Genomic DNA, 71,389 nt, shown 5'->3' on the forward strand with positions numbered 1-71,389 from the left:
GCAAAATGACAACGTGATTTGGGCAACAGCTATTCCATATAAACAGTCCACATATTTAAAATTCTCTGGTTTTTCTTTCCCTCCTGTAATAGCAATAGTGAAATACTTACAATCAATAAAGACTAAAGAAAGGGAAGGAAGGAACACTTCCACTTCCTTGCAGTAGTTATTGCTCAGCACAGTTAGCTCCACTGAAATAGAGCAACTATTAGCAATAGCAAAATTATTTACCTACATGAGCGTTAGAAAGGATAGACCTTTAAGAATCACACTGTGGTACAGCAAAACCCATGCACAGATAACTCCTGGGCACACAGCAGCTTGTGGAGCACTTCCTAGCTGCATGGCTGCACACATTGATATTATTTCAGCTCTCTATTGAGGCAGAATACAGATCTCTTTTGTTTTTCACGAAGAGAAAACTCAACAAACAGGTCAGAAAATGAGCTGCATCACCTTCACACCACAGGTCCAGAAGGAGTATCCCAGAAGCATCTGCCCACAGAGAGGCAGTCTGTTGGTGGCCCTTATGTATGCACTCAGTCTTCTTCCACACCCAAAAGCATCAGGCTTTGCTGGATGAGGGCCACATGGACAGAACAGTCATGCAGTATACAGCTGGACAGAAATGCAACTCTTCATTCGGAAAGAAGTTATGAAGTTTCACAACTTGCCAAATAAGTGACACTCTTGACAGAGGTTACACTGTTTCCTGCCATACAGCTGCATGGCAAGAATCAGAACAATGGCAAGCATCAAATCAGAGTTAACTGAAACCTAGAAGTAGAAATGAAAAGAATTATTCAGCCTCTGGGGATTTAGATCCTATCAAAAGAAAAACTGAATCATGCATAGTGACATACACAGCTAACTAAAAGCTGTATGATTTTGCAAAGCAAAGATCATCATTTGACAATAATATTAAATCAATAGCTAAAAAGTTATTCTCAAATTAATGCAAAAAATTGATTTGTCCTTGCTCATCCACAAACACCCAGATGATTTAAAATATGATAACAGATTTACATTAAGGTGGATCTTAGGAACAGGTGGTAAACAATGTTCAAGCTCTCAAAATTCCACTTGCAAATCTAGAAAACAAAGTGTAGGTAACCTACTCCAAAGCCATCAGTATATTTGCACATAAGAAATAATGCATTTTTATCTTTGTATTCACCAGTAAGGAAGATTTAATTTTGCTCACTTTTTTATTAGGATCAACTAGTATCATCCTAGAAGGTGACTCTAATCATTTTTCTTCTGTTCAACTGTGAAGGTAGAAAAAGTAATACTTGAACAAGACCAAAAGCTGGTCTACATTTTGCTGCAACTACAAAAGCTACCCAAGCACAAGCTTAAAATTTCAGCATACTAATGAAATCCTGGTATTCACATGCCCAATCAATTCAGCAAAGTACAAACTCAAACTTACATTTGGACCACAAGGATCTTTGGTCCATTAATAAAGTATCAAAATAGCTGAACAAGCAAAGTGAGATGGCAAACTCTTGCAAAATACTCATTTTAGATATTGCTTCTAGCATTTGACCTGCATTTGCATCATGTTTTAGCCAGCAAAGGAAAAAACCTTTTATCTGTAGAAGTCTAAGGTGATTGCACACACATATGGATAGTATACACAGCTAAACACTTGGCACCAAAAAATGCGCATATAATCTCACATTCTTTTATGAGGATGTATTTTTTAAAACATTGTGAGACAGTTTAGATTTACCTTTCACTGGAGCTCTTTTTTAACCTCCAAAGTCTTTATATTACGTTTTCCAGATAAAAGCCTGAAATGTTCAAGCCAGAATTATTGAAGAGCTGGCAAATCTCTTTCATCTCCAAAGTATTCTGTACGAGGCGGGAGAAAAAGTTACGAAGCAAATGATCAGCCTTTGGCGCACTGTGCTCACTTGCACTTCAATCCTTCAGATTCCTCTAGGATCCAGTTCTTAATTCCTTAGCCCTGTGCACCTGCTTCATGAAAGGCCATGCCACAAGTAAATTAGTGACTTGATTGTGTGTGATATTTCAGATGTTTCGAGGAATATACCTAGTAACACCTCTGTACAGTACATTAAAAACTGAATGTCAAATCCTGCCTCATCAGAGCTCTTCTCCTGAACTTTACCTTCAAAACACAGCTCTCCACTAGATTTTACTTAACTAGCTATAGAAGCGAACGTACAAAATGCTCACAGGTAGGTTCCTAGGTGACCTAAATAAATGTTCCACTTCCCTGAGTTCTTCCTGACATCATGTAATGATCCTGCATTCCTACCCAGGCCATCAGACCTCATGGGCCACTCAATTCAAGGCCATGCAACTGTTCTGGGTTTCTGTGGCATTAAGGAGTTGCTCTGAAGCTAATGTCTGACCAAACAGATCCTCTAAAAATGTATTTCAAGAGAAGCTTCAAAGCTTTGATGACTAAAGCAATTGTGATCCAGTGAATCATTTCTCTCTGTCAACAAAACACATATAGACTGTAATCCCACTCAATCGATGACCACAATTACTTCTACAGCAGGGCTCAAATAAGGATCCACAAATATAAAGTTAGAAGAACATCTGCAGCTCCAAGTGCTTGCCTGTCTACTTGCTGCAGACTTGAATCCAACACAACAGTTTCTATGATCCTTGGTAATCATTACAGCATAGCAAACATATAACAAAAGAAAAATAACTAATTTATGCTACAGCGGTCAGTTTTTATAGTATTTCATTGCACTTGTCACTGATTACTGCCTCTAGACTGCTATGACTAGAAACAATAGAAGCAAAATTATTTGAGCTATGCACAGGAGAAGAAAAGTGCCTCTGTACAGTATGAACATAAATTGATATCCTGTTCATTTTTTCATAGATAGGAAACATTCACATAAAAAAAAAAAAAAAAAAAAAAAAAAACCACCTGTAGAACCACTCTAAATCCCAAACAGATAAAAGAAATAAATGAACAGTGATGAGGAGGTTCTTTTAGTGTAGGTGTACCTGATGTGGAGATTAAGAAACAGCTGTTCAGATGTTGATCTGATCATTTTAGTACAAATCCCAATCAATCAGGGGAATGGGGAAGGGGAGGTTGGTGACTATTATGGATTAGAGTCATGGGAAATGGAAAGCAGGCGACAGGAAAGGAGCAAAAAATTACGTAAAGTGGAGATAGTCACCACCAAGATCCAGCAGCATCCCATCGCCTGCAGTTCCAATGGTCCAAGGCCGATGCAGGAGCCAAAGCACAGGGCAGAGTGGTCAACCTTAAGCAGCAAGGAGATACAGCAACAGAGCAGGCCCAGGGTAGTCCATCATCATGCAGGTATCTGATGATCTGATACATTGTTAGGTATCTGATGTCAGATGCCTACCCTCTTGGTTGTAGGTCCCTTTTTTTATCCTCTTTCTTCTGTCAACGTGAAATTGCTGGGTGTTTGGTTAAGAGTCACGTGCAGCACCCCTGCGATTGCTCTCTCCTGAAGAGAGCCCTCCCACACAGAAGACTGCCTCCCTGCCATTAAGCTGCTGTTTATCTCTCACTCTCCTGGCCTGCAAATCTTCAGACAAAAGATTTCTCCAACTTTGACCAGGACTTGCCTGGACTAGTCCATCTGCGCTCCTCAGCAAGCTTTGAAACAAAGGTTAAAAAAAAAAAAAAAAAAAAAAAAAAAAAAAAGTCGTACAATGACTGATTCTAATTAACGTGGACCTCAAGGCATGGATCTGCAAAACAGATGTTACACTGATCCAATAGAATATATAACACATTAACTGCAAATGAAATGAAGTACCCTCTTTCGGAGACAAATCGGAGTTCTGTTGCTCTAACTTTCCTCCCAGGAAGCAGAGGAACCTTTATTGCATCCTTTGGATCACTGTCTGGTGTAACCCAACACATCCAGACTATTTCACCAGCATGTGCAAGCCATCAGCAAGTTTTAATTAGCATCTGTAATGCTAGGTAGAAGCTGTCCCTGTAGTCTCCGTTCTTCTGAAAAGATGAGGGGAGAAAAAAAAAATAAAATTTACACCTGAGAAGAGCCAAAGATACTGTGGAGAGGCTGGAAGTGGCTAGAGCAATCTATGACCTGAGGCTTATTTTGAATGGTCTGTGGTGTTTATACAACCTGTTCTGAAACACCATAAACTTTTACATGAGACCTTTAGGCACCAGCAAAGAAAAAACAAACGTAAAAATAGTCTGCACTGATACTTTGTTTTAGTTAAAACTGTCACAACTCTAATGTGAATATACAATAGTTTAAATAGTCTACAACACACTAAGTTTGTGAAACGAATGATCAAGGCACTGCTTCTAGACCAGCAATACGCACCACTCACTAAATATAAATAAATAATAAAACATTTCATTCTGAAAGACAGGACTTCTGCAAATGCAGAGTCAGCTATTATTTAAGCCACTTCTTATATTCTTCATTTACAGCTGAAAACTCGAAATGATTTACCAACCAGATTATAATTTGAAAGAGCCCTTGTAATGAACCACCCTTCTAGCAACTGGAAATCCACAATCCTTCCAATAAAGGAAACTGGGATCCTTCTAAGGTATTAACTGAAGCCAGGACATGTGCTGGATTTGTGAATGGAAATAACATGGCCTCCAAAAACAAGTGTTACATTCCCTGACAACTCAGTAAATGAATAAGTAACAGGAGACACAAAGTATGAGACATTATCTTTCAAAGCTGAGGAGATGACACTAAACATTTGACATGCACATGAATGCAACACAGTATCAAACTAGATACATTTTAGTTACACCTAGTTCTCTTTGGTTTGTCAAGGCAGAAATGTGAGAAATTGTGACTACTCCAATTTTTGCTGAGAAAAATGTACTAAAATGAGGGCAGCCTGTCCCACAGGCAGGCTGTCCTCATGGGGAAAAAGAATTGCTCACTGGATGCTATAGGAACATCTTATTTGATCTTTGCAAATTGCCTTTCTCCTCCTGTCATGTGTGATAGGCTGTAAGAGCCTATTTTTTCTTGATAACCTCCCTGCAGGCACTAAGGATGCTGCTGGATGTCTTCAAAGCCATCCCTACTCCAGCTTGAACCAGCCCTGGTCCCTTATCCTCTCCCCACAGCGCAAGTGCTCCAGCCCCAGTATCCCACGATCCTCTGCTCAATTTAGTCCAGATTGTCAGTGTCTTTCTTGTATTGAGGTGGCACATGGGGAATCATAGAATTATTAAGATTGGAAAAGATGCTTAAGATCATCTAGTCCAACTGCTAAGTTCATACAACAGTTTAGGTGTGGTCTAATGAGCAGTGACTGAAGGAGGATAGCTACCCCCTGTGATCTGCCCTTAATGAAGGTTTGTTACCACAGAGTTCTTGTTCCACCTGCTCATTTCCCAGGCTAAACGCATTTTCATACATACAGTTGATATAGGAATCCTTTCCCGTTTTGTCATTCATGAGGCCTCTATCACTTCACATCCTCATCTAACATATACTTACCTCTCATGTTTCTCCTTACTTAAGCTCTCTTCACCAGGTTTTCCAGCTTATTGTCAAAAATACTCTCACTTCATTCTGTCAGAAAAAAAACTTATGCAACCCTCGACCTTCAAAGACAGTCTTGACAGCTAGCAATCCAGCTTTCCAACTACAACACCTGCATCAAGAGCCAGCTGTTGACCTACAGGATCTGTTTCTTTCTCTTCTAGCCATAGGGTCCCACAGCCTTAAGTCTCATCCATCTCAAAGCTGTGTAGTTGCTCTGAATGTGCTCCAGGTCCCTCCTGCCAGTATCACTGATGCAATACCGATGAGCAACAGGCGGCTGGACTGGACAAACCACTTAGACTGTCTATAACACCAGATGCGAGTCCCCGGCAACCATAAACCTCCCTTGTGAGACAGCAACTCACACTGATAAGCAGGGACCCTGTTCCTGCAGTAGAGAGCCACTTGTCCCTTTTTCTTGGTGCTACTGCATGGTTCATGCTCAGCCACCTCCAATGCTTCTCCAGACATGACTTCTACCTGCTTGTGTTCCACCAAGGCACCTGCATATCAGTGGACGGAGAACAAGCTGTCCTTATGCTGTCAGAAATCGTGAGCTTCTGCTCTTCTCTATTCTAGGATCTGCTTGTTAACCAAGTGCAGACTCTGCCTTTCTTTCACCTTTTTGAATGGCAGGGTGAAGCTCTCACCTCTGCAGAGTCTCTACAAAGATGCATCAATCTATTTGTCATTTTCCCTGATTCTACTCATGGCAATCCCTGTTCACAGGAAGACTGGTAAAGCAAGAAGGTCCTCATCCTTCATATAGATAACTCTTAAAGAAACAGTCCCTACCCAGTTTGTGTTCTACACCTGTCATAGCAAGACACTACTCTTTTCCTCGCTTTTCATTCTAATAGTATGAATGATAAAACAGGGAAGCCCAAGCAACTTGCAGGAAGATAAGAATAGCACCACATGCAGAGAAACAAATAGGGCACAGGCATAACAGTAGCTCTTGTCACAGTCACTGAGAGTAATTGGTACATAAGATTGTTCAAGAGTATCCATTAAAAAAATTTTAGAGTTGAAATTTTTCACTCCCACTGGTGACAGAGTGCCACCACAAGAGTTCTAAAAGGCCCCTAAGTCCGTAAATTATATATTAACACAATCTTGATCATTGCAAAATGCTGACATCTCACTCCATCCCAAGTCCTATTTCCTGTATAGGATAGGCCCTGCCTCTGGCAGGGGGGTTGGAAATTTGTAATCCTTGAGGTCCCTTCCAACCCAGGCCATTCTGTAATTTGACATTCACCATCTTAGATACATATTTTAGGCACACGTTGTTACATATCAATGATAACATAAGCGTTTTCTACCTAAAGCTTTTTTAGAACAAGCTTCCTGGAAAAATATTTCATATTGAACTTGAATAAGCTCTTCTCCACAGAAGTGCTCTACTTAGACTCTAAACAACTCTGAATTCAATTTCTACCATAACAAATGTGATGTCCTCCGATCCCTGACTTTGCTCAGCTCATTTGCAGGCATTTTGATTATCCTCACTCCTTCAGCTTTCACAAACAGTACCAGAGACCATTCAAACAACAGGCACCATTAACTGCACAGAACTCATGGAGCAGAGAGGAAAAATTGTTGGCATTTTGGAGTTCTGAATGCAAACGAGCCTAAGCTCCTGTGGAGTAAAGCTGCAGATTATTTTCCCGATAAATTACTTGGTCAATAAATCTTGTCACAACATCTCTCCACAAATAAAAGTAGCAGCTCTCAGACGGCTCTGAGGTGCTCTCTGTGTTCCCTGGGAAGCTGAAGAGCACATCTGGGGCCCAGTAAGGGCAATCATAGCAGATCAACATGCTTGAACAACATCTTGAATTTTCTTGACTCCAAACACCAAGGCAAAACTGAGTTTGTACAGGTTTCATATGAAAACAGAACTCAGAAGTCAAAGTGAAAACTCAATTCTTCAGAATTGTTTGTGATTCATATGTAACTTTAGCAACACAGTTGTAAGTTTACAAATATATTCTGGAATGCTAACATTTTGACCAAAAAAAATTATACTTCCTTAAGCAAAACCACCCCACAAACAGCACATATCAAAACAGCTCCGTAGTCTTGTGCAGCCACAGATAAAAAACCACCAATAACACTACTGTGACGGCTTAAAAACAAAGAAAAACAAAATAGAACGTATTTCCAGCCTTTAAAATGATACATACTCTCACAAGAAACCTGGTATTGTTCATGATAATAGAGGACCTGTGCCAAAGAGGATCAACAAGATCATGCTACTTAGGAAATTAATCCTCCATAAGGCTTCAGGAAAGGGTTCTGGTTTCTCATAGATTTTACAAGGAAAAACACTCCTATTTTAAATGAGTTCACAATCACACACTAATTATATCGTAAGGTATGAAACAAGCTTTACTGCAATAAATCAGGTATTTCTAATGCCAGATCAGGTTACTACTGCCCTAAAAACAAGACCAACAAAAAAAAAATTCAATACTAAAAGCATTTACCCTCCTTCAGTCTCTCAGAGAACCAGAATCTACCAGGAGAGCTCAGAGAATAAATGTTCACAGTGCTGCTCCAATACACCCAGTTGCAGCATACCGGAGCTATCAGTTTAGGCTTGCCGTATTTTGTATGGCTCTACTTCACAGAATCTTAGAATTGCAGGGGTTGGAAGGGACCTCAAGAGATCATGGAGTCCAACTGCCTTTCAAAGCAGATTTCCTGAAATAGGTCACAGGTAGGCACGCAGACAGGTCTTGAAAGTCCCCATAGAAGGATACCATAAGCCCTCTAGGCAGCCTGTTCCAGTGCTCCATCACCCTTACCATAAAGAAATTCTTCCATGTGTATGTCCCTTAATGAAGCATACACTTCTGAGTAATGAAGTCACTTCATTAAGCATACACAATTAGACTTAAGATTAATTCCACAGATTTTTGTGCTAATTCTCATGGTGAAGCAAAGATGACTTGGATGTATACAATCCTTAATCCAATCTGCAGGAATAGTCAACAGTTTATCCACTACATTGAACTCTGTACAAACAGACAATGTACTAAAAGCTGCTTCAAGTTTCCTCAAATTTTCTGCACAGTTGATGCATAATCATCTTCGCATTCTCTGAAGCTTACTATCTCATCTCTTTGCATTGACTGCAAATTGCCAGTTCAGCTTCTTAACCTGTGTTTCAGCCAGCAGTGTGTTCATTGGAAAGATGTTCTGGAACATCTAGCTATTCCAGAAATAGTAATGCAGTCACACACAATGTTTGATCTGTGTTTGATTCCTTTGAGAGGATTCCTTGTTGTCTTCTTTCTACCCCTGGAGGAATATATAAACAGAGTTTAACTGAGATCATGTTGTAGAGTTACCAAATATCCATATGATGTCGTAGGGTATTAAACAACATCTATAAATCAAAATTGTCAAACTCATTACAATTAGGACCCTGAGAACAACTGCCACATGAAAGAAAAAGAAATTAAACTTGCAAAAAACAACAAATCAGCTGGAAAAATTTGCTTAAGTCAGGAATGGAAGGTTAGACATAACCATCTTCTCCCCCAGACAGTGTGGAGTATCTGGACTGGCTAAAGACAGATGCAAGTCCTTGAAGAAACACATGACAGTAATGTGCCCAGGTGGCCAAGAATGCCATGGCATCCTGGCTTGTATCAGGAATGGTGCGGTGAGCAGAACTAAGGAAGTCATCCTGCCCCTGCTCTCAACAATGGTGAAGCCTTGTGTTGTATTCAGTTTTGGCACTTTAGCACAGAAAGGACACTGAGATGCTGGAGCAGGTTCATAGAAGGGCAACCAGGCTGGTGAAGGTCTTGGAGAATATGCCCTAGGAGGAGAGATGACCGAGGGAACTGAGGCTGTTCAGTCTGGAGAAAAGGGGGCTGAAGGAAGACCTTACTGCTTTCCTCCAATGCTTGAAAGGTGATTGTAGAAAAAGCAGGGTTGGTCTCTTCTCACTGGTGACAGGATGAGGGGAAATGACCTCAAGTTGCACCAGGGAGGTTTAGGTTGGATATCAGGAAGAACAACTTTACTAAAAGCGTTGCTAAGCACTGGAATAGGCTCTTCAGGGAGGTGGTTGAGTCAACATCTCTGGATGTGTTTAAAAACCATTTGGATGTGGTGCTCAGTGACATCATTTAGCAGAGTTGTTAGAGTTATGGTAGTGTGGTTAGGTCATGGTTGGACTCCACAACCTCTAAGGTCTTTTCCAACCTGAGCAATTCCATGACTGTCACCCTTCCCAATACCTGATCTCTGTTAATAGTTTTCAGTTTCTAGGACTATTAATTTTTTTCTTTACAAGGCAAGAAAAACAGAAGGCAAAATTTAGAAGTTTAATCTTCACTGAAGCGCATTTCAGGGAACAAAATAAGTACACAACTCATCTTAATTCATATTTAAACTTAATGAGCAAAAAAGCAGGTACCTCTGGCCCTGTTAGTGATAACCAGGGGAAAAAAAAAGATAAATATCAGCCCTGTCCAAACTAAAACATTTCTTTGAAGTATTTGAACCATGTTCTGAAGATCAAAACCTTTAGAAAATATTTTCATAAATAACAACTGTCTCAAGAAATACTTTACTATCTCTTCTGTTGCTATTGCTTCTGCAGATCAGTAAGCATACAGACAGCTGTATAGCCTGTGTAGGGTTTTATTTGCTAAAAAAAAAAAAAATAAAAATAATAATAATAATAATAACAATAACTCCTGTTGAAGTACTTTCAGAACATAAATGAACCTAAACAAAGATTGACCAGAATTCACTTTGATGAGTGGTTCAGAACTATTTGAATCCAAACAAATTCAAGGAAAATATGCATGTATAAATCATAACTAATAAAATTAACGAAACCTGACAAACTAAATTACTCAGAGCTCTTTTTTTGGTCCCTTAGAAAGCACACCAGTGCCTTGTATCTTCTTCAATATTTGGTCAACTGCCAGTTGGGTTAAGAACCTGAGCAAATGAGAATTCGTTCAATCCTTGAGTAGCAAACGCACGGTTGGCTTGAGCTCACAGAAGACAGCTTAAGGGAAATTCTATTCAGCTGTAACTTATACTAGTTGTTCTGATATGGTTTCTAGCAGAACAGTAACATGAGATTCAGAGTTTAATTAAGTTGAACCATATCTGACTTCAAAACAACATGCCTATATCTATTCAGGCTTCTTTCTTCCCTTTCTCACAGCTAGTTTTTATGACTCAGAAAATCATATACTCAGAAGACAGGAGAGAAAATTGGAATTTACTGCTAACTTGTGAGGTGACCTACAGCTGCTTTCAGACAATGCTAACCACTTTAAGTTCTTTCTCCTTCCACTTGTACCTTCTGCAAGAAAAGCTTCCATTTCACTCTTTAACCCTAACAACACAGGATCTGAATCCGTTGTCCCACAAGGAACCCTTTCCCTGGTTACACTCAGAAGAAAGACTTTCACCAGCACCAAGTGCACACATACCTTCAGAAAATGAGCAGCATCATTAATATCAACAAACAATCTGAGTGCTTAAATACGGGCATGCAAGTGCTCTAAGATCAGATTGTTAGTTTATCACCATTATTTTCAGTTTATAATCTCCATAAGGCAAAGAGCAAAAAACTGTAGTACTCAACATATTAATATCACTTATTACTTAGTAAATAATAGACCTGAGTACCAATAATAGAAGTTCATGTGCCTGTTCATCTTCCTATATTTTTGTAACTCTTTTCTTCTAAAAACAGAGTTAAGTCCAGTAAATAAAAAGAAGTTATTCTCTCTGAAAAATGCATGTTTAAGGTACATTTAACATTTTAGCTTTGCCCCCTTTGCAAATGCACAGCATCACCATTCCAATCAAGAATTACAGACTATAAGCAGGATACTATACCATGCTACACATACCACACATTTTTGCTTCACGGAAAGATGCTTTCCAACACATTTATCTCCTTTCATTTTACATGCAGTGACACCAGAGAGCTAACAAGAGAGGCTTTAATATCAGATGGAATCTATTCAGTCCTAGCAGCAGAGGTGGTTGGAAGCGCTGCTGAAGGAACTACTCTCAGACTGCACTGCGTCAGGAGAAGTCACAATGACAGTAGATCATCTGCAGACTCTTTTCTGGTAAGATGTTCCATTAAATGAATAGAAAGCAAATTCAGCTTCAGAAGTCCCAAAGCCACAAAGGCTAGCAGATGGGAGAATATTCTGTAAAATAATCATCACAGGCTTGCTCTCGCCTTGTGCTCCCCCCAAAACTCCTTTTTTTAACTGCTGCTGAGTGGAGGGGAAAAAAAAATAAAAGAAATATTTCTCAAAGCCCTTCTGCATTTAAATCCACATCACTTATTACCAGAAAGTGTTATTTTCTCTGGAATAAATACTGTGCCATTTGCTGCCATTTCTTAAGACATAGAGTTGCGCTTTAACACCACTGTGCTATGTTTATTACAACAGAGAGGACAAAGTTGCTCAGAGAGTTTGCTATGGCAATGCATTGATACCATTCACGCCACCATAAAATATGTACATAAGAGCTCTATGATCAGGTATACGGGGCACAGTTCAGCCCAAAACAAGGCTCTCAAGCCAAGTTCTGCCTTTTTAAAGGTGAGCTTTATTAATGAGAGTTGTTAACAGAACCTCAACTACAGCACTGTAAGTGGCGTTTCTGTGACCTCCTACCTCTGAAGTCAAAGCCAACCTCAGAGCTGTATTGTCACTCTGCATACATACCCTCACTCACACAGTTCTTTTGCACTTGAACAGTGATCAAGAACTCTAAGCCTATCAGAAATGAGTTCAAAATAATCACTGCCATAACAGTGAGTATTTTACGAGGGCTGTGGGAGGTAATGACTGAGCGTACACAAGTCCATTAATTGATTGTTTTGCATTTAACTCCAGTAGACAATCCGAGTTGCCTGCTGAGCCACAGCAGTTACTTCCTAAGCGAACACTTTTGAAAATACAGGAGCATTCACTTTCAAAACAGCCAAGCCTCTTTTTTTTTATTTTAATAATCTTCTTTTAAAATAAAGAATATAGCCATTGAAAGAAGTAGCAATTTTCTGCAGGCTATTTCCAGCTGGGATGATTTGACAGGAAGTGTAATTTCACCAGTACTGCCACAGCACACAAGCTATCCTATGTACTCTCTTCCATTCATGTTTTAAATTACCAGCAGTTTTTACCAGCTTCTCTGTAGGTGCCTTCCAGCTCATCACCTTCTCTCCCGTTTCTTAAGATTAAAATGGATTTGCCATACAAATATTTTGTGCCGCAAAAAGAGAAAATGCTGTTCCATTTACAGTTCTAAAATCCAACTTTCTATTTGCAGTTTAGTAAGGGCACAGTTTAGCAGGTCAGATTTATGTAAGTTCTCCTTAACTTGTAAAGGAGCGTAATAGTACTTGCCTCCTGTAATGCTATAATGCAATAGAAAGTACAGTGATAACAGCAAGGTGGCAAAGACTTCAGCAGCAGCAAATGAGGACAAACCCAAAGACAGCAGCTGTGGACACAAATGAAGAAAATCTACTTTCCTTTGGAAGGCCTAAGTTAAGCATGGATCTCCAGATACTCTCACCTCCACTGCCAACCCTTAAATGAGAGCTGGGAAGGGATGGATCTTGGATTGCTACATTGCATGCACCTGAGCTCCCCTAGGTTGACCCTGCCTTCCCACCAGGTGCTCAGTCACCTGTTTTTCAAACAGATCTGGAAAATTTTGCCATTTCTTAATAAACATGGATCTTCCCAAAAAAGCAAGGAAAAGTCATTTTGCCATACACTGCAAGATTGCAAGCAAATTAATACTTAAAAAACAATTACAGTATGTCATTTGAACAATCATTTATTGAAACTAGGAATTCTGTGTGAAGGCCTCAGTCTAATACTTTCCCCCTTTTAAAAAAGAAAATTTCTTCCCAGTTTCCTAAAAAAACCTTAGTGTTTTCTCAGGAGCGCACAGTGTTTGATTTTTTTCCTAGAACACAAAAATCAGGACAGGGAAGGGGACATCAGGAAAGGGGGACAGCTTGAGTAACCTGACCTAATTCAGTTTGTAGCTGAGAAACATCAGAAGTGAGCACACACTCAAAAGGATTATGTAAACTTCAGGAGGTATTTTTTCCACTGAGCAATCATGAATTAATCTAATGAAATGTTAAAAAGCAATTTTGTATTTGTTCACGGGAAGAGAAAGTTTCCTTTCCCCAGGCAAGCAGGAGTACACAAGCACTAATTCCCTGTTCCACTCACATTGTACCACCATCCCTTTGCTACCCAAGGACATAAGAAGCAACAATTGCAGCATCAAGTCCTCAAACTCTCAATCCATGTCAAAATGACACTCTACCAGAAGTAAAGAAGATTGAAAACATGCCACTACATTTTAAAAATCTTCCAGGTGAGATTCAGAAACTACAGATAACAGAACCCAACATACGCGTTTCTTCAGAACAGCATCATAAGCACATTAGTCAGCGTGACTCAAAGAGGAATCAGCTTTGGTCAAGGGAAATCACACCTCATCAGTTTGCAAATTCAGTGACAGGTGGGCAAAGAAGATCCAGTCGATCCAGTCTTCCAAGAGGTTTGCAGTGAAGCCTCCTCAGAAGAATTTGTGAACATAAACAGCTGTAAGTCAAGTAGTGCCAAACAAGCAGCCCCCAGAGGTCAAATAAAGCTGACAGTAAATAATTACAGAATCATTAAACATTAAGAGACAAAATCAGACATTTGTTCTTTCATTCAGTGGAACAGAAATATCTTGCAGTCCCCATATATTTGTAAGCAATTTTAAACAAAGTATAAATAGCTACATAAAAAAAAAAAAAAAAAAAAAAAAAAAAAAAGTTAACCATATTATCTTGAATTGAGAGAGTAAACAGAAGCATCAATAGGAAGGAGTTGCAAAGAGAACTCAAAATGAGGAGTGGATTGCCAGTACAATCCATTACGTGGTTCAGCCTGCTCTGTCACAAAGACACATTGCTGACTTGGTGTACTTAATGTAAAGCGAGAAATATTTTCAATATATTGTTATGAGTCCTGAATCAGTTGATCAACTGAAAACACTGCATTTAGAGCTTTGTTACAATTTTGAACCTATTACTGATGCACAATAAACAAAGTCAAATGCTGTCTTTTGAGGGCTGTCTTATAGATGTCTTAAAAATTGGAAGTAGAATGGATGCAGTCTCTCCAGCACAACAAAGACAATTAAATGAAACTAGCACATGGTAAGTGCGAAAATAAAAACAGAAGAGTCCACACATTGTGCAGTTCAGCTGTGAAGCTTCTTGCTCCTAAATACTTAGAGTTTGTAGTCAAAAAGAGAGCAGACTCATAAAGGAAGGAAAAAAAATTGACATATTTTGTACTACTAAATATGTAGACATCCAGCTGCATCTCACGATGTACCTAAGATAAATTACTAGAGCTCAGATTTCTATGAAAAAACATGAACGTACATCTACCTACACAGAAACTTCATGGAAGCATCTATTAAAAGTAGACAGAAATAAACATAAAACTTCGGTGTTGCCTGCAACATCAGTCTACTCACAAACAGAAATATCTTACATAAAATCTTAAATATCCACCTTAATCTGGGTAACAGTATAATGCAACAGAAAGTGAAGCAATAATAACAGGGTAATAAAGTCCCAGCCTACAGCAAGTGAGAATAAGTCCACAGAAGCAGTGGACACAGAAACAAAGGGAAAGAAAAAAAAAAAAAAAAAAAAAAAAAATCAACTTACCCTTAGAAGGACTCAAGTACACAGGGATCTCAAGCAACATACCCTTACCTCCACTGCCAACCCTTAAATGAGTATTCCTTGTGCCAGAGACAGATCCTGTCTCCACCCTTTCCAGTCACTCAGCTGCATTGCATGCACCTGAGCTCCCCTGGGTTGGCCCCGCCTTCCCACCAGGTGATCAATCACTGATTCTGGCCGTGACTTAGCATTTCTGCTACAATCTGGAAATTTAGAAATAGACAGGCCTCTAAATAAACGAAAAACAACAGAAGAAATAGCAGCAAAATCATTGATTTCTTAATCCTACAGAAACCACACAACTGGAATAATATTCCAGTTCTGTCAAAACCTGTCCAGTTATTTATACACTTTTAAATTCAGAGTAATTTTTTTTTTTTTTTTTTTTTTTTTTTTTTTAAATAAGAGGAAATCGCGGAGGGAAAAAAAATTCAAATTTCAGTGAAAAGTGACTGTGAAAGAAAGATCTGAAACAAAAAAGTCATCTGTAAGGCAACAAAAGAAAACTGGGGAAGAATCATCAAATCTTTAAAGTTGGAAAGGACCTTTAAAAGTCATCTAGTCCAACTGCCCTGCAATGAACAGGGACATGCACTGCTAGGTCACCTCAGAGCTTTCTCTTCTCCAGGCTGAGCTGCCCCAGCTTTCACAGCCTGTCTTTGTAGGAAAGATGTTCCATCCCTTGGATTGTTTGTGGCTCCCTTCTGGATGTACTCCAACAGGTCTACATCACCTCCCTCCATCTCCTGGCCACGCTTATTTGATGCAGCCCAGGATATGGTTGGCTAGGCTGTGAGAGCATAGTGCTGGCTCCTGTCCAGCTTTCCATTCACCATCACCTCTGGGTCTTTTTCAGCAAGGCTGAGCTCAATTCTTTCATCTCCCAGCTTATATCAGTAGTGGGGCTTGCTGCAACCCATGTGCAAGACCTTAGAGTTGGCTTTGTTGGACATCATGAGGTTCACCTGGGCCCACTACTCAAGCCTGTCTAGGTCTCCCTGGATGGCATCCCATACCTCAGATGTGTTAACTGTACCGACAGCTTAGTGTCATCAGCAAACTTGCTGATGGTGCACTTGAGCCCACTCTCAATGTCACTGATGAAGATATTAAAGAGTATCAGTCCCAGAACTGACCTCTGTGGGACACCACTCATTGCTGATTTCCATCCGGAAGTTGAGTCACTGACCACCACTCTCTAAATTCAATCCTGCATCCAGTTCCTCATCCATTGAACAGTCCACCCATCAAATCCATACTTTTCCAATTTGGAGAGAAGGATGTTGTGGAGTACTGTGTCAAAGGCCTTATTGAGATAGCATAAAAGAAGCATAGGAGAACCACCAAACCAGAGACAGAAAACTTGATAGCAAACCACAAGGAATGAAGCAGTATTCCATATTTTGAAAAATATTACATATTTTAACTGAAATTGCTATCCAATAAAACAGGAAAACAACCAAGAAAAAAACTGAGAGATGCTCTCTACCTGAGAGAGGTGGGAGTATGGGAGTCTCAGTGCTACTAGAAGAGAAATGCATAGAAGGCTGAGGAAAGAGGGCAAGGAGCAGAAGAGCACACTACAGGCATTGTCACAGCAATTTTCTTTCTTCTGTAGGCTCATAATAAACACATGGACCATTTTTCACATACTTGGAGTCCAGAGAATTTTCAGTCCAGCTACATGCCTCCAAATTCTTTCACAAGCATTTGGAAAGAGAACAAATAGAACATATACAGGCAGTTGTATGAAGTTCTTATTCTATGAATGGAATAAATCATAGCTGTAGCTAAAATCTGAGGGATAATTTAGCATACATAACATTAGTACATTTATGCAATTCTTCATTCTCCCCAGTGAACTGAAACAGAAATCATTTTTGCACCAATCAGTATAATCTACATTATCCCAACTAATGATGATCAGTGCCACCTTACTCATTTTATGTGCAACTTTTTCTATTTTGTTAATTATCATAATTAAGAATTATAGACAGAAAAAATCTTGTCACAAATAATAAATCTGCTCAGAAATCATAACTCCTAGAATTAGAACAGCAGTTTGAGACTAGAATTCTGCTTTGCACTGAATTGACAATGTTTTTTGCCTTGCTAAACAGGGAAAAGTCATCTTCAAGCAAACCTTCACTGCTGATACAAAGCAAGATATTTAAAAAAAAAAAAAAAACAAAACACATCAAAGCTTTTGTAGGATTCTGAGCGATATGGGAGTGGGGCAATACTATCAGAACCATAAAGGATTTTTGAAAAATCATTCCCTCTTAAAAATGCTGAATAATCAATCCTCCTACATCAGGATGTCATAAGCCACCAACGAGGCAACAAAATGACAGATTATAACTACTTTTGAGAATACTCAGATGCCAGCAATATATGCATTCTGGGCATGGTTTCCACCCATATATCCCAGAACACAGATAGACTGCAAAGAAAGAGTAAAACGAGATATTATCAACATTCAGTGCAAGATACAACAATATATCCACTATTCTCTTGGAGGTAACTTGCTAAATGCAGCTTCTTCAGAGCTAAAACCTTCCAAGAAGCAAAAACACAATATTTACGTAGGGTGGGGAAAAGATTATGAAGGATGCAGAGGAAGATACACTGCATTCACATACTGAAGAAAACAAAAATTGCACTAGTAACAGTCATTGTGATTAACAGCTGTTTATAAATATATATATATATATATATATATACTCAAAACAGTTCTGTGCACTAAAGATATTCAACTGGGTCTACAAGGATGTTGTTCTACTTCCCCATGAAGAAATATCTACTACTGTGATCAATTCAAAGCCTTCAAATGCCACCAGCAGAAAAGAAAATGGAAAATTACAACTCAGCGTATATACCACAGACTCCAGTGCTTTTTCCAGCTTTGCATGTATAAAAAACAGCATTTGAAGCAAATCACATCACAAACACACGATTAAAAGCAACTCCATTAAGCATAGCAGACAGCGTACTATTTAGTGGTCAATCTACTTACAGCACACATTAACCCCATGTTGTTACAGCCATACTGCTCTTTGAAACTGCCCAAGGATCTCAGAACGTCTTGTTTAATGCAGTTTCACTACCTATTTGAGACATCTTTTGTGTCCTGAAGCAACAGTGCACCACACAGTACTTAAAGGACTTAAGTCAGACATCATTTTCCACTACACAATTAAAACACAGAAATGGTGAATAAAAGATAAAATACGCCTGTTGTGGAAAAGGTAGAATGGAGTTATTCATGAGAAACCTCTAAATATAACTTTGCCAAGATTGTTAGATAGTCAAACACTGTCTTAGTTTCAGTTGGGATGGAATTGTTTCCTTCAGAGTGTCCGATATGATGCTATGTTTTAGTTCCAGGAGAAAAATAATGTTGATAATACCGATGTTGCTGCTCAGCAGTGCTGTACAGAGCCAAGGACATTTGCAGAAAAGGGCCTGAGGAGCTGGGAGGGAGCAGAATTAGGACAGCTGACTTGAACTGTCAAAGGGACAATCCATACTATATGGCATCATGTGGAAAGAGTTCTAAAGGGGGTGGGAGTTCATCTTTCCCTCTTTCGTTGCATGAGGGGCTAACTAGTTGGGCATCAGCAGGTAGTGAGCAATTGCTCGTGCAACACTTCGTATATACATTCATATATAAATATATGTATTTGTGATAATTAGTATCCTTTCCTTTTCTCTATCTTAGAAAACGACTTTTTCTTATCCCACAAGTTCAACTTTGTTGTTGTTTTTTTTTTCATTCTCTCTCCCATCTCACTGGGAAGAGGGAAAGTGAGAGAACAACTGTGTGGTGCTGAGCCACCTGCCAAGTTAAATCACAACACACAGGCAGGAAACAGATCATTTGCATAAATAGAAACACTTACCCTGCAATATGGCATTCCTTAGGATGATGTTCTATCTCGCAAAGACCATTCTGGAGTATTTTTATTTTCTTTTACTAGTCCCAGCTTAAATAAAGGCAGATGAGGTAATAATATACTGATTTTTGTTTTCCGTCTTCGAAAGCTTGGTACTTGAGTAGCTCCAGACCATTACTTCATCATAAACAAAAGAAATGTGGTAGCTTTTTTCTAAAATGCTATTTGTAACGGTAGCCTTCTGCCTCTCTATAGGTGTGCCTGTTATATTTCCAATAGGGACTCCAAGTCAACATTTAGGTACAAGGGAAAGAAGGCCATCACCTCCAAAACGAAGCACACAAAAAGCTGCTTTTACCTGGGATCTCTTTTAACAGCACCAATGTTAGTAAGATTTATGGCTTAGTTTTGCTGTTACAATTTTTGTTTATAGATACAATAAAGCAAAATCCATATTGAATACCACCCTTCATAAGGCAAAGCACAGCACACACTAACCTGCTTACATACATTTTGCCTTTGTACTTAAGCTTGTTTACCTCCACCTAATATTCCTGCTATGACTGTGATAAACCCATTCTCTTGAGATTGAAAAGGCAGCTGCCAGTTTTGAAGCAGCAATTCTTCACACTTAGCAACTAGGAAACAGTCCAAAGTCTCCTCTAATACACACAGTCACTTCTTTCCACATGAGATCTTAGCATATGCTGTATGTAGATGGAGGTTTTGCTCATTGAGAGGATGCTAGCTAGGAACCCATTTCATGTGACTTTAAGGCCACATTTCAGCAGAGAACATGACAGCTAGTTTTAAACACATATTTCCCACCCAGAAATGGGCAACTCAGCACAAAACTCTAGCTCAAAATAACAGGTCGGAACAGCCTGTTATTTAAAATAACGGGCCAAACCAGCCTGTAAACTGTTGACACTTAAATAATGTATTTCAGACACTTTTTAAATCTCTTTGATTTGAAAGTCTTCAAGATTCATTCATGTCCTGCTCTTTAGCCTGCTTCCATCCCTACACAGGCACCTGGGGAAGTGGGATAAGGGAGGAAGAGCAGAAGCGAACAGCAACTTCAGATGCTACAAGGCACCATATGACAACACAGCCAGGTATTATTCCACCAAAGACTAATACAAACTATCTGATCTTCCAAGCCCTAGAATAAATAGATAGGTAGGATTACTTCCTAAGAACTTTGGGTCTTGAGGGTTTTGATTTGGTGAATTTTTTGGTAAAAAGAACACTTTCTGAATCTATCCAACTGTGTGCTGTACTAACAATTATGAGCAGTTCTATGGGAGCAACAGACAAAAACAGAATGATTGTAAACTGTTATGATGTCAAAGTCCAATCTGTATAAGCTGTTGAGTTTCAGCTTTTTGATCAAAGACCTGCTGGAATAAGAAACAATTAGAAGTAATCTGTTGCTTCAATTTATATGCATTACTATGTTTCAAGCACATAGATTAACTAAGAGAAGGTGAACCATAATCCAATTTTAATGCATACCTTAGCAGCAAAATCCAACTCTGACCCCACTTGACATTTCACAGCAGAACCTCAGTGGCATTTCTATCCAAAGAAAGTAACTGTCTATACATTATAGAAATTTATGCTGCAAAATACAGAAAGGGGAGGGGGGGGGGGGGACTGAGGCATAATGAAACATGGAGCCTGGAGCAGAATTCACCAGAGACTGGAACTGGTAGATGGCATCTAGAATGCTACTGAAAAAGTATTATTTAAAACACAATCTGCAGAAGCCCCAGGGTCACCAATGAGCGTGAGTTGGAACTGCACACACAGTAGCAAGATCTTCAATGCATGACTCTAGGGCAGTAATAAAAAATTACATATAATCAAATAAATCTCAGCCTACAAACTGAAGAGCGTTAATCTGCATAACCACACGTCGGGAGCAGTTAGTAGGAAGGGATATTTGCGTGACCATCCTTAGACTTACTGTCACAATTTCAAGATACGTTGGCTGGAAAGGGGAAAAAGGGATAGGACATGAACTTTATTCTGCACAGAAAGCCCAGTGGTACAGCTACTTTTAAAATTATTGTCAACACTCTTAGTGGTTTGTCAGCCTTCATTTCTCAGTGCTTTTTGTTTGTTTGCTTTGATAGACATCACAAAATCTCATTTTCTCAGCAACATCATTGTGGACACGCATTTTACCACATTACATGACTGCAGGAATAGTGATGCAGGAAAGACAAAGACTCTCCAGTGAGTACACTAGACAGGAATAAATCTTCTCATAAAGGCAGTGAGAAAAATGTGAATATAAAATGAGAAGCCTTAAGTTTTGTCACTTCAGAACTTACAACTATGGACTCCCATATTTAATCACTGTCACCCACACAAGATTTGTTGGGATCAATCCTTTTCCCACAGGTATGTTTTTATCAGTATTCTCACCACAAATAAACTGGGGCTATGACAGAAACAGGCAGTGACTTGATTCCCAAAAAACCAAACCAGATGTACACATAGACACATCAAATAGGATTCTGTAGCAAAAGGTACCATTCAAGCCACCAGTTAAAATCGAGTCAAAGAAATTAAACACAGCCTTCTTTCATTAAAAAGTAGTAAATGTTACCACATATATATCTCAAGGTGCCAGGGTACCCATTATCAGTCAAATAACTGAGAAGCAGGTAATACAAACTGTTTGCATGTCAAAGCCCATTTCTCCCCACATTTAACTGAAGATTGTAACCAAGCTGCAGGTTTATGCTACTGCAGGAGTTTCTGAACAACGATGATGCCAAATTGCTGCATCATCTTTAGTGTCTCTAAAGGCAGCAAAGCTGAAAGGACATGACTGCTGAACTACTTGTGTATGTCTTGAGGCTTTTTTCCCAGGAGGAAGATGCTGACAAACTCTTCATGCCATCCATGCTGCACCATTCTTGATCTGCTCAGAACATTTCTCCCTAAAGGAAGCACTTAATTAACTTAAATTAACTCAAAATGCAAACTAGGAAACGCATTGCCTATAATATCAACAGGAGGTTTCTAAAATCTAAATGAGTAAGATTTAACATTTTCAGTGCAAATTACAAAATTATTTTCAGTTTTAACTAACTCATTAAAATCCCTTACATGCTAACACTCTCCATGCGAAATGATTAATATGCAATTTCTTCACTTAAATCTGTAAGCTGCAAAAAAGTTAAGCAGAATATTTCCACAAAGGCACTTTCTTTTTTCCCCCTAATCTGTTTTACACCCAGAAAATTGTACTGACTAGGACAAATCTCAAATTTCTGCATGGCTTCTTCTTATTGCATATCACAAAGCTGCAAGAGCATGATGTGAAAATAAGCATTAGTGGAAGGGACAGGGAAAAATGCTGGCTTGTGATTTACATCCATTATAGAAAAGACAGCTGGAAAGTTCACCAAGTCCATGTTAGCAGCTCACATACATGTTAAACACAAGCTTCAGTCCACATTTTCCTTGCAAATAGCTAAAACTTATTCTATATGCTGTCCTATTATGCCAGTAGAAAGCAAATGCTTCCTGAGAAACATATTCTGCATAAACATCACTCTTTGACAAGTTTGCATTACAGCTGGATTCTTCTCTCCCTGTTGTTTTAGACACTGGAGTCAGTACAAGACAGCTACTGTTGTTTCCATCAAGGACATCAGGAACTACCTCACACTGCTACAACTTATTCAGTTCTATGTTTGTGGAAAGAGATCAGACAAGATTTATTGCAAGCACTATGCAGCCAGATCATTCACCTGACACTAAGGAAGCTCTGAAAGGTTTGTGCAGCTCCCAGCAGCAAACCTGCCAAATATTCAGCTGATAAATGAGCAGAATGCATCCCCCAATCCCCTCACTTGATGCCATTTGGGATGGAAGAAGTCAGAGGCAGCCTCTGATGTAAGAACTGTGGGAAGAAACAGGTAAAGAAGAAAAAGCAGTGGGAAGGGGAAAAAAAAGGCAGAGGTTGAAGCCTGAGGTACAGTACATTTTCTCACCCCTTCAGTTGCTCCCCTTGCTCATGTCATTATGTATAGAGGCCATTTTCTTGAAAACTTCTGCTGCACTTCCAAGGATTAGCTGCAGACATAATCAGTCACTGGCTACACTTGTGTTACCAACCTTCAGTTTTTCCCACAGCTCATACAAACACCCTTATGAGAAATACATAGAGCAGGAAAAGGAGAGAACAGATAAACAGAAGCAAGACAGATCGATTCCATGAAAACTGATTACAAGACAACCAGACTACCAGTTATATTGGTGCCTTGAGAAAAAGCAGCCTAAGAGCAGACAAAGTGAATGCTTCACTGCAGGTGACCCTGCAGAGACTCCAGTTCCTGCCCAGGTGAAGAACAGAGGGACCTATCATGGGCCATTCACTATAAACAAGATTTTGTGTAAAAGGTTCTGTGCAATATTTTGTATATATGTATGTCAGTATATATAACACTGAAATGGGATAGCTCTACATACGAGTGTCTGGAATGCCAAATGCACAAGGGTAGTAAAAGGTGGCATGTGCTTCCATGGGACTAGGAAAAAAAGAAGGAAAAAAAAAAAAAAAAAACCCACAAAAAATCCCACACTCACTGCCTTTAAATCTTATTCCGAAACCTGGGTTCTTGGAATAAGATATAAGCTGCAGATTTAATGGAGGCAGCAGGTTATTCACAGCTAGGAAATGGATTGTGATTGGACAGAGCTATAAATAAGTTCACGCACCAAGATGGACACAGATTCTCTACCTGGATAAGTATGCTCACATTACATTCTCACAAACGTAATTAAAACCCTGCAAAAATCATTAATGAAGGACAAAAGGAGTAAATTGATAGCCTTATTCCTGTCTATGAAAGAGGAGAAATTACTGAATTTCAGAGGAACAAGTTGCTGCCAAATGGTATGCGCTATTTTCAGCAGATTAAGCAGGCAAATTTGGTACAGCCTGCTAATGCCTGAGAATATACATGGAAAACTAAAAAGAGCAAGAATCTAGGCTGCTTCTATGCCAATACCCAAGTTATCAGTTGTAAATGGGGTTATTTCCTTAAACCAGATTTTTAATAGTCAAGGAAAAAAAGCTATCAACACAAATCAGGAAACAAATTTTTCTTTCTCTTACTGAATATAATCCTGGGCAGTTTCACTGCAAGATAATTCATTTCAGCAGAGATACAAGATTATAAAAGACATCTACACCAGAAACTCTTACTACTGAATTAATAGGAAAGCATAAAGAGCTGAGCTATCACACCAACTCCAATTTCAATAAATACTTGCATTAATGTGCTATATAACGTAGTCTTTGGTGTGAAGCCTGACTTGGAAACAGGTCTCTTTTGACTTTATATTTGTAGATGACTTTCTCTTTTCACCAAAATATTACTTTTACTCCAAAATTACCGCAGGTACAAGGCACAGTAGAAGTCTTAGAGTGCTCTGTGGCAGTAAATCAAAATTCCATATACAATTTTGTCCATCTTAATAATTTGAATGTAACACATTGAACATAGTAAATGAGAGATCACATTATATAAGTACGTAACACTTACCTAATCGCTGTGGGGAGATGCCAGAAAACAAACCTTTGTGTCTCAAGAACTTTGTGGCACTGTTGAGTTTCCTTTTCTGCACGTTTTGTTTGCTGGCTAATAGGAGTTTTGGCAATACAATAGGAGTTGTTTAGGCAAGGTACAACTGCACTCAGCAGGAATCAATACATTTTTGCATTTGTGTTTTTGAGAAAGAATCCAATGTTTGCCGACTTTTAATGGAGTGGGCTACATAAAACAATGCAAACTTTTTCACATGGCACTAATGAAGAAAAGTTAACCAACTCTCCAATTCCTACGCAGAAGTCTCCAACTGCATAAAAACGGAGTCCAGGTTCTTAAGCTTTGGTCCTTTAGGAATACCAAATAAACTGGACCAAAGTCCCTGCAGTAACAAATTCCTAGAGATATGAAAAAGTTAGTGAAAAATGAAGTCCAAAACAGCTGCCTTCAGCTCATGCTTTATACATATCAAAGTCTGCTTACATTAATTTATCTGTGGAAAACTAACTACTGCTACGTCATTCCCCATCTTTTCCCTTATCTTGTTACATTTTCTTATACTATCTTAATCTCAAGCTTCACCCTCAGCAGTCTCAGACTAGTAACATGCATTATTTCCAATTGACTGAACCAACTATTTCGCATCAGATGAATCTTTACACTGCAAAGCATTTCAAATCGTTTATTGGGCTTAGGACTGTGTGTATAATGTGTATAATTGGTTTGTTCCAGATAATATGGAGAAAAATGAAAGAGAAAATGGATTGTTAACACTGGAATGTCACCTGTTTAAGATCCACAGGGGGTAAAATTCAGATGTAAACGTGTTGATCCAAAAACAAAACACTGATCATATCCAGCATCTTAACAATATATCTGTGTAAGCGCATCGGTTCCACCTTTTTTTTTTTTTTTTTTTTTAATGTATACATGACTTCAAACTGATATGCTGAGATTAAAAAAGATATGTCATTCGCTTCTACAGCTTACTAAAGATAATGTATTTTCAATTCAATATTCACCACATGTGAATATTTCATTATTCACATATTCACATATTTCAACAGCATGTGAAAGCAGATTAAAAGTTTGAAATAAAAAATTTTTAAGTAATGGTATTATTGCATTTCTTATTCGTGAAATTTCTTTTTAGGATTGCACAAAATCAGTGTTACAGAGTATGAAGTTCCACTTTGCCTCACATGTGAACACACCACTCTTACAAAACTACTGTACAATGGTACTAAACCTGAAATTTTAGGATCCTTATATACTTGAAGAAAACTAGAATGAAACATGTTGGATATGTGGCGTAACTGCCATTGATATTCTTCATTATAGCATCCTTTTACTTACTGCATCATACCAATACCAAACTTCGAAAAGAATAACTTAGTTTCAGAGTATGTTGCCATCTTTCCTTTAAGGTTTAACTAAATATTTTCACTAGGTATATACAAACATGTCTTATTTTAAAAGAAACTAAAATCACGGAAGCAGTAATTCAAGATGCTAGAAAGAGATAATGAACAAAAAACCCCACCATGAATAATCATGAGACAGCACACCAAATTCACTCATTGCTCCTAGATTTTTCTGAAGAGCTTTATTTATTCGTTTATTTTATCTTGGTTAGGAAGAAATATTGATGATACTGACACCTCTGATAAGATAAGCATTTGCTTCAGAGCTTCAAAGGTTTGGTGGTAATGGAGTTTCTGTTCAATAGTTAAATACTTCCTAATTTCTGAGGACTTAACTAACTTACCGTATTGCAGCGACTAAAAAGAACACTACACACCTACAGAACATTCTTCCCCATCTTGTTTATTTGTTTTGTTTTGTAAGATCTGACCAAGACAGCTGAATCTATCTTTGTGCATGACTAACACAGGATAGGAAAAATTAATAACTTGTATTGTAAGTGCTTGTATGTAGAAAAAAGCAATCTCTCCCACTAATACGTGTGATCAGTATCTGACTCATAAGACCTTCAAAAGGTTCAGAGGACTGATACAGAGAACATGCTCCTAAGCATTAAAAAACAACTTGAGCCTAGAAAGAGTAACTTTCCCATTTCTGTTTTCTTCAGAGTATTTTAAAGCCTTTCAATTTTCTAGGTTATAAAATTTCTACAACTTAAGTAGCATTAATACAGAGTGACGCTGCTCCTTTTTCACAGACATTCAAAAGAGACACAGCATGCAAATCCTATATATTTAAGCAAAATTTGACAGTTAAAACTGACCAACTGATGCACTGACAGTATCATAAACCTATCCTCTCCACATACAACTCACTAGTTATTCTTGTTGCCATCACACCCCATTTTGATTCATGGTGGATGAAAAAGGCAGGAGACAATGGAATTTAACTTTTCATAGTAATGTCTTTCCAATCCACCACATAGAGGAAGAGATTAAAACATGCTGTTCTCATTATAATTTGTAGAAACATTTATCTGTGCAGTTTCTAATACAGGCATATTTGAGCTCAGATTCAGTTTCCACATCTCTGAGTGTCATTACATATTAGCTGAGCAGTACTAACATGTCAGACAGGCAGAAGATCAAATATTTTTCACCTAAATCTCACTCCACCTGTTTGTATGTGCTGAACTACCCGCTACGCTCATACAAGGTGAATTACTGCATAACTTGCTTGATTGTAACTCACTAAGATATGGTAATTTGATTACTTCTATAAATCCCTAATCTGAGCCAATATTCACCCAATTTAGCTCATGCTGAGCTCCACTCTACTTTTTCTCCTCTCTTAATATTATTTTTGTGTATGTGTTAATTATTCAATCACTAGCATCTGACAGGCATGTAATAGAATACAAAGAAATAGCCATTGTCTCAATGAAGTTGAGTGTTTGAGTTTCAATGAGAATGAGTTTCAATGAAATCAAGACCATACCATAAACAGCTAATGGATGAATTCTCATGAGACTCCATCTGGAGCATGGTGTTCAGCTCTGTGGCCTCCAGCACAAAGGAGGATGTGGACCTGTTGGAATGGGTCCAGAGGAAGGCCAGAGTGGTGATCAGGGGGCTGGAGCACATCTCTATGAAGACAAGCTGAGAGTTGGGGTTTTTCAGTCTGGAGAAGTGAAGGCTCTGGAGGAGACCTCATTGCAGCCTTTCAGTACTAAAAAGGAGTCTACAGGAAAGCTGGAGAGGAACATTCCATCAAGGAATATAGTGACAGGATAAAGTACAATGATTTTAAACTAAAAAAGAGTAGATTTAGATTAGATACAAGGATGAAATTCTTCATTATGAGGGCAGCGAGGCGCTGGCACAGCTGCCCACAGAAGCTGTGGTACCCCATCCCTGGAGGTGCTCAAGGCCAGATTGGATGGGGCCCTGGGCAGCTGAGCTGGTGGGAGGCAGCCCTGCACACAGCACGGGGTGGGGCTGGGTGGGCTTTGGGGTCTCTTCCTGCCCAAACCGTTCTATGATTATATGAATGCAAATCAAAACCTTTCTGCTAAATAGAGAGAGACCAGGCAGGAAAAAATACGTATCTAGAGACTATCCACCATACAGTTGTTTTATGTGCTAAAAAAACAAATGAGGAATAGGCATGTACTATGAAAGCAGAGCTGTTTTTTTCTAATAACGATTGCAAAAAGATGGGAAGAAAAAGCAAAACAACTGTAAGGCCAGTTTGAAGAAAAATACTGTAATAACTCCCCTTCTCCATAAATACCTGGGAAACGTACAGTTGCTATTAGTTCCCCGCTAGAGGAAAATGACCGCAGTAAAGGGCAACAACTCCAGAATGGCAGTGTTATAATTAAGGACAATTCTTCAGGTGATATAAAACAGTATAGTTGCAGTTTATATTAATGGAAAATCATATAAAGTGCCCAGGAGTATTAATGAATTGCTCACTAAAAACACTTTCTATTACAAGTAATTCTTTCAAAAATAAAAAAAAATCAAGACCATAGAAGCATTTCTGAATGCAGCAGATATCTGACAAAAGCAATGACAAACAGTAGGAATGACATTGTGATGTAGTTCTGTTAGGGAGAAAACTCCTCCACTCTTGAAGTAATCTCATAAAAACCCTTTCATTAAATCACTCTTTCATACTGATTCCTTTCCAATGCAATTTAAGCTCATTAACTTAAACGAGCACTATTACATGTGCAATAAAATAAACACAAGCACTGTTTTTATGCTTCCCTACCAGGTAAATCACCCTCTTAAAGATATTATAGTTTTGTCTGTTGCGGAGTAGTTAAACACAGTTAAACACACACATTAAGAAGTTGATAGTGGTTGCCTTTTTTTTTTTTTTTTATGTGAAGGGGTTGTTCTCTGTAGCACATACAAACAAAATCTTCCAACTTTTTTTTCCCACACTTATGAGTACTTATACTTTCACAAAAATGGTCTTCAAATTTGGATAAATGACGCTAAAACAGCAAAATCCTGTCCTCACTATAAATCAACAAAATCATTAAAAGCAGCTGCAACAAATCCTGAAGCATTAGACAAAAATGTCACGTTTCATACAGTGTGACCAGCAGCTGCATATTTGGATGATCCAATTTCAACTGATGCCCACCACTTCTCCTGTTTGAATAATTCTTTTATGGGATAAAAATGTTGCATTTGAGTGGGACATGCAATCTTTCTGCCATCTTTTGTTACATTTACATACACTATTTTCTGAAAACCATTTTTGCATTTAACAAAATCTACCAAAACTTGTTACTTACCAGTAATGTTCCAATGAACAGGAAGAAAACAGCACACATGTTATTTTACTAGTAGTAGGCTATATTACGCATAGGTGTCAAGGTTTTGGTAGCAGAGCTGGCTCTGTGATCAGAACCCAGCTGTGGCCCGATGACAGATCAAAGCCAGCCCCAGCCTGCTCCAAGAGGGCCCCATCACTGCCAGAACTGAGCTGGGTAATGCTGGGTGCGCTCTGGGAGAGCAGATGAAAGGAAGGGAAAACTGCTGAGCAAGACCAGCCAAGAGGAGAGAGGGAGTGAGAGAAAATGCAAGAGAGACATCCCTGCAACCACCAAGGTCAGTGCAGAAGGAGTGGAGGAGGTGCTGTGCAACAAAGCTCTTTTTTGCTTTTGCAATTTTATGTGTTCTTGCATAAGTTTTACTTACCATCTTTCTTTTCAACTTTGTTGAGATAGAAAAAAACATAGGAAAGCAATTCTAGTTCATATCAGAATAGAGCAAGTGAAAAATAGAGCATTAATGATTTACCAGAATTCATTCTTTACATACTATCAGAGGTAAAACTGCTAGTATTCCTTTTTCATAGTAAAACAGGCGGTTAATCCCTTTTGACTTAGTCCACCTCTGGGACATCCAGTTCAAAATTTAGTATTTTGTACTAATCTCAGTTCAGAGAGCAGAAGGTCACAAAAGCAAACCCAAAATTAATTAAACAAAAAAAAAGAACAGGATTCTTCATGCCGGGTTGTAATATAAATGTTGGTTGAAACCCTTCACTAGTACCAAAAATCATGGAGTCACAGAGAGCATCCAGAGAAGGGTTATGAAGATGGTGAAGGGTCTGGAGGACAAGATGTATGAGGAAAAGCTGATATTCCTGTGTTGGTTCAGTGCAGAGCAGAAGAGCTGAGGTGAGGCCTGATGGCAGCTGCAGCTCCTCACAGGGAGCAGAAGGGCAGCACTGAGCTCTGCTCTGTGTGATAGCGACAGGGCTGAGGGAACGGCATGGAGCTGCGTCAGGGGAGGGCAGCTGGGGGTCAGGGAAAGGCTCTGCAGCACAGGGCGGCGGGCATGGAATGGGCTGCCCAAAGCAGTGGACACAGCACCAAGCATGCTGGGGCTCAGTCTGGACATTGCCCTCAGGCATAGGGTTTGAATTTTGGCTGGTGCTGTGCGGAGCCAGGAATTGGACTCAATGATCCTTTTGTGGGTCCCTTCCAACTTAGGATATTCCATGGTCCTGTGGTTCCAGGAGCACAGCCGAAGCTCCCTGCCATTCAGGAGAGGCCCACAGTGGAGCAGGCTGTCCTCCTGCAGCCCACGGGTACTACTACACAAAGTAGATCTCCACAGGTAAGCCCATGGAGGAGCCCACAGTGTAGCAGTGAACAAGGCCTAAAGAAAGTAAAGCCCATGGAGAGCCTCCATTGGAACAGCACCAGGCCAGAGCTGCAGCCCATGGAGAAGAGCCCACAATGGGACAGGAGGACTGGGAAACTGCTGCCAACAGAGACCCATCTGAAACAGTGCTTGGAGAGCTGCAGCGTGGGGGAGGCCCATGCAGCATCAGTTCAGGAAGCATAGCATCCCGTGGGATGGACCACACTTGGAGCAGGCATAGAGAGTAACCACAGAAGACTGGCAGAGAAAGCACTACAGACTGACCACAGCCCCTCTTCTCTATTGTCCTGTGTAGCATGAGGGGTAGAGGTAGAAGGAGCTGGTGTGGAGGGGGAAGGTGTTTTTAGTTTGCTTTTAGCTCTCACTGCTTTAGACTGCTAGGACAATAAATTACCCTCATCTCCCTATTCAGAGTCCTTTCTGCCCACAATAGTAACTGGTGAGTGATTTCTCTGTCCTTAACCCATGAGTTTCTTCAACAGAACGGTGGAGAAAAGAGGGAGTGAGAGAGTGGCATGGTGGAGCTTAACTGCCTATCAGTGTGAAACCACCACGGAAGTTAACAGTGAATGCTCTCAAATCCCGTGCATCTTAAATAAGGCAGAGCTTCTTCACAGTATGGCTCTCACAAGAAGTAATTTATTAACTATACTCAAAGGTGTCTATAAAAAAAAATTATTCCTAAAAATATTTTCAATGCGTACAGTACCAGCAACAGGCTAACAATGTGATGTTTAACAGGAAAAAAAAAAAAAACAATTTTTTTTTTATCAATGTCCCTCTTCAAGTTTATCCAATGTCAATTAACAGATGTACGCAATTTTACTTGTAAATGAAAAGTCAAAAGTGCAAAACTTGCAAATAGTATTACCCATTCACATTAAATTTTAAACATGAAATACACAGGGTTCACTTTATTATTATTATTTTAAAGCAAGGGAAGCAACAATATAATTATATCAGTACTTTGTTCCATACCAATTATTAACCTTTTCAGTGCTTAGGTAAAGAACAAGACTGACTATGAAATACTCTTTGGTTTCTTCCAGCCACACCAACTCAGCACAGACTTTACCTTCTGAATCTGCATAGACTACGGTATAGATATGACCCATATAATCATAAAGGTTGGACACTTTGGAGGAGAGTTCCATGCAAACTGGGGCACTGAAACACCAGAAGGGTTTTTGAGTTTCATCCAAGACAGTAACATCCATCATGTAACAGTCCTACAAACAAAAGCAGAAGAGATTACTTTCCTACACCAAGGCACAGTAAACAGTTCTATCCCTGATTTTAGGGAGAAATACAAAGGTTTCAGTAGACAGCAAGTTTTGGAATGAAGGAAAAAAATTCAAAAATATAACTGATAATCTTTCATTGATTACCACAAACCAAGGTACTTACTTAGAGATTTCTTACAGAAATCAAATTTGCATCATACAAGCATCAAAAAAACTCGAAGCATCAAAAAATTGCAAAACAGAAGGTAGCACTGCCACCCTAAAGCAGATGTTGTTTCTTGAAGACTTTCTAAGCCTTTAAAGTCTGAGGTTCAAAAAAAGAGATAATCCTTTCAATGTGAGAAATAAACTTGAGTTCAAACTAAAGTCTCAACTTCCATGAATGCAGCAATCCTTGCAAAAACACACGACGAAATCACCCTTCAGGCAGCCAACACAGACAATTACTCTATTTGCCAGCTATAATGGAAAGGCGACTTTCTCCATGGCTGCAAGCATCAATTCCCAAAAAGGTATTATATTAATACATTGTTCTGCCCTCCAAATAATTCTTCCTGTTAAAAATTTCTTGAAAAATATTTCCTTAGAACATTACACAGTTGCATCACTTTCTAAGGCTAAAATCAGGATGCCAATTCTGGGGCACTTGAAAAGTGAAGGTTTTATTTATGTGCCTGAAAAGCACACAGCTTGCTTATTATTGTTACCATCAGTTGTTACCTATTCTCAGCAATTCTGAATCATTAAGTGAATCAGCCTGTCTTAATTACGTTGTAAATATGCATTATTTCCAGAAGCATCATTTGTTCCAAAAGCATAACCAACACAACGTCGCACATTCCATGTCAAGAAATTATTTGGAATGCTTTATTTCTCAGTACTATATAGCTGTGTTTCTGTTGCTTTAACAATTTCTTCAGTGTTATTGTACTTCAAACGAACAACACAGAGCAGATGGCAAAACCTTAAATGAGATACAGAGCTTCCTTAAGCTTGTTAATACAGACTACACTGAGAATATACAATTCAAACTAAATTTGATGATCATTTAATAACTTATATTAGGTATAATAACCACTTGACACACAGTAGTCTCAAGTGAATCCTAGGGAAAAATATGTACTGTAAGAGACCCACTCCCTACTGAGATGGTATCAGCAGCGTTCAAGTCACTGTTAGTGGACCGAGCTTCTGCTCTTACCTTTATAAAATCTGGTGGATATTTTACACAGTGGCTCTGTGTTTACAATTGCTACTGAGATAAAGGAGAAGGCTCAGAAGATGCAGTATATTCTGAGGACATGGCTTAGAGAAGGGAATGGTAGGTCAGGTTGATCCTTGCACTTGATAATCTCAAAGGTTTTTTGCAACTGAATGGTTCTGCAATTCTAAGAATTACTATTTTCTAACCTGACACTTTACATTTCAAAGGCCAAATGTGAAAAGTAAAGCAGGGTGACCCTGACCATTGGTAGCTCTTCTTTCTCCATGTGTTCACGTAATTCAATAACTTGTTTTCAGAACAAATATCCAGCAATGCCAAAGAAAGCTTTCTTTCTTTCTTAGAATATCAGATGAACTTCAAATAAATTCAAAATAGCGTCATACTCTGCTCTTGTCACTGATTTTATTTGGCCTTCACTTGTTTTAAGAATTTTAGAGATTTATGTTAAAAGCTAAATTGAATTCTACCCACAGCTATGTGTCAACATGAGCAAGCTCTCAGCATAAAATGAGGCATTTAAAAAAAGACTGATATTTATTTTTTTCCTAAAAGCAAATATTCAGAATAACATATGTTGCAAATACAAAGGACAAAATTGTCTTAAGAAATATTTCCTTAGCTAGAATTCCTTCTACTATAACATACAGTATTCTTACCAACAGCAAGAGGAGAAGGATTTGTAGTTCTTTTGAAAACACCTAATTCAAAATAGTTTGGTACAAACTGAGGGAAAAATATGCGACTGAACATCACAGTCACCATGTAAACAAGGGAAAAAACTGCTACAAATAAATAGAAAGAAAAGACTGGATGGAAACTCTAATTCAAGCTCAATTCTAGTTAATCTTCTCAACAGATACACATTGGTTACTACATTTTAAGATAAAGTTTGTACTCTTCATTGCACAGGAAAGCTGCTTGACATAAACAGTGGTTTATGTTAATGCCTATGCACAAACCGCTATGCTATCAAACAGTGCCTCATTCCACCTTTATGCAGGATTAGGAGAAGAGCAGTTTTATTAATTGCTTTACTCTTTCCAAAGTAAATGTCGAAACTGAAATAAAATGTTGAACAAAATTATTTTATAGTAGGACTCGCAGGAATTTTGGTACTTCCGAAATTTCAAAGCAGCTGAAGTACATTTAGAAACATGCGCCTCCACTACTGCAAAGTCTACACAACTGCATTTGATCTTTCTTCAAAACCATTCTTTTAGGAATTTTATACAGGAAAACAAAAGAGAAGTCCTTTATAATACAGTTTTTTAATCCAGCTGATCCCCTCTGCATGACTCAAGAGCTAAATTCTGACTGAACGCAGGCTGTATTTTCTGACGGTGTGCACTGGTCTTTCAGTATTCTTCAAAAGTTTCTAACATTCATTGCACATACATGCTGCAACATAACAGTATTTCCCCAAGGTTCAAGATTTATTGCTTGCAAGGAGAAAGAAAGGCACATCTGCAGTGCCTTGTTGGTCCAATGCTTCCAAGCACTGCTAGTCAGACACAGCATGTTTGTTGTGTCAAAAGCATTGCAATCATCAGCAAACATGCATAATGGGTCTATCATGCATTCTATTCTCTAAACCAAAAATTTTTTAATATCTTATTTAGAACATATATACATAATCCTATTTAGACATGAACGTTTCCAGAAATGAGAAGTATTTTTGACTGACCTTTACAATGCCTTTAAAGGCAGTTGTTTCCCAGGATAAGCCAACTGTCCCAATAAGAGGTATGTGCTTTGCGTTATCCTTTAAGCTTACAACTGTGAGCTTCAAATATCCATTTTCAATGTCACCTGAAAATATTAACATACATAACATTATACTTCCACAAATAAAACCAAATCAAACACACTGCAAAGATTTTTTCTTCTCTCCCTACTTCCCTCTGTGTCTTTAGTTGCCACCTCCTCACCTATAAAGCAACTCAGACATACACCACCAGCTAACTACCCAGCACATCACAGAGAATTTAAGTCACAATTCAGAGCTTTGATGCCATGATCCAAAGCAGAAACAGCAGCTAAAAAAATTTTTGAGTATACAGATCCGATGGCTACCTAAAGGAGTTATGCAAGATGCAAGGAATACACTTCATGTTTAATGTCAGTCATGTGCAGCAAGTGCCTCCATCACTGCCTGCCCCAGAAGTCAAGGTTAACGTGTAATACATGAAATAAGTGATTAAATATCTTCCCTTCATTTTTGTTTACTATTATTATTTCTCTGCTTCCTGAAAAGCAGGAAACACGGCTACCAAACACAGCAGTCCATGTGTGGCCTCATTAGAGCAGAGAAGAGGGAAAGGGTCACTTCCCTCCACCTGCTGGCAGTGCTTTGATCAATGCAACCTAGGACACCATTAGCCTTCTTAGCAAGAAAGGCATATTGCTGCCTTATGTTCAGCTTGGTGCCCACAAGGACCCTCAGATTATTTTCTGCAAAACTGCTTGGTGGCATCCAGTAAGTACTGATGCCTGGAATCACGTGCAGAGCTTCACATGTCTTGAGTCTAAATGTCACGTGTTGAGGTTCTTCTGGATGGCAGCAAAACGATCAGAGAAAGATCTGTCACTCCACCCTAGTTTTCTGCCATTAGCAAGCTTCTAAAGAAACACTAGATCATTTTTAAAGATATTAAATAAGACTGGAACCCATACTGATCACTGTGTTGCTCCACTACTGACTCCCAACTAGACTTTGTGCTGAGGACTATCATCCTGCGGGCCTGACTATTTAGCCAGCACATGTCTCCAGGCAAAATGCATCACTCCTGGCAAGACATCCGTTATCCTTGTAGTGAAGTCCCATTAGAAAACCCAAAGAGGAAAAACAAGCAGAATTCCCATCCAGGTTCCAGTTCAAAATGGAAAAAAAAAACCTGCTAAGTATACCTGGTACCTACCCAAGTGATTCAGTTCCCAACTTCAGTAAATCAAATCCAATGACAAGATTTCATTCAAGATAAATATTCAGGCTCTACAGAGTGAACATTAAAAGCCCGCACTTAAAGATGAGCTTTTATAAAGGAAATGTAAAGTAACATCAGTCAAAAAGCATTTTTTCAAAGGGCTATTCAGTTATCCACAATTCAGATTTGAACAGAAGCAGCCATTCTTCTCACTTATTCAAAACAAATGAAAATTTTAATGGAATAAAGACAGACTGAAAAAAATACACCACTAATAAATTAATGAAGCCCAGGATATCGCCACTGTTGCACAACATTTATAACCTCAAGTACTGCATAGGCCAATTGGTATGGTGTAACTTAGTAATTCCCTGTTGCAGACACATCTCAACCACAAATCAAGATGGAAAGAGGCAGAACAGAACAGGAATCTGAAGGCTGACACAGATGGGTCATTTCATTCAATTTTATAACTTTTTTTTTTTTTTTTTAAGGTATAAAAGTTCCACCCCTATGTTCATAGCCGTAAGAAAGCAAATGTACTATTAGAAGTTATCAAGTAGCCAAAGTGTTAAGTACATCACCTTCCTCATCCCAGTCAGATAAGAAAGGAAACAAAAGGCAGACCAAGGAATATCAAACATATCCAGGGGAACATGGAGAAGACAAGTTGACAGGGCTCTCTTAAAACTGATCTATCATTTGTTTCATTGCCCCCCTCATAATAGTCATAGTTTAGTTTATGCAAGACAGGTATAGCAGCTGAGCAGTCTTTTAGTCAGTACAGGTTATAAAGCATAAGTATTTCCAAATCAAGGGAATACCAACATAGAGAACATATGTCATGTAGTCAAACCTCAGGGAAAGAAAGAAATAACTCAATAGTTCATAGGCACTTACGAGTGCCTACGTGGCCAAGTAAGTTTGTTAAGCAGGTCTTAATTGTAAATGATGACTTAATGTTATTTTCATAGACAATGCTGTGTTTCACCAATTCTGGTGGCCACAACATGCCTTACAGTGCTGAAATAACTTAAATTCACAAATCAATCCTCAAGGTCAAGTGAAAAAATTCCAAACACACAATGCAATATTTTACAAACAAATCTTACAAGCACTCTAAACACACACACACACACACACACAAAAAAAAAAAAAAATAAAAAAATAAAAAAATCACCTTATTACATTTTCAAGGCACAACACATCAAGTGACAATGAGTATTAATAAACTACAAAACTGAAGCTTAGGCCACCATAGGGCTACAAAGCTATCCTTGAAGAGTTGAAGAGCTAGGTAAATACATTTCAAGAATGTTTATTTAAAAGCTAGATGCACTATTCATGATTTTTGCATGAGTCAGATGTAAAAATTTGTCACAGGTTTCTGAAAACAGGGAAAGTTTTCTAATACATTCAATTTGAAATCTTTTAGCATATTGCTCCTACAGTACCTGTCAACAGTAATGGGTTAGAGATTCTGTTTAAACATAAGGAAACAATATAAAACGGTAAACAACAGCCAAAACAGGGTGCTGAAAAAGCTAGCTACTGCAGCACAAGTATGAACTAAAAAAAAAAAAAAAAACCTGAAATCACACTTAGTACATCCACATGGTTCATTGAAGTGCAATATAACTTTTTTAATTTAATGCTATGAACTTTGCAGAAAGAATTGAACACAGAGAAGCAAGAATGAACACAGCATTATTGGATACTAATGAAAAGCTGATAAATAAAGCAATTAGAACAAATAAAACAGTTATTCTGCAGTACCCAGAAGTTATTCTGCTGGTAACGCAGCAGTGTCTACAGCTTCACAATGTAAAAAAGGTAACTAAGTAAAACTTCAGTATGACATCTGAAAAATGTTCTGTGCTTCAGGTTGTAAAAACTGCCTCTAGCACATCATATTCATAATTTTAAGATAAGTCTGGATGGGTAGAGAATTTTAAGATAACACAAGACTTCTCACTATGTTGGAATCCTCCATTCTTCAGAATCACCCCATGGAAATAGAAATGACTGCTGTTAAACAGAACCAAAAAACAAAGTTCAAACCATGAAATACAGGCTTGGACTCACCTACACTTTCTGAAGCACCACCTTAACTAGAAAGAGCAAAAAGAAAGACAACAAATCACTGTGAAGCTATGTTACAGCAGAGAGCCATAAACCGCCTCACTACATTATTTTCAAACAGAAACTAAGGAGGAAACCAAGCATTTTCCAAAAGGAATTACTGTACAACTACACGGAAGATGACAGATGAGCTTATTTGCCTGCAGAACCACAGCTTCAGCTGGCTGATATCCTCTGAGAGCAGAATGGAGTGACTTTCTCATGCACTTAAAGGACACAGAGTCAAAACAGACAAGAAAATACTAGTGATCATAAAACATTAACTATCAAAGTTAGATGGCATCAGAACTTCAGCTCCTTTCTTTATAGCTTCTTATAACTTCTAAGTAGCAAAAAAGTAATGCCAATAAAGTAGATGTGCCACATATTGCTTTGTCTTTTGCAGCTGGACAGCTAGGAGCCGCAGATTTTCATTTTAGACAATAAAACATGGCATTTACTTCAGAAACAAGCAGGGAAAAAAAAAATAGAAAAACAGCCACCCACATTCCCTGGCCAATTCACACACACACACAAAAAAAAAAAAAAAAAAAAAAAAAAAATCTTCTAAAGGTATAAAGAGGATTCCTGTAGCATCTCAGTAGAGATTTCTATTGCTACGTGGATAAAAATTCACTGAAGTTTAATCTCCCTCATGTTTCTTTATTTCAAGCTTGGACCTTTTAGGGAATCTGAAAATGTGTATGTTTCAAACGTTTCAAATTCAAAGGACTACAAGAGTGCATGCTACACAAAAGCCTGCAGTCTACATTTGAGTTCTTCCAACACTGCAGAACAGCCAAGCCTGATAACAGTGCCCTCTGCTGTCTTCTTTAAACACAGTATTTTCAGAAATCAACAGAAGGCACGTTGGTATCCTTATTAGAAAAACAGTAAGAAGTAATAATTAATTCATGGTGTCTTATTCTTTAAGATCTGAGATTTATGAAAAATAATTTCAAGCTTGACTAAGTAATTATCTTCTGCATTTTAAACCAATACATTTGCTCTGGGTTAGGGAAAGGATGAGATTAGGCAGGACCTTCTATTTAAAAAGAAAAAAATGGCAGAAAAACAGAATTTTATGCAACAAACGAGCGAGTATTTATATTTTCTGCAGTTTCACTGTTCATGCATTTGTCAATGGAGAGTTCAGTGGGCATATTAAATCATTAATGCTTAGCTTTAACAAGTTACAGTATTTACTTACAAACATGCATATATAAAAATACTCAGTAGTAACTGTCTCCAAGAAAAACACATCTCTGGCTAGCTTCACAGAATCTGTTGGCATTGTTGTAAGTGAATAATATGCAGGATGAAAAAATGAACAGAAAGGGCTCTGTCACCAGATTAACTTATATTGTGAATGAAAGATGCCAGCAGAAGAGATCTTTGCTGGTAAAGCTTACTCAGGAATGTAACAGTCACTCCAGGAGGATTCTTAGAGAACCACTTGTTCCCAGAGACTCCTGCTGCTGTCAAACAGTTGTGCAGCTGTAGGCAGGGCAGTGTTAAAGCCAAGCCAAAAGAAAGATTATCCATGTGGTTTTGCAAAACCTTAGTGAATTATTAATTTGGGTTGAATATAAACAACCCTATTAAAAGAAAAAAAAAAAAGAATTAAAAAATACAATACATTTAAAAATAACCAAGGAAATTTTTTAATGCACACACACACAAAAAAGAATGGCAGAATGGGCAACCTTAAACTGACCTACATAAAAGCTGTAAATCTTTAAGTCTGAAGAATATCTTATAAATACATTTACATATGCATCCTTCCATGTACCTACAGTTTGCTTGAGAAGAATTCTACAGAAGCATGTCTCCAGACTGTCTCAGAAGAACCTCACTGTCACAGAATCACAGAATCATAGGGGCGCTCCAGAGATCGAGTCCAACCCCGCTGCCAAAGCAGGTTCCCTACACCAGGTTGCACAAGTAGGTCCCTTATATTATAAGAGTAGGCAAGAACATCAACCTGAGCAAAAAGCTGTGCCACTGCACTGAACCAAATGAAAGCATCCTGATCATCTACAGAACGTACAGCTCAGGCCCAACATGTGTTAATGTAATAGCAGACAGACTTCACACAGAGCAAGCTTACAAAACCTTATGAAACACCATGCATTATTTCTTTATATTTGCAACAAAAAATTACAGTTCGCTCTAAAAATTAATATCAGTTTCTTCCCTCACCAGAGGTAAACTGAATATAAGAGGGAAAACATAGCAGTAGAGATAATTTTATAAACAGACATTACTGTTCTGCGAATTCAACCTTTTCTGCAGAAGAGACTCCTGAATGTTCCACACATGTAAGTATGCTTTCCACCGTGCATATCAAGATGTAGGTCGTAGTCATGCAGTCCATATTCCGGGTCAATATCATCCAGCACAGGTTTATCAGGTTGAAGAACGTACTGACTTTTAAGTCAAAAAAAAAAAAAAAAAAAAGCAACTGAGTGAAGCAACAGGGAAGAATTTAATACAAAGAGATACAATATATAGCCTACACTGAGAGGATCATTTTGGAGAAGTTATGAGAAAAAAAAAATTTGGAAGATACCCTATTCGCTTTTTTTTTTTGGCAATACTTTTGAAAGTCAAACATCTCCAGTTCATCATGTTTCTCTAACAGCTTATTAGTAAACTGTCCAGTCTAGCCAAAGGCAGAAAATACAAGAGTCGACTTTAAAAGAGACATCTGTAACACTCCTAAATACAGACTTGTTCACATAAGAAGCAAAATGCATCGTTTTAGTTACAAATCTAAAAGCTAGTGAGAGATAGACTTCTCCAGAATATCAGTTATTGTCTGTGACTACTAAACTATTGCACACAAATGATCAGTAGAGCCCAAATTCCAGAGCAAATCCTACATAGTGTCCTTTCGCTGTTCAGAGAGATCATATTAAGTCTTACCTTAAATGAAAAAAAAAAAAAAAAAGTCATACCAAGTTATAGCAGGCATGCAAGACTACCACTAGCATGTACAACTCTGTCTGAGCCACAAGTTGAGCAGGTGGGAGGAGGGAAGAACAAATCTCTAAAATAATCTGCTACAGCTAAAAATGTTCTTACCATTTCAAACCATTTCTAGATATTATTTACACAGGAAGAAAACACTTCATAGGAAATTCAGTCACCTTTACGACCAGACTGAAAGGCACCTTACCAATATACTATACTATACTTTAAAATTATTTTCCCACACCCTAAAATGTCTTCTTTTAGGTCTCCTTCTGAGAGGAGGAAATGAAAGGCCTGCATGTGAAAAGGGAGAAAGAATTTGGAGAAAGAGAATAATTCTAACTTTTTCAAAATAGCAAGTACTTGTATGATTGAATTATCTCCTTAACAGCATAACAATGGCAACATTTCAGTAGAAAAATACTTCTGTACCTTTGTATATAGTTACCCTAACTTGTTTCTATTGAACAAGAATGGTCAATTAATGCCTAAATACAAACTCTTATCACCAACCAATTCTAATTGGAAAACTAAAAGTTTTACTCATAAGGTTATCTTTATTGCCCACAAAGAAGGGGAAAAAGAAAACAAAAAAAACAAACTTACACTGTTGCAGAACCCAAAGCACTTCTCTCAAGAAGTTGATGATAATGAAGACTCACCATAACAAAAGCAATTTCATTACTTTCCTGCAAAGATAATTAAAGTAGGTGCATTTTCATCTGGAAATACTCTTTTTTACAAGGTCTTCCTGAGCATTAAAATTCATTGATAAATGCTGCTGCTTATTACCCTGCCTGTTATTGTAATAATGGCACCATTTAACACATGAACAAATACTCCTTTAACTGCTACTCTTTTCATAAGAGTACAGAATGTATGTAAAAGATCACTGCACTCCTGCTTCATGGGGAAAAGCAAGGAAACTAGCTATGCCAAGGCAAAACTTAGCATCAACAATTCGTGAATCTTACCTCTCTAGCACCTACTTACCACTTCAAAGAGGATACCTAAGAAGAATTAAATAGACCTTACTCTCAGCTACTGAATACCTAAGCATCAAGCTTTACATCCATAAGGAACTATTTGCAAAGAGGGTAAACATCAGTGTTTATGGAGCTATTCAAAAGAAAAACTGAATTTCAAAGTAAAACCCTAGATGTCTTCACTAGATTGTATACTACTGGAAAAACGGTAAGACATACATTCTATAGGCCTGAATAGCTCAAAGAAAAATTAAAGCTTGTGTTGAGAACTAAACAGAGTCAAAGATATATATTTTACTTGCAGAATTAGAGAATACAAAGATTCTACCTCTCACTTTGTTAAGAAAAATGCATTTTTAAGTAACATATTTGCATACACATCAGTGGTAAAAGTGTTCACTGTCAGCATTCTATTATACTCCTACAAAGCAGTCCACTGTTGTTTTCATCTCTCTGGGTCACCAAATAGAAAATTACATCCCCAATCACAAATTTTTTTAGCTATACCCATACTTCTGTAGTGTAAAATTAAAACTATAGAAGATATAATGAGATAGATTCATTAGTCACGGCATCTCCCCATCTTCCTCTTTCCAAATACCAGAAAGCCCACATAACCTGTTTTTGGTAGTCAAGACAACTAGCATCAACCATTTCTGTTCTGTTGCCAAGCTATGTCTAAAAACCAAGATGTCGGGCACCTATGACTATTACATTAATCTACAACTAACTGTCTATGGTTACTCTGCCCACATAGCAAGCAAGAGCAGCTGCTCAAAGATTAAGCAGGAAAAATGTATTAGAACGTGACAATCAATCGTTAACACATTTGTGGAACTTATATCTAAACCATTTCCAGGTGCTGAAGTTCTTCTTCCAAGCACAGGAAGAGCTAACGTATCAACACAACCGTAGGGACAACAACACAGGGACACCAATCTACTAAATAACATCTGAATATCAAAGGAAATTGTTGTTTAGTTATTTGAGCTTTTCAAAGATTGACAAAGTCAGTATCAGGCTTACAGATGTCACCCAGTCCCAAGATTTCTAGGAAACTGACTCCTTTAAGTAATAGTGAAGCATTCTTTCTGTGGTTTTAAACAGTACCTCTCTGGTAATTGTGTGTATTTGAGATAGCAAGAGTTCCCAGCTGAAAATAAAAATAGTTCTGAGTTACTGTTCATAGCCTCCCTGAGCAAAGCTCCTTGCCAGTGCTAAAGAGTATAATTAAATCTACCTCATAGCCATGGCAGGGGTAACAAGGAATGGCTGCCGCCCCTGAACTCAAACCAAGAGCAGAATGTTTGAACCAGACTTTCACAGAATCTTGCTTTAAACCACTTCAGGAAGACATCTGGGTCCCAACATATCTATCCAGTGCGAAGATGCAGATTCCTTCTAAGCAGATATCTGCTTTACAAGTTTTACCCTACTCTCTAAAAGATGTTCATCTCTACGTACAGCTCACGGAGACTAACCCCTTAATGTAGATACTTTAGTTAGACACTGAATATCACAGAGCATCCCCACAAGAGCACTACTTACAGCCTTACCACTGCTAAGAATAGGATACAATTACTTGGTGATGTAGACCAAGGGAAGCAATTGGCTTCCAAGGTGCTTTGTAGGAATCTATTGCTTTAAATAGAAAGGAACAGGTCAAGTAGTGAGTACAGGGGCTGCAAAGCACTGTCATCCTCAAAACTCTGCTATTTAAAATGTCTTTGAGTAATCAAAAATTGACATACAATGACTGCAAAATAAATACAACTGAACACAGAAATAATGTCTTTACAGTATCTAATACATCGATATAAAACAGTTCTTAACTTAGAGGCTTTTTTGTTTGGGAAGTACAGATACACTTGTGACTGCTTTTTAGAGTACAGTAAATGATCAAATGATTGTTTCTACCTGTTTTTTTCCTGCTTTTAGTTTACACAAGAGCTCTAAAATCCAAAGTAAGTAAATAAATAAATAAACAGAAAAGATGCAATAAAACTAAAAAGCAAAATGTTTCCTTACCTTCCACAGTCCTACAACAAGTCCTGGATTCAAACTGAAGAGTTGGACAAGGTTATCAGACCCAACTGCTACACTGCTTTCAGTCAGGTGAGAGAGAGAATACTCAGCAATTAAGGAACGCCGACGAGGACTGTGATAAGAACGCACAGAATATAGTAACAAGATTACAGACATAATACAGATAGACTTTCTAGGAAAGAAACAAATTAGGATCGCTCCTACAGCATCATTATCAACAAGTAACAACAATAAAAATGTCAAAAATCCTATGCTAAAACTCACCCATTCTTGCTGGAAGCTGCGCTTTGGCCAGGAAGCAGTGGTATAACTCCAAATAATTTTAGAGCTGACAGAACGTCTAAGCATGGCCAACCTGTACCATACCAAAATATACTAACAGACGTGTGCTTAAATGATAGGTGTGCCTTCTCCACTACGTGTTCCTTTCCATTTTTGTCCTTTAGAACAATTATCCAACTCAAGCCAGAGGCTCTGTTATTCAGGGATTGAGAAAGAACAGGAGTGTTTAGAAAAACAAACAAAACATTCACAAAGGTTCTCAAAGTAACTATGCTTACAATAATATTTCTAAATTTGAATTAATTGCTATTCATTTAAGTCATTCATAGGCTATAGTTGTACCTTCACAACACAACGTGCATTTTATAGATCTATTTTCACATTTCCTCAGCTTTGCAAAGCCATTAACATTCTGTACATTTTTCTTGAGTAAACGTCTTTTGTGACAAGGCATTGCTTACTTTATAGCATTTTGGTTTTTACATGGAAGACCTGTACATGGATCTACAGGTTTAACAAGTTGCATTACTCTAGTTTTGACAGCAGCTATTTGTTTCAGGATGTATTCTTTCTTCCAGTATCCAGGCTTTCTATCCTCTACAACAGCACAGCTCGAAGGAACAGTTTCCATCCGTAAAAACTCATTTTTCCAGATTCTCTGTTTTGCTGGAAAACAACTGAAATAGATTTTCAGCCAGATTCCACTGGAAAAAAAAGAACACAGAGGAAGTTACTTAATTATAAGCAGTAACCATCAAGTCACTTTAGCAATACAATAGAAAGTCCATTTACACAGGCAGATCTCGGTTATCACTGAGCATAATGTTGGTAGAAAATATGAAGTCCCAGAGTATCAGCAAATCGGGCTTAATCTAAATCTAAGTTTAAAGAGGACATGAATGTGTAGCCTCCCATATACTGGTCATTGCAAAGGCACAGGTTTTACAGTTTTCCATATGATGATCTCTGAATAGCTCATATCAAGTGTAAACCTCAATGCTAAAAGATGGTAGATGTCAGTCAGCATGCCTTACGAGCTTATGAGGCCATCTCAGAGGATACAGACTCTTTGAATATACTTTTTCTTCTGCAGTATAAGTGAGATCTACTTAGAACTTCCTGCTCTTCCACAGCAAAAAAAAAAAAAAAAGTTACCCAATACATTCATAAAATTTGCCAGCAAGGTTGATAAATATCACAAATACATTAAAAGAAAACATTAGGATAGTGGTCTAAAAAGTAGAATCTTTTTATCTTGGGAACTTTCCACTGTGCTTTGCCTTTTCAATAACACAATAGATAAGCGATTTTTAAGTCTTCCTTTGCTTTATACTGCTTTTTTCTTCCTTTACAGTCACTGAGCAGATATTAAAAAAAAAATAATACGTTCAGATTTGAGAAAAAGTTATCAACAGGAATGAAAGAAAAAAGTCTTGTCTGTCTTCCTGAGAAGGTAGAATCCAAAGACAACATAGGCATACCATGACTTAAATGAAAACTGTATAAGTTTAAGTAGTTGCTTTTGAAAATTCCACCCCCAAACAATGATGCATTCTCCTCAAAGAAAAACAACCAGTGAAAAAAAGTTACTGAAGAAATACAATCCAGACTGCTCAAAGCTTTTCACTTATATATGATGGAAATACCAATGACAAGTCAAACCCGTCTGCATTTTTTTTTCCCAAGAGTTCTGGATACCAAGATCAAAGAATTACCCAAGAGGAATGACAGATTCACCTCTTTTCTGTTAGGAAAGGCAAGAGGATTTATTTCTCTCCCACCTCTCAATTATCTCTAGGGTAGTACAGAGATACTGAGTACAAGATGTTAGATGAACTCAAACAATAATCTGCAAATTACTGTTGCCAATTAGACTGCTAATTCTGAACTCACAAAGTCTACATAACTGCTAAAGAAAACTAACAGCAGAAATCAAATTCTCAAGAGAGAAATTCTCAGTGATTTATCTGCAACATTACCTTTGCCAAATCTCACTTAACCTCAGGACAAACTTACTCTAATGTGCTTTGCAATGCACTTCTCCCTCCTTCAGGAATTATTAAAGCATTCAAGGACTGAATGTATTCCTCTACCTCCAACCCAAGAAAACCCTTCCAATTTTCCTAGCTGAGAATAAGCCTCAACATGCCTTTAATCAGACTCTGTTATTGATGAAGAAATATTCAGGAATTTCGCATAGACCTCACAGCTTCTCAACATAAGCTTCTGTGAATGGTAAAAGAAGGTTAACAGCCAGGTCAGGGAGAGAAAAAGCACTACTGAGAACAATCTCATTAAAAAAAAAGATTTCAGTATTGAAAACCAAAAATGACAAGACAAGAAGGCTGAGGTAATCAAATTTTTTGCCTTGATCTTCTCTGATAACTGCCTGTCACACAGCCCTCGAATGAGAGATTTGGAAGGAGGGGGTTGGGGAAGCAACATCCCTCCTGTTGTGAACAAAGATCAGGTTCGTGATCACCTGAGGAACTTTAACATCCACATGTCTTTGGCTCCGGAGGACATGTATCCCAGAGATCAGAGGGAATTGGCTGATGTAGTCAGCAAGACACTCTCAACCATACTTGAAAAAGTCATAGCAGTTAGATGAAGTCTCTGGCAACTGAAAAAAAAAGGCAACATTATAACCATTCTTAAGAAAGGCAAAAAGGATGACCCCAGGAACTATCTACCCATCAGTCTCAGAAATCCTAAAGATATCCAACAAGGAAGCATGAATTTGCCTCTGACAGCAGATTACATGTGGCTTTTGCCTCATGGTGTTAAGTACAGTATTCACCTCAAGATCTCTGATCCGACACTATCACAATAAACCAACTCAATCTCTTCATGCTAACTCAAGCGCCAGAATCAGACACATGCTGTCATTCATCACTTGGCCACACTGGCAAAATGGTCTAGGCAAATCTGAAAGATCTTCTGGTGCTCTATCTTCTTAGATCACGTTATACAGTTACCTTCTACCAATGATCAAATATCACATGACAGAAAGGAAAGAGAACTACTACATGTTGAGCTTGGAGGTAGGGCAGAAAGAGGGGACAGAAACATTTCCCTGGCTTCAACAGTTATATTGAAGACTTCGATTCCAAGGAATGGAGACGTTATGTGAAGAGCCCAAAAACAAAACACAGCACTGGGCATCACAGATGCACCATACTGAAAGACTGATAGCTCAGCTGTGTCAAGAGCCATTGAACCTGCTTAACAGTAAGTACATCCAGGACAGCAAAGCTATTCTCAAGAAGATACTCTGCCCAAGAAAAGACCAGATTCGTCACAGTTGAAATTTCTCTTAATGCACCAAAAGATTCAGGGACTCAGGAAGGCCCATAGAAATCCAACAGAAAGAAGTGACCCAGTCTTACTGAACCAGACGGTCTCCTCAATAAAGAAAAGCAACTTATCCTCAAATCGTATTTTCATCCATATAGCAATCACTGCTGAGATTAGAAAATGGAAATGCTGAGATGGAAACAGACAAATTATAACAGTTTAATCCTGTTTTACTACTCTGAAGTTGAAAAAGCACATTAAGATACATTACTTGTGTTAACTATACAATTTTTACATGTATGCACATGCTGACTGCCTCAAAAAAAGTAAATCTGGATTACGACCTTCACTTGAAATTCATAAGTTCTAAAGGTTAACTGACCAAATTTTGGCAAATAAGTGAAATACAGATGACTATTAGCTGTAGCAACTTACTGTATAGGAAGAGATGTTTCTCATTTAAATAATACTAATGCAGCAGAATCCTGGGGAAAAAAATGATTCCTAGGTATTCTATTTACCTGTACAAACAAAAGCTCTTGATCCCTTCATAAAGTCATGTTGAAATTAGCTTAGTATAAACAATAACAAGACAGTCACCAATACTTATGTCTGGCCTTTCATTTAAAAGTCACCAAAATTGGATAGACAGCAACAGATAAAGGCCACCAGTCAATCACTTGACTAAGCCAAATCCTCTGCAAACAGACCAAAAAAAAGAGCTAAAGAAGTTGGACTTGTACAGTTATAAAAGCTTAATTCCACAAAGCTACTGTCTATACTCCACTAAGGACTGCCTGAGCTAACGACCCAGTGCAGGTGCTTATGAATACAAACAGAAATAAATGCAAATTTTACAAAAAAAATAACATTTCAAAGCATCATATTTAGGTTTTGCCTGATAATTCCCACTAAAGTTAATAGGGCACGCATAGCTAAAATTCCATACAACATATTGTACTGTGAGCGATGCAATACACTTTCAGCAGAGTAATTGCCAGTGGGTTCCATTCATCAGTGCTCTGGCATCAGTGAAACTAGATTAGAAAGACTAGTAACTCAGGTAAACTCAACTAATGTACAAGTGAGACTAGCACACTTTCCTTACTTATCACTGGCCAGCTGATAGAAGCGCTTATTCACACAAGCAACGTGCAGCAGGGATACAGCATCCAAATAGGAAAATACCTTTATCAGTATTTCTGATGGTATGCTGGAAAACAGAAGAAACAAACCCGGTTAGATTTGTCTGCAAGTACCAGAAATGGAAATAGCAAAGAACTTTAACACTAAACTGGAGTAAAAGGGGAACAAAACTCCATCTTGAGCCCCAAGACCAAGCCTCACCTCAAGAATTAATATGCAGAGTTTGGGTTCCAATTCATCTTTGATCTAACATATTCACTTTCAACAGTTTCTAACAACCTAATAAAGTGGTATAAGACATTGCATGAAGTTTTGGGTTTGCGTCTTCATTGAACTTTAACCCAGTTTGACACAAAACTACCTCATTCAGTTTCTCACTTCTAACAGTGATTTTACAATTTAATCCATGAACATCCACCACAACTGTGTATACCCACCCATCCTGACTGTGCTGGTAGGATGCACCTGCATAGAAATGTCCCAGTCCAATGGTGGGATCATGCTATATCTCATCAAAATATTCAAATCATGTGTGCTCAGAAGCCTCACACAACTCTAATTTATGCTAACAAAAAGATGTGAACTTCAAAATAAGAGTTGTGCAAAAGCATAAAAACATTAGTTTTCCGTCAGGCAGCTTGCTGAACTGCAGGTGCCAGCTGCAAAATTCCACATGCACTGGTTTTTCTGCAGTCTAAGTACAAATGAACACAGCCTGGAGATAGGACACTATGATTTTTTACTTTAACAGACAGAAACCCTGAACCCTTACCGTAGTATCTGGTAACAGCACAGAGTTTATTAAATAAATTTTAAATAGTATTTTATACTCTTACTTTTTAGAGCATGGCAGTATGAGAATATCAAAACCACCAAAAAAAAAAAAAAAACGAACAAACAAACAAAAAAAATCCTGTGGAATAAAAACTTCAGCCATGTCTCTTTTTTTTTTTTTTTTTTTCCAGTTGTATCATTTAAAACACCTGCTGATTTATAACACTTTATTCCATATATATATGTATATATGCAGATTTCAAACATATAAGTATAATGCCAGTACTCCACAGTGCGTATTAAAACTAAAAAATTTAGTTGTACTGAAAGAGAAGCAAGCATGACAAAACTTGCATGGTTATTTAAGTAACAGGATTCAAACCGTGTCAATTCAAAACAGCTAATGCATTTATTCCAGAGAAAACTTAGGAATGATCTCTTGAAAAGCTACAAATTGTTTAAAGTAATATGTTTGATCTAGAGTTCTTAACAGTGGTTTCTACACCCACATTATTTTTCCTTTGAAGGAAGCTTTTTTCCTCACCTTTCATATCAAACTAATAACACTGTTCAAGGGATTGAACTGGTTATACAATGAAAAACAGAAGAAAGGCTAACACAGAAGGCTGAAAAATACATGAAACAAAGGAACAAAGAAACATTCTTTTATGAAAAATATTCTTAGGTATTTTTGTAGAAACTTGAAAGATTTTCAAAAACAAAATAATTAATAAGTGCTCTTTCAGTGTCGAGTAAGGAGAGAAGCATTTACTTTGGAGCACAACTGCAGCAGCTATTTTCCTTCCCCTCACTCCACCATTTTGGCTCCCTACAAAAACCAGTAAGCATCAAAAACAACATCAAAAGTTTTACTCCAAGTTGGCTTTTCTTTATGTAACACAGTAACACTGTTTTATTTTTAAGGATCATCACATTCCCTGATTTGCAAAGGATTTACTACAGGCTTTGTATGACTTGGAAAACGTGGCTTGATATCATTTAGAAGACCTACATACTTCATGGGAACTTAGGGATATGGAGTAGAATATCAGAATGTTAGCACAGAAGGTCGGGAAAGCAAATCTCTTCAACTCTGAACATCTGACATGTCCAATGCACAAACTTAATAAATTTAAGATCGTTTATAGCCTGCAAGCACTCTACCTCTCTTAAACTGAAGATATACTTACTTTTCAATGCACACACTATGTTTTGAGTTTATGGGAGGTGTCCAACACAGACTGTCGACATTTACAGTTTCAGAATATTTCCTAGATCCAGCAGCAAAGCTCTGTGACATATTCCTATAAAATAAAAGCTCTTAGTCACATCATTATGCAATGAAGAAATACGCATATTGGGCACACACATCTCAGCTGAGGTAAAACGGAATACACGGTAACTCATTATTATCAAATAATCTGAACAATTATCACCAAGTTAAAATGCCTAACATCAGGAAGACGGCAGATTCAAACTCAGGACTCTCTCCTGTGATTAATCTCTCATAGCAGTCAGATCTCCACCGAACCAAATTGCATTTGATGGCGTGTTCCTATCTATTAGACAGCCACATCACTGTTGGCACCAGAATCAAGCTCCAAACAGGCCCCTACACTAAGTCAAACTCACTGCATTAATCTTCTGGTTTGCAGCATTATTCTACAGACATTTCTGAACCATACAGAAAATCTGAACCATACTAAAATAACAAATAGAACAATACTTAGAGATTTTCTCAACAGTTGTCAAGGCTCAAAAAGAGTTCCCTTGACTGTAAAACAGAACCATATTTGAAACAAAGCTACACTCTCATTGCAGGTTTTCACCTATTAAAATACAAGCAACACTGCAGGCGATAGTTCAACAGAAGGTACTAGTGTTTTTATTGCTCAGTAATACAAATTAATTTGGACAGAAATTACTTCTTTTAATTAAAAAAAAAAAAGCAATTTTGCATATGTCTAACACAAAACCTTACAAACAAACTGGCAACTCATTTTTCCTAGTTTTCTGGAATAATGAACTTCGTAAGTCACAATCAGAATATCTTCAAATTACTTGCATATTTTTGGATGGAATTGTTAGAAATACTACACAAAAACATACATATTTCAGTTTGGATGCCAAACTCTAACAGATTAGCAACGTTAATAGCAACAAAAAAGTAACTAGATGTCAAATACACCCTGAAGGTCAAGTAAATGTTCCACGGATGTGCGTTATTATTATCAAGTACATTTCAAAAATAAGATTAAGTACCACTGTGAATCAGTTTGTAACAAACTGCACAATTCAAGAGCCATTAAAAGGACTGAGAGCCAAATTCTGTTCAACAGCAGCTGAATTCCCTCTCTGCCAACGGAGAGGCTCTACCCTAGAGGCACAACAACCTCAACTGCTGTTCCACTAGCTTTCAATTTGTAGAACTCAGTTTTGTATCAGTATTTTCACTTGTATACCCTGTAGTATTTGCAATGTGAACGTTGCCCTTTATTGTTTTGCAGCTGGCCAGGGAACAATCCTACTTCAGAAAACACAGAGGAAGCTGAGAGTAGTGACAGCACCTGTCTCCTTCTCCAAATGTAGCAGTATAGGTGTAGATAAACACCAATGACAGCAACACTCTGACTTCTGCTTTGCTCCTCAGCTAACAACTCCAAAGGCTTCTTGAAAGACTGGCCCTTCTGTTTACAGGTTAAAATGGGGAGGAATGAACCAGCAACATGAACTACAGGGGAGGAATGAACTACACAACAGCATTAGTAGAAATGTGTCTTCTCAACCCTGCTTCTGAACTTGGTGCCGTAGGCTTCAGTACAAACTCCACAGAGAAATCCTCCCATCTGTTACATGACCTCCAACGCGCACATCTGCCACAAAGCCCCCTAAGCATCTCACAGACCGTGTTTCCCAGGGGAAACAACGGAAAGGACAACGACCCACGCCGCCGCAGACGATTGGAGAAGTGCCAGGGGCAGCCCTGGGGAACAGACAACCCTCGGCGGCCTCTTCTCAGACCGAGCAGGGAGGCCATTACCTGAGCACGGCGGCCCGGCCGGACCGAGAGACGGCAACCGAGGTAAAGGAACACAGCCGCCCAAGCCCGGCTGGAGCAGGGGCCGCTCCGCGGCCGCATTGCAGCAGGGCCGAGCCGCGGGCTACCGCCATGGCAGCCGGTTTGCGCGGTGCGGCGTGGGGAGCGCCGCGCTCCAAGGCGGGGTAGGGCGGAGCTGCCAGCGGCTACACCTCGTGCAGAGTTGGTTTTGAATGGCAACGAGAGCTCGCAGGCTCGGGACACTGCGCTGTGTCGACCGCGGCGATCTGAGCGCCCAAAATGAGGTCTGAAGGAAAGCGTAACGCCAGGCTCTCTGTGGGTCCAGTATGTACTGGCACGGCAAATGCGCTGGGGTTATTAAACACTGTTGTTGCAGTGCCTCTTACAGATGCTTCACAGAGCAGGAAAATGGGCTCTGAAGTCATAGAATCACATAATCATCATCATGGAAAATACTCTAAGACTGTCTAGTCCAAGCGTCAGCCCATCCCAACTGACCACATCCTTCAGTGCCACATCCACAAGGTTCTCAACACCTCCATGGATGGGGCATCCACCACCTCCCTGGGCAGCCTGTGCCATTGCAGCACTGCTCCTTATGAGAAGGATTTCTTCCTAACATCTAACCTGAACATCCCCTGGCACAACTTGAAGCCATTTGCTCTTATCCTATCACTGTTATGTGCAAGGCCAACCTGCACCTTACTACAGCCTCCTTTCCCGTAGTTTCAGAGAGCAATAAGGTCTCCTCTGAGCCTCCTCTCCTCCAGACGGAACAAATATTTGAACTCAGTCACAGAATGGCCCAAGTTGGAAGGGACCTCAAGGATCATCAAGCTTCAACCCCCCTGCCACAGGCAGGGCCACCAACCTCCCCATTTAATAGTAGACAAGGCTTCCCAGGGCCTCATCCAACCTGGTCTTGAACACCTCCAGGGACAGGGCATCCACAACCTCTCCAAGCAGCCTGTTCCAGCACCTCACCACTCTCACAGTAAAGAACTTCCCCCTGACATCCAACATAAATTTTCCCTCCCTCAACTTAAAATCATTTTCCCTTGTCCTGCTATTAAATACCCTTTAAAAGAGTAGATTCCCTCAAGTTTGTAGGCTCCCTTTAGGTACTGGAGGGCTGCAATGAGGTCACCCCGCAGCCTTCTTTTCTCCAGGCTGAACAAGCCCAGCTCCCTCAGCCTGTCTTGGTAGGGGAGGTGCTCTAGTCCCCTGATCATCTTTGTGGCCCTCCTCTGGACCCTCTCCAACACCTCCCTATCTTTCTTGTACAGGGAGCTCCAGACCTGGATACAGTACTCCACATGGGGCCTCACAAGAGCAGAGTAGAGGGGGACAATCACCTCCCTGTCCCTGCTGGCCACCCCTCTTCTGACAGAGCCCAGGACACCATTTGCTTTCTGAGCTGCAAGGGCACACTGCTGGCTCATGTTAAGTTTTTCATCCACCAGGACCCCCAGGTCCTTCTCTGCAGGGCTGCTCTCAAGCACTGCTCCTTCCAGTCTGTGTAAATGTCTGGGATTCTTCCAGCCCAAGTGCAAAACCTTGTCCTTTGCTGTCTTTAACCTCATTAGGTTCACCCAGACTCACCTTTCAAGTCTGTTGAGGTCCCTCTGAATGGCTTCCCTTCTTTCCACCATGTCAACTCAGTCTTATAGAACAGCTTGACAAACTTCTATTTGCACCAGAAATTATTCTCATGCCCTATATCAACAATACATTCCCTAGGAAGCAGGAGCGGAGATTTTTCTAGATATTCTGGAATTTGGCGATCCCAGATATGTGTACAGATGGAGAGAAGAGCTCAGTAAGAGCAGTCCTGTGGAGTGGGACTTGGGGGTCCTGGTGGACAGAAAGCTGGACATAAGCCAGCAGTGTGCGCTTGCAGCCTGGAGCACCAACTGTATCCTGGGCTGCATCAAAAGAGGGTTGGCAGCAGGAAGAGGGAGGGAATCATCCCCCTCTGTTCTGCCATCATGAGGCCCCATCTGGAGTACTGAGTCCAGGCCTGGGGCTTCCAGCACAGGAAGAGTGCAGAGCTGTTTGGGCAGGTCCAGAGGAGGGCTGCAATCAGAGTGCTGGAGCATCTCCTATGAAGAAAAGCTGAGGGAGTTCGGCTTGTTTAACTTGGAGAAGAGAAGGCTCTGGGGAGACCTCATTGTGGCTTTCCAATACTTGAGAGGAGCTTAAAGGCAGAAAGGGTACTGGCTTTTTACGAGGGTTAATAGTAACAGGATAAGGGGGAATCGCTTTACAGTAAGAGAGCAGAGACTTACATGTTAGGAAGAAACTCTACTCAGAGTGTGGTGAGGCGCTGGCAATGGTGCCCAGGGAAGCTGTGGTGCCCCATCCTGGAGGTGCTCAAGGCCAGGTTGGATGGGGTCCTGGGCAGCTGAGCTGGTGGAGGGCAGCCCTGCCCACGGCACGGGGTGGATTTGGGTGGGCTTTGAAAGCCCTTCCGATCCAAACCATTCTGTGACTCTGTTTACTGGCTGAAATACCAAATACATCGCTCCCACAAACGCAAGATTCTCTGCTCCCTGTCTCGAGGGCACTAACAGGGAAAAGAGAGAGCGCAGGAGGCCGGACACACAAGCAGCACGCTGCCAAACGGCTGCAGACCACGGCGGCGGGGCGGCGGGCTCCGCCCCGGGGCGGGCAGGGCGCTGAGCATGGCGGGCGCTGTAGTTCCTTCCCGGCAGCCGTCTCCTGTGGCGTGCGTAGGAGGGAGGTTAGTTGAACTACAGCTCCCAGGGGCCGTGAAGACTCACACTCCGAGAGATTTCCGCAACAATGATGGCGGGGTGCAGCTGGTGGCGAACGAAGGGCAGTGGGAGCTCCTGAGAGGCGGGAGCGCTTCCCTCCCCCGCCTCTGTGTGTACGTCCCGACGGGGAGCAGAGCCCCAGGAGAAGGGGTGCGGAGGCAACAGCCGCGGAGCGTCCCGGCTCAGCATGTTCCCCGCCTCCCTGGTGCGGGGCTGCGGGCGGCTGCGGGCCCCGCTGGGGCGGTGGCTGCTGGCGGGGTCATGCGTCAGGTGGCGGCCGCAGCCCCGCGGCGGGCAGCGGGCTGTGAGCCCCGCTGGGCTCCGTCCGGGAGCTGCCATCTGCACGCGGGCGGGGGGGCTGAGAGCCGGGAAACCCGGCGGGGACGACAAGCACGTGTCGGTGCGGACAGATCAGAAAGAAGAAACCCTTCTGTCCACTGTTGAGCGAGGTAAGGCCTGTGATCGCTGGCGGAGTGCCGCGCCAGTGTGTTTAAAGATCCTGACACGGAGGACATCCCTGCTGCGGTTGAAGTTTTAGAGCCCCAGTATGCACCCAACACTTTGGAAACTGTTTAAACCGCAACTTTAAAAACACCAGCAGGTCTTTCTTTCACACTGCCATACTTTTCAGTGTACACATTGCACAAGCAGAACAGGAATGTTGTGACTTCTTCAAAACAGCTGGCTGATTTTACTGCTTATGTCACAGCTATGCAAGGGATCACTTTAGTAACTTCTCAGATCCCTTCTTAACCAGAAAAGCCCTCGCATGCAGTCCATTTTGGTCCTGTTAAACCAAGTTGACTTCCAGTAAATTGGCAGCATGCTCTGTCTGACCTTTATGTCTTTATAGGCGGCTGTCATTTTCTTTGCATTCATTTCAACAGGAAGTTGTTACTACGCAGCCTCTGAAATTTTAAATTAGAAAAATAATTGCAGAAAATATCCTCAACCGATAGGAACATTGCAAGAAAAATGTTTTCTAATGTTCCCTTGGTAATTTGCACTTTGCTAAAAGGCACACTTTGTCGAATCAGCAGTCTCCTCAGTTTTTAAAGAACTGACATCTCGTGACTTTTTTCTTCAATATATACTAACTCTTGTACATTAGATCAAATTGCATCGTAAGTTGCAGGTGATGATCTCAATAATTGAAATATACACTTTGGTCTAATACTCTCCTTTTTATTATTCAGGAAAAAAAAGAGGTTGAACCTAGAGATATAAACATGCCCTGGAGAACCTTTTAGTACTGAGGCATGATGGAAGCCATGGTTGGAATGTTTATTTCTACCAATGTGTTGTTTGAACTGTAGACTAACAGAAGGGTCTTCATGTAATAAAAGTATTCACACTTCTACTTTCCATCCTGCTGACTCTCATGTTGTTTTGTGTCTGTTTCAGTGAAAGAAGCTGGAAGAGACTTTACCTACTTGATTGTGGTGCTTGTTGGAATTGGTGTTACAGGTTATTTTAAAAATTTTATTCCTTATCAGAAAATACTTTTCATAAATTCCATCTAGTTAGATTAGTTCTTACTCCATTTGTATTTGATTCTGTTACAGGTGGTTTGTTCTATGTGATTTTTAAAGAGCTATTCTCTTCTTCCAGTCCAAGTAAGATCTACGGAAATGCCTTAGAGAAATGCAGATCTCATCCTGAGGTGGGTTTTAGAACTCACTGCCTCTCTCCAAATCACAAATTTGCACCAGGAATCTTACAAGCAAACCTGCAGGAACATTGCCTTGGTGCTTAGTAAATGCCAACAAGATCTGCCAGAGTTGGGTCAGCTCTAAATGCAGACCTGCACTAACTGAAGTTAACACAAGCACCGAGCCTGAATGAATTAAACCTGCCAAAAGTCAAGGGAGTGTACAGCAGCACAACAACAGATGCAATTGCAGTGTCTGCCACATCAGAGCATGTGCTTACAGAGGGTATTCACAGATTTGCTGATCAGAGAGGCACCTGGTTCCACTTACAATTTATAGATTTGGATTGATGACTTTTTCCCTCAACATGATTATTCTACTGTGACACTTCAGTAGGATTCTGTTGTATGAAGCACTGCATTTGTAACCACAAATTTAAACTCTTCATTTGAAACAGTGCTAAAGTTGCTGTGGTTAAGAGGAAAGGAGAAAGGGAATAGGCATCAATTACACAAGATATGTAGATATAAAAAAAAATAGAACAGTCCAAAACTAGATTCTAAAATATGCCTCAAGACAGAATAGCTTTCAAAGAAGTTGCCACATAGGCTATTGGGATTAACCTAAAGTTGAAGTGACAAGCTGTTACTAGGAAAAATAAAAATACCACTGTAGAACAAGTTTGCAGAATTAAATTTCTCTCCAGTGCTTATAAAACTGCCCTTCCTTTCTAATAAACATTGTATTTAAAGATAGAATAATTTGGTCTGGGTTTATAGATCTGGAAAAAAAAAAAAAAAAAGGCTTGCATTTCTTAAGCAGTAGTAGTTTTTAAATCAGATGAAGGGGATCTCATTTGCATTTAAGATTAAAACAGTAAAATATTCTCTTGGAAGAGACATGAGCAAATATTTCATGCTTTTTTCTCCTTTTCACACAAAATGTCAGGAAAGTATAAAATACACAGTAAAAAAGAGAATGAAATGTCTTAATGTCAATAGATGATACAAATGGGATGTATTGCTAGGATTTATTGTAGACATTTTATAAGCAATTGTAAAGAAATCATTGAAATAATTTACACTGCACTGTTTTCTTTTATAAACCCTTGCATTCATCTGGCTCTCAAGGGGCATTTTGTTGAGAGAAGATGTGTTCATAGAAGGGATGTGAGCTGATGCTAGAGTATCCATCTGAATGTGATAGCTTCTGACAACACAGACCTCTTTTGTCTTGTAGGTAATTGGTGTTTTTGGTGAACCCATTAAAGGTTATGGAGAGGCAACACGAAGAGGAAGACGACAGTTTGTCAGGTGCCATTTGGTGTTTGCTCCATACAGATTAAAGCTTTTGCACACAACAGACATTCTGGATCACTTCATAGAAAGCTACAGCTAGGCTACTGAACTGTGTGACATGTTCCTTGTTTTTACTTTGGGTTTTTTTTTTTTTGCTGTATGTCTTGTGTGGCACACACCCCTAAACACAGTGCACGTAGAATATGAAATACCAATTCTTGTTCCTCAGAATAAGCAGTGGTCAGTGTGGTAAACATGGAGCAGCTCCCTATAAAAAAAAAAAAAAAAAAAAACAAGATGAACTGAAGAGTGCAGTGTAGAGGCACAGACGTGTCTGGGGAGCAGAGGTGAGATTGAAGTCCATAGGCTGAAGTCCTCAAATAGTTGTTCTTTGAAAAAGTGGAGCTTTCCTTCTTATGAGATAACATTTGTGCACAGGAGAGACTTTTAGGAATCTAACTTATACAGTTTAAAGCTAGGCTGCATCTCGCTGTGCAGAGGCTGTAGTCACTGTAGAAACCATTGTCCTGAACTGACATGCAACACTAAGCAACCACTATTTGTATTACTTTCTGACACTTGAGTCCAGATCTTTGCTGTGTATTTAACAACTTATATAGAACATTTTTTTTTTTGCCAAAAAATGTGAAGCACATAGGAAACTATCTTGGTGCGGTTTAAACAAACCTGAAGTTGACAAGGCGTTGATGACGTGCTTGGAAAACTGAAAGTGCCTAAAAAAAAAAAAAAAAAAGCAAAAAAAATACACCCCAACCCTGATAGTCTTGGTGATCTGAGTATTTCCTAAATGTCAGATTCTGAATCAGAGGGTTCTTTAGAACAAATCCAAAGAAATTCAAGAATCTTCAGCTGTTTTATTGCTGTCAAATTTTGAGGGGAGCACTACAGTGAAAACATTTAAGAACTTCATCTGTTAACCATCAACTGCTAAGTAGTTTTCTCTTCTGACTTTCCACTACACTTTATTGCCCACAGTAAAGCTTGGGAAGACAAGTCAAGAAAGAACCCATGATGGCATAAGGGCTGTATTAGAATGCACTTCCTCACAAAGTAATGAAGCAGCTCCTCTAAATAGGAAGATGAAATTTCAAGTTTGAATACCTATCCTTGCTGGCTGGGTTGTGCTTTTTTTAATTTGTTTTGCTATTTTTAGTCACATTGAATACGTGAAGGATGGACTGAAACATATGCGCTTGAAGTTCTATATTGAGGGCTCTGAACCAGGAAAGCAGGGAACAGTCCATGTAGAAGTCAAAGAGGTATGCACAATTGCTTGATATAGCTGACAAGGCTAATCTTAGATTTAAACTATCGAAGAGAAAAAAAAAACTGCTTGAAATTTTTTCCTCATTACAGAATCCCGAGAGAGGAAGATTTGATGTCCGTTACATATTTGTGGATGTTGATTCCTATCCTAGAAGAACCATTGTCATAGAAGACAACAGATAGCCAACGATCAAAGTTGCTGCCTCATCTTATGAAGTATTTAATGATACTGGTGTAGCCAGTCTACACATGAATTGTTTAGTGTTCTCGATTATACCTTTGGGGCTTTCTATCTATGCAGCTTGGGGTTTTGTAACAGGAAGTAACCTCTCAGGGCCTCCATTAAAGTTCGTAACAGACCCAGCATTTGAGGATAAACCAATGAAAAACAGTGCAGCCATTTCTTAGCGAAATACTTATGACATAGGAAAATGCCTCTCAATAAACTGTTTAATGCTGGACAGTTTCTACACCCAATAACTGAGGGCTAGGTGGGGATTTTATCTTCCTTTGCTTGGATTTTCTACTAGCTCTACAATAAAGAAAGTTATATTTTAAGTGTAGAGAAACTCACTGTTTTCATTCTAGATACCTTTATAGGTAACTAGTTAAAATAAGAATGCGTGTTAGTGATTCAAATGAGATCTAGCTCAAATGCATCTAATAATATGAATTGTGGAGACCTACATCCATGGCAAATGACTGAACAAAGACTTCAGAGTTGGTATCTTCTAAATAAACAGCATCTGTACTATCTGCTCCTATCAAGGTCTACCACTCTGTTTCACTATGTAATAATGACAGTGATGTAGCTGATCAGCACTGCCAACAGTTTTTCCATTAACATCACTAATCTACATCTTCCAGGAATTTGATCCATGTAGTTTTATCCCAAATCAAGAACACAGATCATGACTAAATTTATCACTTGTGTTTCTTCATTAGTGCCACATGGCAGTTACCAAGCATAATCTTCTGTATTAATCATAGAATGGCTTGAGTTGGAAGGGATCTCAAGGATCATCAAGCTCCAACTCCCCTACCTCCACCTCCATATCCAATACTAGACCAGGCTGCCCAGGGCCCCATCCAATCTGGCCTTGAACACCTCCAGGGACAGAGCATCCACAACCTCTCCAAGCAGCCTCTTCCAGCACCTCACTACTATCACAGTAAAGAACTTTCCCCCCGATATCCATCCTAAATCTTCCCTCCCTCAACTTAAAACCATTTCCCCTTGTCCTGCCATTATTTAGCCTTGCAAAGAGTTGACTCCACTCCTGTTTGTAGGCTCCCTTTAGTACTGGAAAGCTGCAATGACTTCACGCCACAGCCTTCTCCAGGCTGAACAAGCCCAGCTCCCTCAGCCTCTTTTCGTAGAGTAATGACCAGACTCACTTGTCCATCAAGCAGCACCATCCAAAAGCCATTCAAAAACATCGAAGCCTTAGCTTCCTACAACAATCACTTCTGAACACCAATTCCTGTTTTTAACATGCTCTGAGCTTTTCAGTTCACCAGTTATTTGTCAGTAAATATGCTGATGTTTAGTTATCAGCCCTTATAACTGGTTCTTTTAATGGTAGGTTTGGAGTGCTCTAAACTTCATACATTTCCTTATGCAATACCACAAATGTTGTATGTAATGCTTTACTGCCCTCCTGTTCATCAGACTCCCAGTAAACTTGTCTGCACAGTCCAAACACATAATGCTTTATATCTGGATAGTTTTGTTTTTTATTAAGCAAAACTGAGATGAGTAAAGCAGAATAGCACATATAGCAAAGCAGCTACCAATGCCAGTCTGCAGTAAAGCATGAGGTATTTTGGAATTGCTACATCGTATAGAATATAACTGACTTCCATCATTCCAGCCAAAGGGGTTTTTACAAAACTTAAAGCATTAGTTGAGATTGGCCAAAGTGATTCCGTATTGTCAGTTTTGGCAGAGTAATAAATTTCTGATTTCTTTTATCTATTAATGGTTACTTATCAAGACTAACAAGTTCACTACTTTACTCACAGTCAAAGGCTATTGAAGTCAGCATGGCTCTCCCAACTGTAACAAGGAGAAATCATTGTGATACCTTTTAAGAAGTAGCTCTAACAAACTTTATTCTTACCTACAGTTACAGGCAACATTAATGTCAATTTGGAAAGGTATCTAAATAATGAAAACAACTCTCATATTATTTTCATGAAAGCAATAGTTAATAAACCCACCTGGTGTTTCTTATTCTACCCAATTCTCAGCATTGCACTCTACCAAAACTTCTCAAACCAACTTGATTTCTAACCTATTACAGAAAAAGAAGAAAATCAGAGGCTCTCATTGCTGCATTGCAAGCTGCTGCAGTGCTGACTGCAATGTTTACATCCAGTTGCTATAAGCATGTGTATGCAATATACAGCAGTTACTGAAAACTACCTGTGCAGGAGCTTTGTCAGTGGTGCAAGACAGCAAGTTGGAACATAGCAGAAATACTGAAAGTTGTGTAATTTTATAATCCAATACTAAGCTCAGTAACCATAAGCCTCTATTATACCTCAATAAAAGTGTAATAATTCTTCACTTTTTATGAAACAAGACTGTCAAAAAACACACAGATTGGACTAGAAAACAATATTTTTGCCACTCCTATGAGTTTCTTCCTTCTCAAGCTGTCTGAAAGCCACTGTAAATTTCCTTGTCAACAATGGAATTGACAAGCTAGATTGTCTTGTACCCGTGTTCCAGTTTCGCTCTCTCATTAATCTGACTATAGCTTGTTTTCTTCACAACAATTTCTTCCTACATTTCTGAGGAAATATAAAAAAATTTTTATAGTAAATGCTATGGTAAAAACAATGTGTTAAATCCAGTCCATGAGGGGAAAAAAAAAAAGAAAAAAAAATCAGGCCTGCCTCAAAAGAAAGATATTAAGATTAAAAACACTAAGACTAGGCCAGCTGTTAGGTTTACTTTTGTCTTGTTTTAGAGCTTTGTTTGCACTGAATAAATAAACTGTCAGGACTAGAAGCTTTCTGGGAAAGAAAAGATACTGACCTGACATTACAATGTTTTTCCAACAGTGGAGGTACGTGAAATACCAGGATTAGGTAAAGCAGCAAAGATGAGCCATTGGGGCTAATGTCCACATTTGACTGCAGCCAGGGAAAATGCACTCCAAACTTATTTGCAAACAGATTTCTGTATAGTTTTTTTGAATAGCAATGAATTCCTAATATACACAAAAATATAGATAGTTCAAGGGTTATGTGAAAGAACTGTCTGAGAATGAGACCCCTGTTTGTCTGGTCACTGTGAGACATCAGAACAGAAGAAAGTTGTTTATGAAGGACTTCACTCACTTGTCATCCTTCAGCATTTGTGTCAAATACCAATATTGTGCTTCCTGGCTGGGAATAAATGCTACAGTTACAGATTTCAGAAGAATTCTTTGCAAAGTCAAGATAACGCTGCCATTCGGCACTTTGGCAACCACTCCAAACCCATCTGAGAAAAATGGAGACAGAACATTAAAAAGAATGTCAAAAGATGAGACAAGTATTGTTTAAAAGACACAGGTGGAGGTAGAGATTTACTATGCAGCTGACCTTCATTTAAATGCAGCGTGCAAACCTCTACTTCATGCACTGCATTTCAAGAAACTGGAGAATCAAGTCAGGTCATTACTTTTAAGCCAATTTTTTGTTTAGGATGTCCCCAATACCACTAAGAAAATGTTTTTGTTTTTCCTCCTGTATTTAGAGGGAACTGTTGTCATTTTTCACAACTCATCCTTCTCCTGTGAAGTTACAGGAAAGCAGGTGGCTGAGCACATTTACTCAAGCTGCAGGATACACAGCCATACTGGCACCCTCCATATATTTAGTAACTAGCAAAACACCTCTCACAGGACAGAAAGAAACCACAGAGGAGGAATACATAAAGCATCTTTGTTTATTATTCTGCTTTGTAAATAGCAGAACACTAGAGAAGCAGGGTAATGTTTTTCTTCAAAGACGGCCCTCTCAAGGTACCTTCAGTCACATGCAACTGGAGTTCAGGCTGCATTCCACACCCTACTGTGCTTAAGTCTGATAGTTATTCACAGACCTATTATAGGAGTTGTGAACCTATACCTGCCATATTTCCTCCTGGATGCCATCCTCAGAATCATCTCTCTAGCAGAGAAAAAGAGAGGAAGACCTTATCTGTAATCAGCCTCTGGCATTTGCATATTTGTAATCAGTGAAGTTGGTTGTGTCCCAGAACAAACTGTGTCGCAAGTGGTACCACCCAAGTTCGCAAAACATACTTTGCTCTGCACTGTCACATTTAAACAATGCAGATAACGGTGCAGAAGTGCAGACACTTATTTCTGTAGTGGCAAGGCACACCTAGAGAAAATCACTTCTGCTTTGTGAAAGGTCTGAGAAAATTAAGGCAATATAAAAGAAATAACAGAAGAAAACCATCTTTACATAGGCTGTAGATAGATTGTCATTCTAAACTCAAAGGACAAACATGTAGATAAAAAAAAGTTTCCAATCTCATTGAAGAAATGCTTTTGAGAACCCTTTTTACAGTAAAATCTCTTCAGTGAAGGAAAAGGAATTTTATAGCTTAAGATAATTTCCTTCCAGCTAGCTACATGTCACCACTGAGAGATTATTTAAGCTCCATAAGATTTCAAGGGTATTAAGGTAATTAAAAATTTATAATTTAGTTTAGCTGCAAAAATTAGTTAGCTTCTTGTTAAAATAGAAGTCTTCAAGAACTAGTTATTTCTTGACTTGTCTAAATGGAGAGTGTTGACTGGGAGGTTCAGTCTTACTTTTTATTCCAGACATGATGAGTTGCACCTACACAAGTAATAAATATTTCAGTGTTTCTTTTTTAAAGCTCCTTCCTCTTCTTCTCTAGGGAAGCACAAAATTATAATGTATGCCAGTCATTTTCTGATGCAAAATTGTCATGTTATTGTGGAAAAAAAAAAATCACTGCCAGGAAGTCAGAGCCAAAACAATATATTTGATTTCTGTGAAAACGTCATTAAGTTTTGATTGTTGCAGAGTAAGTAAAAATAGATATGCTCAAAACCTTTTTCTACTTTAGGAAATGGAAATGTCACTCAGAAGTTATATGGTGTTCTTTTCCAGAAATTGTATGTCATACTATGCAAAATTTATTTGAAGCAGGTGTATGACTTGGTCTTAACATTTCATCTCTCATCTTTGTGTATATATGTGGGCAACCAACATCCTTCATGGTAAGAGTAAAGTTACACTATTATCTGCATGGTCTCTGGATCTAGGGTTCACATTTGTGTACGTGCTAGATTGGGACAAAAAGAAATACACTTCTAGGAAATTAATTTTGTTAAAACTTTATGAAAAAATGACTATCTGGCCACTGCTAAATTAGGCTTCAGTAAAAATAAGTTCATACAAAGGAAACCAGAATTTTAGTTGGCATAGAAAGATGTTGTGCATCAGTGCTGGAAATAATGTACTAATGCACCTTGCACAGCAACTCTGCCCTACCAAATGAGGGCTTTTTTTCACTTCTGTAAGCTCAAGACATAACCCGAAATTACTTTCCAGCTACACACACAAATAACTGGCTGAAATTTAAACACCTTGGAGACCTGGCTGCTGCACACTGCTCAAGATGGTGTTGCTGCAGGCCAGCCATGCACATGGAAGCGCAGATCATTATCTATCCCTTCCCAGCAGTAGTTCAGTAACATCTGACCAGTTTGATGCCTCCTCCTGCTCCAAAGCACATACGCCTCTGCCACCACATCTTAAAACCTCCTGGTACTGCTCAGGGAAGCCTTTGCAGAGTTATCATGTTCATCCAGCTCCATTTAATTACAATTCTTCTTTATCTGAATCATAATTAGGTTCTCTAGCATGAATTGCCTTCTTGTATTACTCACCATAATAAACTCTATTAACCTTCATTTATCCAAGTGCAATTTCACTTTATATAGTAACAGGATTGTTTTGCAATTTCAATCCTAGTTCATTTTCCCCTCTAAAAACATAATAAAAAAGCAATGTCACAACAATGTCTTATTATGGCTGTTTTACACACATTCTCAATACAAGGCTATATTCCTTGATATCTGATTTGCTTCATTAGTATTACAACAGGCATATTGGAGCTGGAAGAGAATTGCTCTTTCATATGCTGTCCATTTCACTACACCTAATAATACCAACCTAAAACCCAGTGAAGAATCACAGATTGTCAGAATGCCACTCACTCTTTATCCTGATGTTTAGCAAGTTGTGCATCCACAAAGTTACTATTCAGCTATGTTACGCTGAAAATGATGAAAGTGGCAGAGAAAAACACCTGAGGCATCTCAGGACTTGCACCAGAACATAACCCTCTATGAACCTCTTGAGCATAAATGCCAATAAGCAACTATTTTTCCCTGAAAACATCCATGAAAAATGTTGTACTCTGGTAATTTTTTGTATTCTTCCAACTTCTTTTCACAGAAGTTCTATTTAAACACTTCAAGAGTCCTGCCAGTTTTTATATATATTCCATATATTGCTCTTTTTCTTCGCAATATTATGCCTAACTTCCACGTCTATGTTTCTCTCCTTTACCTATATTTTACTTAGCAAAACAAAAACTGAAGAAGAAATAGAATTTCCATTTTCAAGGTTTACAAAGCTAGAAACTTTTCTCTTGTGGCTTTCTCCAATTCTTCCATCATGTTGATTCATTTAAAAGGTACTCTGAAGTCTTATATCTAGCATCGCATCCAAATCTCAAACCACTGACATCTAAAAAAGCTCCAGATGAGTCTCAGTGGCAAATGCTTGAAGGAGAATTAAAAAGAAGTCAAATAAACACTACCATTATTTGATTCATAAGACCAGAGCCAGTCAATGCTAATATTTTCTCCTGCGTTAAGTAAATGATGACTGCAGTTTCTCACAGACAATCCCTCACTCCATCCTGAATTATAATAAAGACTGGAAAAATACTGCTGCAGTTGCCAGCCTGCAGGATGGAATGCCAGCATGAAAAGTATTTAAGTTTGTGTTTCAGGTGTTTTTTTTTTTTTTTTGTTTTTTTTTTTTTTTTGGTTGCCCCCCCCCCCCCCCCCCATCTGGAAAGTACCGGTTCTAAACCAGGTTACAAGGAGTCAGCCTAGTTTACATACAGGCTAGCCATCATGCCTTGCCACCCATATGAATGTGACATTGTGAATTTTCATAAAGGAATGACGTTGTGTCTACTGAGTTCCCAGTTCCCAAAGAAAAGCTAGTACTCTTAAAAATGAAGTCACCACAATGTCAATAAAATAAATAGGTATTCTGCAGAATACATCTTTGAATGCTGTCTGGCAGCGCTATAATCAGTGAGCGATCTTCCTGTGTGAGCATTAAATACCTCCACTGTATTCCCAATCTTACAGTTCCACTGCTGCACTGCGAGTAGATTTCAGGAGAAACCAGCACACATACCCATGCTGAGATCACCATGATGAGTTATAAATTGCTCGGCTGCTATACCTATTAGCATAACACCCATGAAAGTCACCACCTTCAAAACGGCAGGTATCTGACGGTGTACAATTAACAAAAGTACAGTTAGAAGACTACTATGGTTAGGATGGTATTTTACAGTTTATAGTTAGAAAGATTATCATGGTGGAAAGAGAATCAAAAACAAAACGCTCACCCACATCCTAGGCTCACAGTAGAAAACTACAAAAGGAGAGATCTCTAGAAAGAGATCCTTCCCCAGTGGCAGTCAGCCCCTAAATGGGGTCTAGGTGAGCTGCAGCCAGTCTCCACCTATTCTGGTTACACAGCTGAATTGCCCTCACCTGTGCTCCCAGGGCTGACTCAGTCCTTGCCTCAGGCAATGAATCAGTATTTCAGGCTGTGACACAAAGTTCCCATACAGATGGCTTCTGAAACCCATGCGTTATTCAGATTGGGAGCCTTGGTGAAGCTTTCCTGTCTCTAACTCAAGGGTCATTCATTTATTTTCTGGGAATAAGAGTTTGTTGGAGGCCGGCTGCAGGCTGCTCCTTCAGATCTCTGTGTGCTGTTCAGGTTCCTCAGGTCACACTCTTTGCAGCTCTCACTGGGATTTTAAAGACAAGAAACAGCACACAAATTTTAGGAACTGTCTATAAATCAGTGTTACAGTATATAGACTTACATGAGAACTGCACTTCACACTGAAATAACTTACTCAGTAGAAATAAGGACTTGTCAGTAACGACACAGATATTTCCTGCTCCCCAAAAATCAGTAATGAGCACAGGGCTGGGATTCAGGAAACACTGATTCTAAGCTAAATTCTGCGAGTCATCAATTCTGTGGGCCTGAAATGAGTAATTTTGTCTTTCTCTTTGCTACAATACTACAATAATCACCTGCCCCAAATGAGTTCAGCAAGAGTCAGTTAATGAATTCAGGCTCCATGAAGCCTGAACAGGTATGCAAGGCCTTTGAGACAAAACAGCCTCCTCAGAAGCCCGGAGGGATCAGTTTTCAGAAACTCTTCAGCATCCTTATTAGACACATTTCAAGTTAGATACTCAAGAGCATTTTTCCAGAAAGAAAATATCATTGCTTCTGGCCATTAAAGTGATAAGTAATGAATAATTAAGTAATATGTATCCTGACGTGGTAAAAAAAAATCATGGTGGTATCAACTTATTTTCTTCTATCATACATCACTAAATGCATGATTATATTTCACAGAAATTTCACAGAAAACAGATAGTGTTAGTTCTGATGATGAAGGGCTCAAGTGTCTTGTTTTATCCCAGATATACTGTGTCCCTGCACAGCAGTTAATCTCCAGTTTTAATGATATCCTCTTTGGAACTGGAAAAGACTGTGACAAGCAGCAGAAACTTTTAAACTCAGATTAAAACACAGAACAATCCAAAGAGTTTTATGCATAACAAAACTAAACCCATTGCTCCAGGGAAGTAGGGATTTCTTTATGCATATACAGATACATTCTCTGGGCTGGGTGCAGCTTTCTACTGATGAGAAGAAGAGGCTTAGCATTGCAAACCATGAGTAGGAGCACACACGTCATTCCAGAATATAATGCGCTGCACAAACAATTACAATTAAAAGTTATGGAATTGCCATCTGCTGCAAATGATAACACTGTGATTTTCAAAATGTGGTACTGGATTGTGTTAGGTCTAACCATCACATAAAACCACAGGGTTTCCTTTTTGCCCCTCTATAGTGTATAACAGCTCAGAAACTTTTCTTCCAGTAACTTGGCTTCTCACCTCCACTCAGGGACAGCATGGAATTGGTGAGCAGGAGCTCCTTACAAACATTCAGCTGGAAACAGGATCTACTTGAATGTGAGCATATTATCCTTCAACACAAGTGCTTTAAATGGTAGACTGTGGGGAATTTTGTTCCCTTATCTAAATTCAGTGGATATTATGAAGCATTTGCAAACAGAAATTTGTAGGTGCATGTCTTGAACATGCAGCTCAAGACTTTAATCTACAGCTTGTTTGGCACCAGGATCACACAGGTGCTCCCTGCAGTCTGTGCACTTGAATTGAATGGCACCTTGCAGCAAACAGCAGGGGAGCTATCCTCAATCACAAGCATGAGGGCAGTGAGTAATGTAAGCATGAACAAGTATGTGGGAACAATAAAGTAATAATCTGCCCATCTGTAGTTCACAAGCAATAACCAATGACAATCTATTCACTGTAAATAGCAGGTCCAGCCACATCACACCTGGCTCTCATTTAATATTTGCTTAAAAGCGGGAGGAAGGAAATGGGAACACTTGTTTTCAAAAAATATTTTAGCCCATATTTTAAAGTTTTACATGATCCCATTTCCATACACATTAAGCATCTTAAAGGGATTTTATAATAGTCTTAAAGGTCATGAAAAAAAGCCACAAAGTTGAGAGCAGATCTGAATTCTGAGGTTGATCCTGCAATCCCTCTACAATCTCTCCAGATTTCAAGGAACCGTAATCAACATCAATAAGTCTCTCTATCCATAGTGTACACTCCCTCAGCTTTTACCATCATTTGTAGTTTAGCACCACCTTCCTAGGCTTCAAAGAATGACAGCTTTGCACTGCTATATCTTTTGGCAAAATATATGCAGAACTCTCAAAAAGAGGTGGCTTTGTCCTGACCTGCTCTAAGTACCAGCCACGTTCAATAAGGAGATAGAGCTACCTGTCCTCAGCAATTTTTAGACACTGTCTCATTAATACTCCCCATAGCTCTTCAGGTACAACATCCTGCACAATCAATGAATATACAGATGATACAGCATATCTGAGAGCTTAGCTTAGGTACACCAGAGCAGGAAAAAAAAGGACACTCACCCTATCCTGGGCCCACACAGTAAACTCCTGCGAAGTGGATCTCCAGAAGAGATCCTTCCCTCCTGGCAGTCAGCTCTTAAATGGGTCTAAGAGAGGTGGAGCCAAGCTCCATCCCTTCCGGCAGCACAGGTGAATTGCCTTCACCTGTGCTCCCATGGCTGACTCATTGCTCGCCTCAGATCAATCAGAAGTTCAGGCCGTGATTCAGCAGCCTCATACACTCCACCCCTTTATGGCATGAATCAATGATTAGGTTGACTAAGGGGTGAGCCTTTCCTAATACACAGATCCGATATATCGGGATGCTTATACAATTTTCATCGTGACACATGTTGGTAAGATTCAAGACGAGTGATGATCAGTGGATGTCCATATTCTTTTATGGGCCAGTGCTCGATGAAGTGACTGGAGGCATGAGGTGCTGAGGTGCAGGTCCATTCTATGTTCCATCAGTCCCATGCAGACCATCACCGGGTGTTGTACGTGATCTGACAGCAACACTGGAATGCTTGATGGCATTTTGTTCCTTCCGGTGGTCCTGAAGGCTCACAGTCTCACAAGGAGTAATACAGATATTTCAGAGGTACCAGGAGAGGAAGGTCTGCTCTCCAGGGCAAGATACAGGCCGTATTTCTATCCTGGGTCAACACTTCCGCTTGTACTGGGGCACATTCTGGCCGCCTGTACCACACCTTCTGGCCGGATATCTGCGGCTGCATAACGATATCAGGCACCAAAGGAGGTGTCCTGATCTGCCACAGGGACACGATGGGGGTCCCTTTAGCGATAAAGATCGGAGTGTTGACCACAATATCAGTAGGCCAAGTACCTATTACTGGAGGGACTACTGAGCCTCCCACCTCCAATAGTCTCCCCCAGGGTGCAAGTAGGCCACACCACTTGGGTCCTACCTGCACCTTCCAAGGCCATTTTATTCTATGGATACCAGGATCTAAATTCTCAGAGGCAGGGAGCAGAATATTATTTCTGTTACCAATCTGGGGTCTTACCTGATGATCAG

The 71,389-nt window shown here is 39.2% G+C and overlaps 2 protein-coding genes across 3 annotated transcripts; one reads left to right on the top strand and one right to left on the bottom strand.

The window, feature by feature from the left end:
* Positions 1-31,535: 31,535 nt before the first annotated feature.
* FBXO15 (F-box protein 15) lies at positions 31,536-53,104 on the bottom strand. 2 transcript variants are annotated; one of them, XM_042808772.1, is made up of 10 exons: positions 52,974-53,104; positions 51,124-51,237; positions 49,122-49,226; positions 45,178-45,420; positions 44,699-44,908; positions 44,417-44,546; positions 42,009-42,091; positions 40,711-40,856; positions 35,066-35,190; positions 31,536-32,141 (listed from the first exon to the last, which is right to left on the bottom strand). In XM_042808772.1, exons 1-10 carry the CDS (start codon positions 53,102-53,104, stop codon positions 31,872-31,874), a joined length of 1,557 nt encoding a protein of 518 aa, XP_042664706.1. In that variant the 3' UTR covers positions 31,536-31,871. The 2 variants fall into 2 exon arrangements, with proteins under 2 accessions (XP_042664706.1, XP_042664707.1); XM_042808773.1 differs by lacking the exon at positions 52,974-53,104 and adding an exon at positions 52,501-52,634.
* A 2,851-nt stretch (positions 53,105-55,955) lies between these two features.
* Positions 55,956-60,563, top strand: TIMM21 (translocase of inner mitochondrial membrane 21). The gene is made up of 6 exons (XM_042839145.1): positions 55,956-56,217; positions 57,173-57,235; positions 57,334-57,431; positions 58,660-58,733; positions 59,893-59,998; positions 60,096-60,563. Exons 1-6 carry the CDS (start codon positions 55,956-55,958, stop codon positions 60,186-60,188), a joined length of 696 nt encoding a protein of 231 aa, XP_042695079.1. The 3' UTR covers positions 60,189-60,563.
* The last annotated feature ends 10,826 nt before the right edge of the window (positions 60,564-71,389 follow it).

Source organism: Centrocercus urophasianus, unplaced genomic scaffold (genome assembly GCF_019232065.1).
Source record: "Centrocercus urophasianus isolate 14NV4802_14NV808 unplaced genomic scaffold, USGS_Curo_1.0 seq_11, whole genome shotgun sequence".
NCBI lineage: Eukaryota > Metazoa > Chordata > Aves > Galliformes > Phasianidae > Centrocercus > Centrocercus urophasianus.

What these genes read in the sequence shown, in the direction of transcription:
- TIMM21 (XM_042839145.1), top strand. Translation starts at nt 55,956, where the DNA reads ATGTTCCCCGCCTCCCTGGTGCGGGGCTGCGGGCGGCTGCGGGCCCCG. An exon ending in TCTGTCCACTGTTGAGCGAG is followed by an intron (nt 56,218 to 57,172) that starts GTAAGGCCTGTG and finishes TGTCTGTTTCAG; the next exon opens with TGAAAGAAGCTGGAAGAGAC. An exon ending in TCCATGTAGAAGTCAAAGAG is followed by an intron (nt 59,999 to 60,095) that starts GTATGCACAATT and finishes TCCTCATTACAG; the next exon opens with AATCCCGAGAGAGGAAGATT.
- FBXO15 (XM_042808772.1), bottom strand. Translation starts at nt 53,104, where the DNA reads ATGGCGGTAGCCCGCGGCTCGGCCCTGCTGCAATGCGGCCGCGGAGCG. An exon ending in AAAAACCAAAATGCTATAAA is followed by an intron (nt 44,909 to 45,177) that starts GTAAGCAATGCC and finishes CCTGAATAACAG; the next exon opens with AGCCTCTGGCTTGAGTTGGA. An exon ending in CCTTTAAAGGCATTGTAAAG is followed by an intron (nt 32,142 to 35,065) that starts GTCAGTCAAAAA and finishes TTTTGTTTGTAG; the next exon opens with GACTGTTACATGATGGATGT.